The sequence below is a fragment of the Gossypium hirsutum genome, chromosome A10 (assembly GCF_007990345.1).
Source record: "Gossypium hirsutum isolate 1008001.06 chromosome A10, Gossypium_hirsutum_v2.1, whole genome shotgun sequence".
Taxonomy (NCBI): domain Eukaryota; kingdom Viridiplantae; phylum Streptophyta; class Magnoliopsida; order Malvales; family Malvaceae; genus Gossypium; species Gossypium hirsutum.
The window spans coordinates 9,088,051-9,157,826 of NC_053433.1; the positions used below are offsets into that span (position 1 = coordinate 9,088,051).

General features: G+C 34.5%; 1 protein-coding gene, 2 long non-coding RNA genes and 1 other non-coding gene across 5 annotated transcripts; 3 read left to right on the plus strand and 1 right to left on the minus strand.

The window, feature by feature from the left end:
- The first annotated feature begins 2,900 nt into the window (after positions 1-2,900).
- Positions 2,901-25,904, plus strand: LOC107897327 (exocyst complex component SEC6). Of its 2 annotated transcripts, none has more exons than XR_001684112.2 (25): positions 2,901-3,224; positions 3,330-3,368; positions 3,633-3,721; positions 3,819-3,909; positions 4,348-4,437; positions 4,546-4,625; positions 6,033-6,125; positions 15,171-15,197; positions 15,444-15,551; positions 15,667-15,805; positions 15,899-15,943; positions 16,904-16,959; positions 19,025-19,133; positions 19,713-19,853; positions 19,952-20,131; positions 20,636-20,719; positions 20,862-20,948; positions 21,294-21,338; positions 22,223-22,301; positions 24,185-24,254; positions 24,506-24,593; positions 24,714-24,892; positions 24,969-25,085; positions 25,193-25,255; positions 25,517-25,639. XR_001684112.2 is itself a non-coding variant. In XM_016822757.2 (25 exons), exons 1-25 carry the CDS (start codon positions 3,096-3,098, stop codon positions 25,646-25,648), a joined length of 2,271 nt encoding a protein of 756 aa, XP_016678246.1. In that variant the 5' UTR covers positions 2,901-3,095; the 3' UTR covers positions 25,649-25,904. The 2 variants fall into 2 exon arrangements, 1 of the variants encoding a protein (XP_016678246.1); XM_016822757.2 differs by having other exon boundaries at positions 24,714-24,803; positions 25,517-25,904.
- Positions 25,905-27,218: 1,314 nt separating this feature from the next.
- On the plus strand, positions 27,219-30,171 carry LOC107897326 (uncharacterized). Its single transcript, XR_001684111.2, has 2 exons — positions 27,219-27,638; positions 27,995-30,171. It is a non-coding gene; the product is annotated as an uncharacterized lncRNA (long non-coding RNA).
- An 18,048-nt stretch (positions 30,172-48,219) lies between these two features.
- LOC107896100 (uncharacterized) lies at positions 48,220-49,169 on the plus strand. The gene is made up of 2 exons (XR_001683590.2): positions 48,220-48,496; positions 48,628-49,169. It is a non-coding gene; the product is annotated as an uncharacterized lncRNA (long non-coding RNA).
- Positions 49,170-66,010: 16,841 nt separating this feature from the next.
- Positions 66,011-66,115, minus strand: LOC121209283 (small nucleolar RNA R71). Its single transcript, XR_005904397.1, has one exon. It is a non-coding gene; the product is annotated as a small nucleolar RNA R71 (small nucleolar RNA).
- Between the last annotated feature and the right edge of the window lie 3,661 nt (positions 66,116-69,776).

The following is a 69,776-nucleotide window of genomic DNA, read 5'->3' on the forward strand; positions in this document are numbered from 1 at the left end:
CGACAACACAACAAAATAATCAATATCAATTTCCATCAATTTACATTCAAACATAAAGTTAAGTATGTTTTACAATTTATTCAATTTAATCCCTAAACCCAAAACAAGTATAACTTTCGATATGAAACTTCGGATTAAAATTCGATTTCACATTTACCTATTAGGTACCTTATACATTCTATCCCTAGCATAATTTCATAACATATTTTGATTTTATTCAATTTGGTCCCTAATGTAACAAAGCTACAAATCAAGCTTATTAAGCTTTACAATTTAGTTATTTTCATAATCTAAGCTTAATTTCTATAAATTTCAAGCCTAATTCTTCAATTTCTCAATAATGGTAACTTACCAAATTTCACCAATTTAACAAATTGATACATGGGCTAACTAAATTAAGTTCCAATGATTCAATTTTCATAAAAATAAAAAAAAAGACTAAGAACTTGAAATTGTTAGCCGAATATCAAAATAGGATTGAAACTTTCTTCTTTTTCTTGGCTATGGTGGACGGTCATGAAATGAAAAAGATGATGACTTTCTCCATTAAGGTTTAACTTATATACTAGGTTTAGTTGTAATTAAACTTAATTAGTTAAATTAATCATGTTTAACTAACACTAATCATGCTTTAATTAAACTAAAGACATCCACCATCATCATTCACTAACATCCATTTTAAATTGGTTTATTAACCATCCCTTGGATAATTTCTATATAAGTCCTCAAGCTTTTTCCAAATTAAAACTTTATAGCAATTTAACTTTTACAATTTAGTCCCTAAGCCTTCATTAAAAACATTTTCGGCTAAATTACTTAATTAAATTTTAATATATCTATATAATAACTCCGTCAATATCCCTATTTAATATTTATGAACTTGGCTTACAGAAATGAGGTTCTAAAATCGTAATTTTTGACTCCACTGAAAACCAGATTGTTACATTTGTGATTAACTCTTATATCCTTATTGTCACAACCAATCCGATAACATTCTCAAAACACCATTATACAAGTTTATACTTTGAAAAAAAAAATTCCAATCATATCATTACATGACATAACATCCCAACACATTGATATTAATGCCCCATTTTCTATTATGAAAATAGTAAAAGGTCTAGCTAAATCTAATGACAATTGCCTTAAAAACTAATGACATTTTTCTAAATTCTAAACTCGAAGGGTTATGCATAATTTTTAGCATACATATGCAACCATCTAAAAGAATGATTAAAACAATCAATAAACAACTATCATCATACACTAAACAAATACTAAGGCAATTTCCTAAACTAACCAGTTAAGCATGTATCCATTTAAGAAAATAAAGTTATAGAAGGGATAATTACCTAGATGAAGAAGATATTACAACTAACTCCTAGTCCCTTGTCCAATAGGATTATTTGTTTGCTGTTGCTGAATCTAGAGAATACTAGTTGCAAATTTGCAGTGTTGATTGGTAAGGCTAGTTTTTAGCAACTTCTACATTTGATGTGCCTTGACCAACTCTAGAAATCATGATTTATAATTGTTATTCCTTGCTCCCATTAGTGACTTAAGCAGTCAAAAAACAAAAGTCAACTACAAACATGTAGTTCTTTTAAAAAAAAGATATTCTAGCTACCAAAAAAGCCATTCAGAACATACCAAAATACTTAGCTCATCAAGCTAGAACAAGTATCAACTAACAGATTTCCACTCTTAAGCACAAAATCTCACAAAGAATAGAACTTGATATACTGCGAATAAAAAAGGCCATATTAAAAAACAAAAAAAATAGTAAGGAACAAAAGCCACCTAACATCATCATTCATCCAATTGATAAATCAAAAACACAAAGACAAAACATTTATTTATATGCACAAATTTTCCTTCTCTTGGAAATCTTAAAAAAAAAAAAAACTTCCCTAAACATTAAGAAAGAGCCCTTGAGTTAGAATTATGAATAATTGGCTTAGGCTGAGTTTCATCAAAGATCAATAAATTAGTAGATTAAAAGGTTGAGCTTGATGGAGTTTTGTGCTTGAGACTCAGGTAGCTAGGTTTCATTTCTTTTCAACCTACACAAATCTACATGAGAGATGCCGGATACATAAAAAAAGTTTGAAATTTTAGAAAAATTGTACTTATTTGGGAGCTAATTTGAAGTGAATAGGAGATGAGGATTTAGCAAGGGGAGAGTTTCCATATTTTAGTGAAGTTTTCTAATGAAAGGAATGAGGAAAGCTATGTTTTGATTAACTTACAACTGGGTATTCTTGGTTTTAACTATTTTGTTTATTTTTTAGTAGTTGAGATTTTTGGGTCCTATATCTAATGAATAACAATAACCCAAATGTTTTGTGAGCATTCTTGTACAATTTTCTTACCTTAAGTTAGAATTTTCAATGAAAATAATTTTCAATGGAAATTTTCTTTGGTTAAAATATGCTATAAGTTCTGTACTCTTTCCAAATTTGAAATTTAGTAACTATGCTTTTATTTTTAGGAATATAGTCTCATTTCTTTTTAGATTTCAAATTTTAAATTCAATTGTTATTATTATTATTATTTGTTAAATTGATTGGTGTGACATTTTGAAATAAAAAAATTTCACTTGGTAATAATATAGCTAAAAAATTAATAGTGTAATGATCCTGAATTTAACAAAATAATTTTAACAATGTTGACAATTGGATTTAAATTTTAAAATCTGGAAAGTAGAGCAACTAAATTCCTAAAATTTTAAGGATTAAATTCTAAATTTACAGAATACAGGGACTTATGATTGGTTTTAACCATTTTCTTTTAACCCTTTATTCTCATTGGGGTCGGAAAAACCTCGTGATTCAAAATTTGACCCGATTGAGACCGGGTCTGGGCTTAACAGAGGATTTGGAGGCGAGGAAAAGTAAAATCCACATTTGTGTGCGGGAGATCTCTCACTCCCCATCTATCTCTATATATGGCAAAAATAATCAAATGAATAAAATAAATAAAAAATAAATGCTCTGAAAATTCGCATTCCACGGAAACACAATTCTCCGTATTCTAGATTCGCTTCAGTTCCTCAAATTGTTGTTTGGAGAATAAGCTTTGTGAATCAGGTAAAGATGATGGTCGAGGATCTGGGCGTGGAAGCCAAGGAAGCGGCGGTTCGTGAGGTGGCGAAGATACTTCCTCTTCCTGAGCTTTTACAATCCATTTCTACCATCAAAGCTGATTATATTACCCGTCAACAGGTAACGCACTCCCTCTTTTTCTTTTAATCTTTTCACAATTGAGGCTTTCAATTGCGTTGAAATTAAATTGGGCCAACTTCTTTTTTCCCCTCTCTTAATTGTCAGGCAAATGACGCACAACTTAGTACAATGGTTGCAGAGCAGGTATCTAACTTAACGATTTTTATCTTCGTTTTACTGATCACAGGTTTCGTTTGGTTATTATTGCTTTAGCTACTTGATTTCGATGTTTTTTTTAATTGATAAAAAATGAGCAAAGAACTAGCTATAGATTTTGAATATTATTTGCAAGCAAAAAGCAAGTAGCAAAAGCAAAACCAAAGATTACTTAATTACATATATGGATCTAAGGAAGCTCCTATTATTATTTTTAATTGTTTTTGCATGGAAAAAAATTACCCACTACAGGTTGAGCAGGCCCAAGCGGGACTCGAATCGCTTAACTCATCTCAGAAAACAATAAGCCAGCTGCGTGAAAACTTTATATCTATTGAAAAGTATGTTCGATACTATTACATTGTTAGATGCTATCAATGTTTATTCTCTTGATTTTTCTTGAAAATTTTCAAATATATGGATTACGTTGTTTATCAGGTTATGTCGAGAGTGCCAAAACTTAATTGAAAATCATGATCAGATAAAGCTTCTTAGCAATGTCAGGAACAACTTAAATACAACGCTCAAGGTGAGGTTTCAGTATCTTATAATTTGAAAACCATGATCAGTGGTGTTTCTCACTTTCTCTTGATCGGATTAAACAATCATGAAGAGAAACAAATCATAATTAGTTGATTATTCTTTGAGTACACACCTGTGGAAGGGCATAAATCCCTTTTTGTAGCATGCCTAAAATTTTTTGTTTACCATTTAAGGTTTGCAGCCTTTTTAATTGTTGTTCCCAACTAGAATGCTTTTCAAGGCTTGGACTAACTCTTGGAAAGACTGATGGTAATGTTATTGGAAAAAAGAAGTTTGTCAGTTATTTATAAGTTTTATTGTCAAGTTTTATGTGGAAACTTACTTTTGTCTAGTGTAAAGCTGTGGTTATGTGGCTTTAGTGCTTTTCAATGTATTAAATTTTCTTATGTTGTAGCATTGTTTTTGATATATTGATTTATTGTAGGATGTTGAGGGTATGATGTCCATTTCAGTTGAAGCTTCTGAGGCTCGAGATTCTTTGAGTGATGATAAAGAACTTGTTAATACTTATGAGGTATAATTTTTTTCTAAATAATCACAGCAAGTTGGGGGCTCAATGAGTTTAATGTTTGAGAAATTGTGTATTGATGCTCTATTTCTCTTTTCATCCTTTATTTCTCAGAGGTTAACTGCACTTGATGGGAAGCGGCGATTTGCTTTAGCAGCTGTGGCATCTCATAAAGAAGAGGTCGGCAGGTTAAGGTGTGCATCTCCTTCAATTTTGTCATGTAAAATATATGATAATTATAGCAATGCCAACATGCTTACTGGAAAATTGATGTGGAAATATTTGTCTATGTATTAGACATTAATTTCTTTCTATTGTATGCCTTATCTTTTTAAATGGTTGTTGTTAGTTTGACAAATTTGTAAAATATGTTAAGAAAGAATAATATCTCTGCAATCATTGACAAAGTGATATATGCTTGACTGGGGTCAATTCTCAGGTTTTGAAAAATTAATATGTGGAATAGTGCCCCCCCCCCCTCCATTTATATTAAAGACTGAAATTAAACAAAAACTTGAATGGAGGATATCAAATAAGTAAAACTAGGAAAATTACCTGGCATTGCTTGGGATCCCATTTTTTTATTTTAAAAGAAAATAAATTGTTTGATATGTATATTTTGTTGAACAATGAGTATTCCATATTCATGTTGGAAAATATAAAAATGCATCATTTATAACATTTTAGGACTTTTTTTTCTAAAATAAATATCTTTAACTATTCAATTTAATTTACTAAGAATCTGTAATTTGATTATTTTGGGATTTTTTTTTCTGAATATGACTAGATTAGGGTATCTAATTAAACTTTAAAATGTGATACACATTCAAATATAATTGCTCTATACAAAAGTACATCATGCATTTTAATGTATTAATACAAAGATTAATATATTTTATCTTTATAAAAATATTTACTTTGTATGTAAACAGATCTATTACTTTTTGCTTTTATAAGTGAAAGGCAAATGAAAAAGGGTAAGAGCAAAACCATCTCTGACTTGTAAAAATTCATGGATTATTATAGCAAAGACATGAGATTGCATCTTAATATAGGAGCTTTTCTTTTTTTGAAGTAATAAGATAACTTACCTTCTTTTCTGGATTTAAAGTTTTTGAAATTAATGTAGTTCTTTTTGATAATAAAACATATAAAATTATAGTGTTTACATAATGAGAGTTTGTAATGATGAGATGCGATTTATGATGACTGGATTTTTTCTGCCTACACCTCTGTCTGAAGTGGCAATTGCAATGTTTCACAAGCCAGCCTGGATATTTGGTGGTATGCATTGGAAACGGTTCCATTTCCTTTTGATTTTGGCCAATTCAAACAAATGTTTCTTAGGTTCACCTGTACAAGAGGCTGTTCAACTCAGATTTGCTCTTAATGGGCTTAAATCGTGTGACTTGATCCTTCTTGATGCAAGAATGGACTTAAAACAATGTAATATAGGAAATCTCATATGATGATGGTAGTCATAGATTGTAAAAAATGTTTGTAGCTTTGGTCTCACGTTTGTCATATTTCTTTTGCTTCATTCTATAGTAAAAGATTTTTTGACTTATTTTTATTGGAATCTTAACATTGGTTGTGTCCAGGGAATATTTTGAAGATGTTGATCGAACCTGGGAAACATTTGAGAAAACATTATGGGGTCATATTTCCAATTTCTACAAACTCTCAAAAGAAAGGTATGCACACAGGAATTTGAGGATCTTTGAAACTGGTTTGTTTGAATATTGTGCCTAAATCATAATATGTTTTTGTCATCACACTTCATTAAGATCCCCCTAACAAGGGGTTCCTGTCTGCTGCAATCTATGTGCACTATTCTCAAAGCATTTTTAAATTTCTTGAAATTACCAATTTTATGATTCTTGTCAGTATCTTAAGCACACACTTTCATGACAGTAACATTTTTCTCTTTTTATTTCGGTGTTCAGTATATTTACAACAATATTCATTCTAATGACTACTTTAAGGTAGTTTACCTTAAATTTTTAATGGAATTTTAGCAATGATCTATGGATGAATATGCTTGAAAAGTAGGGGTGATATGGTTCGGATCAGGTTGGTTTTGGAATAAAAATTGTGATTACCCTATAGTATTCTGTTTTTTAATAAACCAAACCAAATATCAAGGTAATCGAATTGAATTGAATTCCAACAGTTTGGATAAGTTCAGTTTATCGTTTTTTAAGAAGTTTAAAAAACAAATTCTATGTACTTTTTTAAATTTATTTTCACTAATTTTTATATAAAATATTTATTTTTATATTATAAAATTATAAAAAATAAAAACTAATTATAAATTAAGTAAATAAAAAAATCGATTTGATATGGATAATAGAAGTTTTTTTATCTAGTGAACTGAAAACTGAACCACATAGATTTAAGTACTAACCAAACTGAAAGCGAACCAAACACTATGGTTCAAATCAATTTTCAATTTTCTTGGTTTTTTTGCTCAGCCCTATTGGAAAGATGTGTAATTTTTTGCTTTAGGGATGATAAATTTTCAATTGAGAATTTTTTATCCATAGGAAGGAAGAACTAAGTTGAGAACTCTAGATATAAAGCTTGTCATTGTGAAATCGAGGGAGAGAGAAAGAGGAAGAAAGAAGACAGCTTTGCTGTCACTGCTTTGGCTGTAATCAGCTTTGAACAAGAAGAAAAGAAGAGAGTAGAGAGAAAAGGGTTTTCTGAAATAATTTCTTGTGTATATACATTATGCTTCATAACATATTTATACTAGTACCTAGATATACAATGAAGGAAAGGTATCTAAACTAATGCTAATTAACCCCTAGAATTATGCACAAAAGGTACTAATAATATCATAACATCAATCAACATGGTCATAAAGATCTCCCCTCTCTTTTGCATTTTTTCTATTGTTGCACGCCTTTTCAACCTGCGCCTCCTTTTCTAATAAATATGCATGTAACATATCTTCTTTCTAGTTTGAGCATTTTTCTAAATTTTCTAAATCCGTAGATTGTTTTTTTAAGTGTTTCACCAAACTATAAAAAACCCCCTTATTTGAGTATTAAATTTGATTGAAAAGCTTTGAGCATTAAATTTGATCATGAAACTTGATTGTTAGTTTGTGCCTTTTAAGCATTCAATCCAAAACCAGTTTCTAAAGAGACCTAAATTTAAGGGCCTTGTGAACCCAAACTAAATCCTTGCGGCATAACACCTTTAATGACTTCCATTTCATCTTTAGGCTTGGTTTTTCAATTGAAACAAATTGGTCTACACAAGAACAACACATATGGGTTTAACATAATAACTAAATATGGGATATTATAGAATGTTAAGCAAAGAACTCAAAATCAGCTAATTGATGATTGAGAGTAAAAAAAGATCTTAATTTAGCTGATAACACTTGTTGGTACCTTTTCATTGGGACATGATAGTTGGAGATGCTAATTTTGGTTTCGAGTATTAGCCGTTGAATAAATCTTTTGTGAGATGTTCCATTGAATGGTAACAAGAAAGAATATTCAATTCTCACTCTCGTCACGTTTGAATAATTACAATTTGTCTAGGAATGAATCTTTCTAGGAGAGTATTCCAATCAATGCATGATTTAGGGATACCAACAAATCCAATGTAAGCCAAGATCTCTAATGCAGACAATTGCATAACATCACCTCTTCCAATAGGATAGTTGCCCATGGTGGAATCATGTTGTAACTGAAAATTGGTAAGTTGTACAAACGTTGGATCCTTTAGAGCTTAATCAGACTCTCGAAATAACCTCTTAAATATGAGTTTGCAATGTAATATCTTCCATTTACTTCGATCCTTAGCTGCCTTGATTTTTGCTAGTAGTTCACCAATATCCTTAGTATCATCTAACTCTATGTTTACATATGGACGCTGAGGAAAATAATCATGCAAGATAGATACTATGTTTACATATGGATTCCAAATCATTAGCAAAAGGTCCTCATTCATATGTTTCTCATGAATTTCATCCACTAGCAATTGATTTTCTCTAGAAGTCACTAGAACTCGATTTTCAACAACTTTCAAAATGTCTACTTTCATGTTGATTGCGGGTAGTTTTCTTCGAAAGATTCTTTACATCGTTATTAGTTTTTGTGATTTTTCTTGAGTTCAATTTTGATTTTTTCTCTTGGTAAAGGTCGTTTCGATTGTAGAAACTAAATCTATTTCTTTGTACTCCAAAACCATTCGCTGAAGTTGTGCCCCTTGAGATATCCAAAAAATTTTCGACTCACCTCCAATCCTCCCTTTCTTTCCAGGATGTGGTTATCATTCTATAAACAATGAAAGACTTCTTCAAATGGATGCTGTGAAAAACAAGATATTTTCTATTATATTTTCCACAAGAGATTACATACATATTTGTACACATAGTTAGCCTAACTAAGGTAACTTTACGCTAGGAAACAAAATAATTGTAGGGATACTATACGGCCTTAAAGTTAGGGATAGAATATTTTTAGAATCATATTTGATATACTCAAATATTCTGAAATCTGACACTCCCCCTCAAGCTGGGAAGTGGATATCATCCATTCTCAGCTTGCTTACTAATTTCTGAAACAACTTCCCAGACAATCCTTTGGTAAGTATATCTGCTAGTTGTTCATCAGTGGACACAAATGGAGTGCAAATTAAGCCACAGTCCAGTTTTTCCTTTATGAAATGTCTGTCCACCTCAACGTGCTTCGTTCGATCATGTTGAACTGGATTATGTGCGATATTGATAGCAGACTTATTATTGCAATACAACTTCATTGGACCTTCCCACTTGATCTTCAAGTCTTCCAATATAATCTTTAGCCATAACAACTCACAAACTCCAAGAGCCATTGCCCTAAATTCAGCTTCTGCACTAGATCTAGCCACAACGTTTTGTTTTTTACTCCTCCTAGTCACAAGGTTGCCTCCTAGGAAAGTGCAGTAACCAGAGGTTGATCTTCTATCAACCATAGATCCTGCATAATCTACATCGATATAGGCTTCAAGGGTTAAATTTTCTCCTTTTTTAAATAAGATTCCTTTGCCTGGCGTGCCTTTTAAGTACTGTAGAATCTGATATACAGCACTAAGATGTGATTCCTTAGGATTGTGCATAAATTGACTTACAACACCTACTGCATAGGCAATATCTGGTCTGGTATGGGACAAGTAAATAAGCTTCCTCACAAGTTTTTGATATGACCTTCTATCAAGTGCTGTATCTTCTAATACATCTCCGAGTCTGTGGTTCACCTCTATGGGTGTCTCTGCTGGTTTACAGCCCAACTTGCCTGTTTCTGTCAACAAATCAACTATGTATTTTTGCTAAGATATGAATATTCCTTCCCGAGAGTGTGCCACTTCAATACCAAGGAAATATTTTAACTTACCTAGCTCTTTGACTTAGAATTCTTTTACTAGGCATTTTTTTAACTTCTCCATTCCTTCTAGATCATCACCAGTCACAATAATATCAACATAGACTAATAAAGCAGTCACTCCCCCTGAAGATGAATGTTTTACGAACAGAGTATGATCTCCTTGACTCTGTCTATATCCCAACTTGAGCATCACTTTGGTAAATCTTCCAAACCAAGCCCTCGGGGACTGTTTTAGTCCATATAAAGCCTTTTTTAGTCTGCAAACTGCCTGTCCTGTATTTGGACCGAATCCTGGAGGAACATTCATATAGACTTCCTCCTCAAGGTCACCGTGTAAAAAGGCATTTCTGATGTCAAATTGCTGTAATTTCCAGCCTCGGTTGGCAGCTAGTGACAATAACACTCTTACAGTGTTCATCTTTGCAACAGGGGCAAATGTCTCAAGATAGTCTATCCCATACATTTGAGTGTACCCTTTAGCAACCAACCTTGCGTTGTACCTCTCCAAAGAACCATCTGACTTATATTTCACTATGTACACCCAGCGACATCCCACCGGTTTCTTTCCTTCCGGTAATTTCACTAAGTCCCATGTCTTATTTTTTTCAAGAGCTTCCATTTCAACCTTCATGGCATTTCTCCAATTCTCATCTTCTAATGCCTCGAATACAGTTTTAGGAATGGAAATAGAATTTAGGCTAGTAAGAAAGGCTTTGTGGTTATGGGAAAAGTTTTTGTAAGACATGAATAGGTGCAAGGGATGTTTTGTACAAGCTCTAGTCCCCTTTCTAGTAGCAATGGGAAAATCATCTAAATCTGTAGTATTAGAATTCAAAGTAGGTTCAGCAGTTACCTCAGGTCGTATAGGAGAAGAAGATGGTTGAACTTGCACTGGTGCCTTCTTCCTTGAGTAAACCAGTAACGGACGAGTAGTGTCTTGAATTCCTCTTGGTGATTTGGGTGTACTAGGCTCAGTTTCAGGTTGTATAGGGGTCATTGTTTCAAGTTGGGCAGGTTGGGTAGCAGGCAAGGTCTGAGTGAGAGTGTTTGATTGCTGGACAGGAGCCGAAATGGGAGTGTTTAAAGCTGGAATGAGAGTGTTTGGTTGTTGGACAGGAGCTGGAATGTCAAGAAGAAAGAATTCTTTGTCCTTATCTTCTGTGAATAAGATCTCCCCCTGAAGATAAGGACGAGTGAAGAAATTTTCTTGTTCAGCAAAAGTAACATCAGCTGTTACAAAAAATTTTTTAGTGGCTGGATGATAGCACTTGTACCCCTTTTGAGTGGAAGAATATCCAAGAAAGACACACTTGACAGCCCGTGGATCAAATTTCCCTCTATTTTGAGAATTAACATGGACAAAGGCGACAGCCAAATACTTTGGGAGTAAGATTACTGGAGGTATTGAAATCAGGAAAAAATTTGGCTAGAACTTGCATAGGACTTTGAGATTCAAGGACCTTTGTAGGCAATCTATTTAACAAATGAGTAGCAGTTAGAACAGCCTCCCCCAGTATTGTTTAGGGACTTTTTTTGGAACAACAGGGCTCTTGTAATGGCTAAAATGTGACCATTCTTTCTTTCGGCTACACCATTTTGTTGGGGTGTACTAACACAAGATGACTCATGTATAATGCCTCTTTCTTGAAAATATGTTGAGAGGAATTGATTGAAATAATCCTTGGCATTGTTTGACCTAAACCTTTTTATTTCGGCCCCAAATTGTGTTTTGATCATGTTGTAAAAAATTGGAAAGACAGACCTAACATCAGATTTTTGTTTTAAAAGAAAAATCCAAGACACACGAGTACAATCATCAATAAATGATACAAACCACCGAGCTCCAGAAATATTTGAAATAGTGGATGGCCCCCAAACATCACTATGAACAAGAGTAAAAGGAGTGGATGTTCTTTTATTGCTTACTGGAAAAGAGGTACGTTTATGTTTTGCAAGTTCACAGATATCACAATGAAATTTTTCAACAGTTAATCCTTTGAATAGTGAAGGAAACATAATTTTAAGGACTCTAAACGATGGGTGACCAAGACGAAGGTGATAGAGCCAAATTTGGTCTTTATTGGTTTTAATAGACTCGGATATGAGAGATAAATGTGAGGAATTCAGAACACTAACTTCTTCACTGGATTCTTCAAGATAGTATAGGCCATTTATTTCCTTAGCATGTCCAATCATCCTCCTCGTATTTTGTTCCTGAAAAAGACACCGATTGTGATAGAAAACCACTTTACAGTTAGAGTCTTTGGTAATTTTTTTAATGGATAAAAGATTGGTAAATAATTTTGGAACATGAAGGACATTTTTAAGAGTAAGGTTTTTGTTTATAACAATATCACCTTGACCTGCCACTGTGATCACAGAACCATCAGCTACTGTTATTTTTCTACTACTAGAACAAGGTGTATATGAAACAAATTTTTGTGAGGAGTGGGTCATGTGGTCTGTAGCTCTTGAGTCAATGACCCAAGAACTTTTGGTATCTGTATTTGAGACTTTAGAACTTTGAGGAGAGGATATACCTGAAAAGGCCAAACTACAAGTACCTGTTGAAGAAGTTTTTTCCAATGATCCCAGCAAATTTTTTAACTTCTCAATTTCTTCTTTATTGAATTCAATAGGTAATTCCTGAGAATTGTTTTTTTTATCTAGCTGTCTAGCTATATTTGCTCGTCCTTGTCCCTTTGATTGTCCACCTTTTTCTGAAAAATTTTTGTTTGTTGTCTGTGGCTTCCCATGGAGTTTCCAGCATCTGTCTTTAGTGTGACGAGCCTTTTTGCAGTAGTTGCATCATACGAAATCCTTGTTAAAAGACTTTGTACGTTCTATCTGTCTATTATCTTCACTAGTTGGCTGCTCCAGGCCAAATCTCCTCTCATTTACAGCATTAGTAACCAAGGCTGAACTATCCACTTGATTGTTCTCCACCATAACTCCTCTTCTTCCTTCCTCAGCACGAACAATTGCAATTGTTTCATTTAGTGATGGTAGTTCCTCTTTTCCAAGTATTTGAACTCTTACTGCATCAAACTCAACATTCAGTCCAGCAAGAAAATCATAAATTCGATCCTTTTCAACAAACCTTTTCAGGAGTGCTGCATCTTCACTGCACTTCATCTGAATGCACTGGTAATGATCCATCTCTTGCCACAAACTTTGTAACAGATTGGAATACTCTGTGATTGATCGACTTCCTTGCTTGGTGGATGAAATCTTAGTCTTGATTTCATAGATTTGAGCAGCATCTCGAACTTTAGAATAAGTCTGCTTCACAGCTTCCCATATTTCTTTGGATGTGCTAAGAAACATACATGTATCACTGATTTCTGGCATCATAGAGTTCCATAACCAAGACATTACCATAGTCTTGTTCATCCCAAGCATCAAACTTAGGGTTCCCTTCTTTAGGTCCAGTTTCGAGTAAGTGACTCAGCTTTCCTCTTCCTTTCAAGAAGGTAACCAGTTGGGACCATTTCAGATAATTTTTTCCATTTAGCCTGTAGGCTACTTGGATATTCTGAGACTCACTCATTGGATTTGAGTTGTTTACAGAAATTTCTGAGCCCTCCCCAGTGTTACTGGTCTTGATAGTTTCAGTCATGTTGTGTCTGAACAAGTTCTATAGACTTGAGGACTGGTTGGGAGTCAGAAAAAAAAGGCTAAAGAAACCGGCTAAAAAATCCCAGAAATCGGGCTAAATAATAGGCTGTGATACCATGTGAAAAACATGATTTTTCTATTATATTTTCCACAAGAGATTACATACATATTTATACACATAGTTAGCCTAACTAAGGTAACTTTACGCTAGGAAACAGAATAATTGTAGGGATACTGTACAGCCTTAAAGTTAGGGATAGAATATTTTTAGAATCATATTTGATATACTCAAATATTCTGAAATCTGACAGATGCACATCACTCATTATAGATAGGATCCAATAGATCATAGTCTTGCTCTTCAACATGCATCTAGATAAGAAAATTAGCAACTTCAACATTAATTACTCCTCCATTTAATTCAAGGGCATGCACCATTAGATCTTCCAATCGACCTTGTACCGCAAGGTTTGTGGGTCTAGTATCATGAAAGGGGTTTTCTTCCTTACTAAATTCAAATTCATTAATAAGACTACCTTATGGCATGTCAAACTAGTTGTGGGAACCTTCTAGAATCTCCATATGGGTTCCCACTTGTTCTTATTGCAATCAAGTAAAAATTGCACATGACAATTTCTTCAATTGCGCATTGCATCACAATTAATTTTGTTTCTTGATCCCAATTTCCTTATCCTCAATCTCTACCACTTTTGACCATGGTTTAAAAGCGAACCTAATTTAAACCCTAGGATACAATTAGGCTCTAATATCAAAATTGATGTGGTTTTAAGGAAAACTACAGTAAATCAATAGAATAATGGTTGAACAAATGAGTAAGAAAGGTGGAACTCTAGAAAACATAGGGTCATAAAACCTCTAGTTTCTCTTTATCATTTCAAAGAAAAAAATGAGAATGTTGATGTTGTGCCTGTAAATATTTTGCAGCTAATTTATAATAAGCTTTCTTGCAAATAAAGTTCTAATCCTAACCCTAGATTTAAACTGATAATTAATAATTCTAGTCATCTAACTATATGTCTTATAAAAAATAAAATAAAATAAAATAAAATAAATTTCCTGTTTCAGTGATGGGGAAATGGTGTTGAAAATTTTATATTCAGTTTGAAAGAGGGGACTTCTACTCTCTAAAAGCTTCCTGGCTTAAGTAAGTCTCTAGCTGGTGAAAGGTGTCTTGTAAATGATGCCCTTGATTTAAGATCAAGCTTTTGGTCCAGAAAAGCAACCTCTTGAATTTCCAAAATTGCAACTGTCTATTATTTATTACTATTATTTGCATTTACCGCTCCTTCTTACATTGCACTTGTAAGCTGTTAGAAATATTGGTAAAGTCAATATTGATAAATCCTTAGAAATATTGGTAAATCGTTAGATATTTTGGTAAAAGCTTTTTCTAAGCTTTTTTTAGTGAAGCTTATGGTAGAAGTGCTGGCATAACTTGGGATGGAGTTTCTTTACCTATATCACAGGATATTAGAAAGGAGCAAATAATGGATTTCTTTACTTGTTTTTTCATGCATCTGATTTTATCACAATGTTTCTCCACTGCGAATCAGAGCATTTATTCTCTGCCTGGATTGATTGTTTTGTAATAATTATCCCCTGTGCTATTTTTTCCTAGAGTTGCTTTTACAATTGTTAGCATATTCAACCTTAAATAGGTTAACAATTTGTTTTATTTTTTTATTCTCACTTTTACAACCTTTACCTATTTTGCAGTCCACAAACTCTGGTTCGTGCTTTGAGGTATGCTGTTAATAAGCTTTTAAAATCATTTCTATTTTGCTGCCATGTATTTTCAAGGTCCTAGGATAAGTTTGAAAATTTAAGCATTTTTTATATTGAGGTATATAGGTTTCTGCTTGTACTTTTGCTTTGTAATGCCTGGTAATGATACTTGGTTTTTTGTGGTTGGGTTGGTATGATAAAGAGTAGTTGTATTTAACTTTTTGACCTCTTCTCTCTAATAAGTTTCTTGGACTTCCCTGCTAGAGTTGTCGAAATGCAAGAAATTCTTGATCAACAACTTGCTGAGGAGGCAGCTGAGGCTGAGGGTGATGAAGCAATGGCAGCTATTGCAAACCCTCGAAGAGCTGGCAAGTATGTATCTGGTGTGATTGTTTACTGCCGCATATTTTATTTGCAAACTATTGTTAATGCTTTTGAATGATCAATTAATAATTATATGTTAAAGTTATCCTTTATGACAATGTAGAAAATCTACCAAGTCTTCAGCTTCTTCTAAAAATTTAGCACAGCAAAAGTTTAAGGTTCAGGGGAAAGGCTACAAGGATAAATGCTATGAGCAAATAAGGAAGACAGTTGAAGAGCGGTTCAACCACCTTTTGACAGAGGTACTTTTCGTAATAATCAACTTAGTACATGAGAATGGTATACTGAATCCTTCTTAACCTTTCATATGATTCTAATGGTATTTTTTACCCCAGCTTGTCTATGAGGACCTAAAAGCAGCTCTGGAGGAAGTTAAAACGGTATGCTCAACTGATCACTTTATTGGTTTCTAACTTTGTGCCTGATTCTTACTGAAGGGACTTCAAAATGGCTCACATATGGTAATTTAGTACACTGGTTGCTGTTCTGCATAGAAATTATTTAAACACTTCAACTCAGTGATAAAAACTAAAACATTGTTAGAAAAATAAACCTAGAAGAAGCTTGATAAAGGTTTTACATGGAATTCACAATCATGCTTCAATTTAGCTGAAAGATAATTGATAGCAGCATGATTTGCAAAGTTCTGACACACAGCAAAGTTTTATATTACCCAGCCCTAGTCCACAATATAATACATAAATTACTTAATGTAAATCATTCCATCTAATGGGAAAGATTAGAGATGATATAATGATTTAAGTAGTTGCAACGAGGAATTATTACTTCCTTTAGAAAAATCAAATCATACTAAGCCTATGATATAAGGGGTTTCTACAATTGTCGGCTTATCATATTTTTGTTAAGAAACTTGCATGTTTATTTTTCTTTTTTAAAATTAGATTCTAGGTTTACATAGTATAATTGCAATTCTACATTGCCATTTGCAGACTTTAAAAACACATTTATCTAAGTCATCTTTCTATGCCTTTCGTTTAAGTTCTAGTCTAGAGGTTTCTTGTTCTGGGTTAATATGGTATTAATATCTTGATGAGCATATAGCAAATATTCTTTGTGAAACACTCATGACACTTCATCTCTTGCTGCACTTTCAACATTGACTTCTGTAGCCTATCATGATAGTTATTCATTTCATATCCTCTACACATGCATACATACATACACGTGTGTGTATATCATGGGAGCTCAAGTTTGATTGCTAATAGTTTTTGCTTGTAGCATTTTTTAGTTTTTTTTTTAATTTTTAGTTCTGACCTTTTCTTTAGATAAAATTGCTTTTGTATTTGATACGTGTGAATTTTTTGTTTTTTGATAATTAGCTTGGAGAAGAGCTTGGAGATATTTATGATTACGTAGCTCCGTGTTTTCCTCCAAGGTTTGTCTTGCTACAGACCTGCTTCTTTTTCTGAGTTCATTTGGTTTGATGTCGAGCAATTAGACTATGTATCCCCCTCATTCTAGATTCCATGTTTACATTTCTGATGAAATTTTTTCTTTGATATCCATTTTGAAATTGCATTATGCTCTTGATGGAACAATTTGGTCTTTTGCCTTGAGTTTGCTCTATTGGCATCCCATTATCTTCATATGTAAATATGACCTGCTTTGTATGTTTGAAAACTTGACCCTTTGACTGAGGTCTGGTAAATCCGCAGTTTTTTTTGGATGGAGCATATGGGATTGTCTAAGTTCTAATCCTCAATAATTGATTAGTGACCCAGAAAACTTTAGTTCAAGCAAATGTACAATGGAGGGTTGAAGCTTTGTCCTCTTAGGCCTGGTTGTTCTATTATAAGTTCTGGTTTCATTATTGTCTGTTTCCTTTAACAAGTTGGCAACTCAGGGACAAGATAAAAGGGAAACTGGGTGGAATTCTCAATATAACCACAGTGTAGACATAGTTTTGATCATATAACTATCTATTATACAAATTATTTCAATGAAACTTTTATAATTTTCAAAGAAGCATACTAAACAGATTAGCTTTTACATATGAATAGCTTGTAAATTGTAGTAATTGAGTGGATTTACCATTAAAGGGACAGCTAGAATAAATTGAACATGGTGTAAGCATCAGTGGGTTTGACCACCAGAGATATATGAACTAGGTATAAGCATGTTGAAGTTCGGTGTTAAACATTCTATTTGCTGATTTTTGGAACTTGATATTGACCATGGTATTTGTTCCATCTTCTTGTTCTCTATTTTAGCTAATGGGATTCTTGCTGCTTGCATAAATTGTTATTTGCTATTTCTGAATTAGAGTTGATGTTGAGTCAGTTTTAAAATTACACTATTTGATCTGCTCTAACTCCTAGGTGATAAAGGAAGTTGAAATTTAAGCTTATGCTTTGTGCCTCTATTCACTTATTCTGTGGTGGTTATATAGACTTCTGGTTGAAATCATTTGAAGAGCTAATAATCAAAGATGCAGAAGTGCATTTTGATGTACGTGTACATATTTCTATCAATAAGATTGTGAGTCCGCATGCATGTTTATCTTATATTACTTAATATTAATATGTCCATGCATGCAGGTGTGTTTGAATTATGCCAAGCTTTCTAGTCAAATGCAGTACCTCAAAGTCCTAGTTTCATTTGCTATGTTATCACTAGTCAATTTTTACCACTAGGGACTTCTTATAAATGCTACTGTGGCTTTTGACTAATTTACATTCCTTTTCTGCTTCACTTTTCAAGCTGAGAAAACTTGTGGTTTACTGTTGGGGTTTTACACACTCATGTTATTATTACTATTAGTTACTATTATTATCAATCACAGTCTACTCATGCAAGCTTAAGTCAGGGGCGGTGCGAAGGGGGGTAGGCCCTGATCCCCCAAAAATGGAAAAATATCATTCTAGTATTTTTTACATTTCTAAAATTATAAGTTATTTTAATGGTAAAATATAATTTGCCCCCTTCAAGATGATAAAATTTTAGTTCAATCCCTTTAAAATTTCAAAAATGATAAGCATATACAATGATAAAATTGTAATTTGACCCTTTTAAAATTTTATAATTTAACTCCACCCCTTCCCCCCAAAAACAAAAATTCTGGCTTCATCGCTAGCTTAAGTTGTCTTCTTGTTCTAAGTATTGTGTAGGCACGCTAATTCAATTCAAATAAATTATCTGCTGAAATTAGATTGAATATGAGATAAATAAATTTAATTATTTTGATTTATAGTTGAAGTTTGCTTTTTTATTCTCAATGGGATAGCTCTCTCCCATCTTTGTACTACCAACAGCCAATGGCATAATTCCAGCTGTTTTAAAAGGTTGTCCACAGAGTTTGTTCATGCTGCTGCTGTAGTTTTGATAAATTGTGGCTGTATGTGACCTGATTTTGGTGTGTGGGATTAATATGGCAGTGTGCTTTGCACTTGGAAATCTTCTATGAATTGTTCTATGTCTGATGCTATCTTCCTTTCTGGCAGATATGAAATATTCCAGCTCATGGTAAATCTGTATACAGAGAGATTTATTCAAATGCTTAGATTGCTTAGTGACAGAGCCAATGAACTGACAAACATTGAGATATTAAAGGTACTCTCCAGAATCTTCCATGGTTTTCAAATATGACACCCAAATTACTTTGCATTTTGCAACTTTGCTCATTGAGGATCTTGACCTGTGCAGTATGCACATTATTATCAGTTTATAATTGCTGACGATTCTAACCCTGTATTTGGTGGAATGAATATCCATAATAAAGATCAACTGAATCTGAAAGCGTGTACAACTTGACATTTAAGTGTGTCTCTCCTATGAGAAGAATTAGCTACTGGGCTAAGTTTTGCGAAAGCGAATATTTTTTACGACAAGTATCTCCTGATTTATCCGTCACTGTAGTTGACCATAAGACAGAAAACTAACATCAGTGCAACATGGAAAGAAGCATATCTTCAAGTATTGTATTTCATAATAGAGATGAATTAACTTTGACCTAAGAAGTCAGTTAATCACTTTCATTTTGATGTCTTCGAGTTTCATTTATTTTTTAACATTTTAATTTAATTTTCTTATGGCACAACCTTTTTCTTAACTTTGTATCAGTGTTGTATTTCTATCTTGTTTTAACTCATGTAACTTTAGTAGTTTATGGGTATTATTGCTTGCATGTAGGTAACTGGGTGGGTAGTTGAATACCAAGAAAGTTTAATCGGGCTTGGTGTTGATGAGACTCTTGCTCAAGTGTGTTCTGAGAGTGGTGCCATGGATCCTCTCATGAATTCATATGTCGAGAGAATGCGAGCCACAACAAGGGTAACAATATACAACCCTATTAATCTTGGTTACTGTATGGGAAATTTAAAGTGTAGCTTAGATCTTTTCTATTTGTCATTTCGTTATTCTTTTTCTAGAAATGGTATTTAAACATCTTGGAGGCTGACAAGGTCCAACCACCAAAGAAGACGGAAGAGGGAAAGCTATATACTCCTGCTGCAGTTGATTTATTCAGGATACTCGGGGAGCAAGTACAAATTGTTAGGGATAATAGCACTGATGCCATGCTTTACAGGATTGCTTTGGCAATAATTCAGGCAAGTTAGTGGAATCTGACAAAGATACTATGCTTCTTGACTTGGGCGATTCTGTTGGAATTGCCGGGGATATAACAAAATGTTTTTTTAACATTTGTCAGAGTTAGTTCCTAATGTAAATATTATATAATCAACATCGTTGTGTTTTTTCTTTTTCCTTTTTATGGCTGTATTTCTATGCTAGTACAGCTTGGGCTTTCCTTCAATGTTTTTAAAATGTCTCTAATCTTAATTGTAAAGTAGTGCCCAAATTTATTCTCCCGTCAACCTCTTCCTCAGGTACTGAGTTTAGATGGGAGCATATTACATTTTTCCCAATTTCCAGCTTTTACAAGGTTTACTTGAGAGAATTGACTTCGATTGAGCTTATTTTCTTTTGATGTTCTCAACACTCAATCTATTTCATCATTGTTTTTCCTTGCCACATTTTATAGGTTTTCAAATATACCTACGAGGTCTTATTCTTTTATTGAATTGGGCATGTATTATATGATTCTTTTTCAGGTAATGATTGATTTTCAAGCAGCTGAAAAGCAGAGACTTGAAGAACCTGCTTCTGATATTGGTCTGGAACCTCTATGTGCAATGGTTTGTAAATATTCTGGGGGCTTAGTTTGTCTCTATTTCTCTTTTTTCTCTGGATAATTAAGTTTGTGGCCATGTCATTTTGGTCTTACTGTTTGCTGAACTTGTCTACCCTTGGGGTTGTATTCCACCATACCCTTCCCAGATTAACAACAATTTGCGCTGCTATGACCTTGCACTGGAGTTAAGTAACAGCATCATAGAGGCTCTTCCACAAAACTATGCTGACCAGGTTTTGTTTTCTTTCCTGCTATTATTTTGACAGCAATTGCAAATGATGGGATAGAGTTAGTCAAATTTTCTCAATTTGCACTAACTGTTGCTTTAGAAAGTTCCTTGTACATATATTATCTACATTAAATATTTCAATTTCCATGATTGTGTTGTGCTCATGTTCTTCTATTGTCTTGTTCTCTTGAAAGAAGTTTGTGCTCATGTTTAGCCTTCTTTCCATTGTCCAAATCCAATATCCTTGCCTATTTCATGTGTAGCCACACATGAGTGGACATGATCTATAAAAATGTTACTATCCTTCATTGTGCTGTTTTGAAATCCAATATCCTAGCCTTCTGTACAGGTAAATTTTGAAGACACATGCAAAGGTTTCTTGGAGGTTGCAAAGGTATGCTCAAAATTGTACCATTTTATCCCCTCGCTACCCTTTTATCATTCCCTTTCTTTTGGATTTAAGGTGAAATTTAGTTTTGATCTGTTTGAACTTGTTGAGGTATTTTGGGCTTGATCCTGTTTTGTACTTACTATTTATTCCGTAAAGTTCGAAAATTGCCTTTATATTACAACCACTTTCCTGGAACATATAATTGCTAAAGTTTTTTTTAATAATGTTCGTCTTGTTGGTCACCGTAAGCTCTTTGCTAGTTAATTCGTTTGTTCCATGTGTCTGTTCATATGTTAGAGAGCTGAATCAAAATCAGTTGGGACACATACGGACTGATAATGGTTTGTGGCTTTGGTTGAACATTTCCTGTTTTATTTATTTATTTTGGTTTGGGGTATGGGGGATTTTAATCTTGTAACTAGACTTGTCTGAGGGCTGGGGCTGCTCGCCAGCTAGGTAGGCCTGGCCCCTGCTTGGAGAAGATACATTTAAATTCTGTTCGGTCCGAATTACTATTTATTAATTAAAAAAACATTTTTTATTTAAGTTCAATTCTAAAAATACATAAATATTGATATTTTTAATATTTTTAACTTTTAATATTCAATGAATAGTAAATTCGGACTTTCGAGTTACCTGCGCCAGAAATGGGCCTGAGCAAAGAAAATAAGAGATTCTGGCTGCGGCTTAGTCCAGCCCATGGGCAGGTCAACAAATAGCTAATCCAGGATGGAATTTCCGTAATTCAAATATTTTTTCCCTTGTTGATTGCATCTAGGCTGAATATTTTCTGTATATTACATACTGTATAATCTCAAATGGCTTTAGTGTAATAGTAGTTCTACTATCCCAAAAGAATGAAAGTACAGTTTCTGCATCGTTAATAGGAAGCAGTACGCCAAACTGTTAATGTAATCTTTGAGGATCCTGGAGTGCAAGAGTTGCTTGTAAAACTTTATCATACAGGTACAGTAATTTTTATTCTTGTAATTCACTTTTTCTTCTCTTGATCTTACATGTCAAATACAATGTTGATCCTTTTCTCTCTTAAAATGGTTCAAATATCTGCTATTGCTTCACTTGCTTGGTGCAATTTAAGAATGGATAATCATGCTTCTACAAATGTGCACACTAGAGGAACAGTTACTATTTTTTTAGTTATGTTAACTAGGCTAGGGTGAGTGTCAGATATATATCTTCTAAATTATGCAAGTTTTTTCTTACATTTAGACCATTGGTCCTCCATGCCCATATCTTTTGAATATGTATCACATAAGAGTAATTGAAGGAGAATGAAGAGTTAAAAGTAAGGAGAATGAAGAGTTAAAAGTATACTTTTAGTCTCCTCCCTGGAATATGTTATTACCATATGCATTATTCTAATATTTGGTTCTTTGACATTTTTATCTTGCAATTTCTGACATAATATATATAGCATTTTCTGTCTCCCCTTTCACACAAACATGTTTTTATTTTTTTTATTTTTGGCCAACCATGGTCTTGTATTGGAATTTGCCCCTAAGTTGGATGATATTCTTCCTATTTCAAAATCTGAAGTGTTAGTACGAGCCAATTGGAGAAATATTTTGTAGAATTTAAACCTGAAGTTTGTAGCAAGTTTCCTTTGGTTGCATTGTTGATCAATAACCACTCCCACAAAACTTAATGTGGCACTTTGATTTCATTTTTTTTTATTTTTTTATTTCCATGCTTTAGGATATTGTCTTCTATCAGTCCTGCATGGATAGTTTCTTCCATCTAAACTTTCTGTGATTCTTATGAATTGAGGATAATCTATCTTATGTAGTGCCACTCAATCCATTTTGCATCTGATTTGGACAATTCTAGGTCTATTACATGAAGAACAGAATTGATCAATTTATGTGGAAAGTGGACTTGTATTTTCTTAAATTGGATTGACCTCTATTTACTAATAACTTGTACTATTACATAAAGCCGACCGTTTAGGTGGTTTCTCATGGAATTTGTTCTCTTCTGTTTCCTCATTCTTTGAGAAGTCTTTGGTACTGTTAGGTTATATTGTTTGTAAACCATCTAATCTAGACACCAAACATGAGAGTCTAGGTTGTACACTCTCTTACAATGTAGTATGCACAGATTATGCCCCCAAAAAGGTTTCATTCAAATCTTATAGAATTTCAATTTTGAGCTGAACTTTTTTGGAATGCATGCCAAGAGGCATATGATATTATGGTCTGTTTAGATGCCTGAATTTGGAGGGTTGTAAAATTGGATTTGGTCTTAAAATTAAATTCATTTTAGAGAATGTTTTGGAAAGCTGGATTTATGTCTGAGTCAAATTCACTTGGAGCTTAAGATGTCCAAATCTAAGCTTTGAAATTATCTTTTGAGCTATGTATTTGCCACATCTATCCAAGCAAAAATTTCTTCCTTCTCAAATCTAGGATTTGTGAAGGCTCCGAATGCTAGATCCTAGATTCTTCCAGACAATACTTTCAAGTCCATGAATTTTAAACAAAAAGATTTATGATTTTGTTAAAAAAATTTAAAACAATAATCTATATCCCAATTTATCCTTGACAAAACAGTGTTGCACCGGTTTCCTAACATTTAAGGGGATCTATTTTCAGTTTTACATGTGACATTCAGGTTGTTGAAAGAGAATCTTTATGTTGGTAAAAATAGAAGCTTATTCATGCAATAACCTTCTTTTTTTTCAATGTACCGGGTTTGAGCACCTATTTGAGTGAGGAGGAGGGAAAGAGAAGCTGTGTTCAGACTGCTTATTTTTTGTTCCAAACATACTGGGGAAAGAAAGTTGCTTAATCAAAGCATTGATTTGGGTCTTTTAACTTGTGGTTTTTCAGAGTGGTGTGAAGGGCAGGTTACCGAGTACCTCGTTGCAACATTTGGTGATTATTTTACAGATGTTAAGATGTAAGTTATCTTTACCTAATCTTGGGTATCAGCAACATTTTAATTCTTTCCTTCATAAGCCACACAAGCAATAAATGTTCCATATTGGATCTGTAAAGGACATGCATCTGGAAATTTAATCCTCCAATTTTCTTTTATCATCTAGCGCTTCATATTCAGCAGTAGGTGCTGATGATTCAATATGTAATAACCTCCATGATTTTTTAATTTTACTGTGTATTGTTTTACTGATTTAATGCTTTGCTACTAAGGTATATTGAAGAGCGATCTTTCAGAAGATTTGTTGAAGCATGCTTAGAGGAAACAGCAATTGTCTATGTTGATCATCTTTTAACACAGGTTTGATTATTATATTTTATTTGAATACAAGGAAACATTTCTGTGTTGTTTTCACTTTCTAGTGGTTAAATGCATGCTTTTATCCTCTGTAACATCTATTCCTTTTCATCATGACCATAGAAAAACTACATCAAGGAGGAAACTATTGAACGGATGAGACTAGATGAGGAGGTTCTTATGGATTTCTTCAGGGAGTATATTAGTGTCTCAGTAAGTGATGCTTCTTAATTCAGGCATTCTCTCAAAGCAATCAACCTATATAGCGTCTTCAGTTCTTCTACATTCCTTCAACCTTTTGGGTCAGTTATTGGATAAATTTCTATGAAATGGTTTCTGCTAGGTCTTTCTTCATCCTGCTTTTCTCGCTTACTGCAGAAAGTTGAAAGCAGAGTCCGGATATTGAGTGATCTAAGAGACCTTGCTTCAGCTGAGAGTCTTGACACATTCACACTAATTTATTCAAATATTCTTGAGCATCAACCTGACTGCCCGGTAAACATTAAGTATACAATAAGATGCTTGCTATTCTAGTATTTGTCCTAAAAGGTTGTATTCATGTTGCATTTCTAAGTAAAAATCTCAAAATTTTGTAATTTCAGCCTGATGTTGTTGAGAAGCTTGTTTCACTGCGGGAAGGCATCCCACGCAAAGATGCAAAGGAGGTAATTGCCACCCTTTAATCCGGTTTATCTATTTGTTTAGATTAATATATTGCAATTACATGAAGTTGCATAAAAATAAAATCGCCTTGTTTGATCTATTAAAGACTAACTCAAGTTAAAAAGAAGCATCGACTGCTGGTCTTGTCTAGTAACGTCTTATTCTTCTGCAAATGCTATTTACTTGAATATCCTTGCTAGTAAATTTGTAAGAAATAGTAAGGCTTTGGAATGATTGGTGAAAATGTGGATGGGTAACAACAGGTGGTGCAAGAATGCAAAGAAATCTACGAGAACTCACTTGTTGGTGGGAAGCCTCCAAGGACAGGATTTGTGTTTCCAAGGGTCAAATGTTTGACGGCAACTAAAGGTTATATATGGCGTAAACTCACTTAAACATTCCCACTTACCCTTCTTTTTAGATTAGGGGTTCCTTGCCGCCTTTTCTAATTTCTTGCTTCTTGTTTATGCATATTGTATGCTGCTATTATTTGTAGTAATAAATTTGCTTTTTTTTTGTTAGTCAACGGGGATGAAAAATTTCATTATTTTGTTATGTAATTTTTGGTGTTTCCCCAAGTTAAACTGTCACAAAGCTATGTATTTATTATTGTTGTTATTATTATTTTCGAGCTGTGGTTTGTCCAGGAAATTCATCAACACTGACTGTTACATAATGCGATAAAAAATTGTCAAAAGAAAAGAAAAAATATAATGCAAGAAAGAGAATATTAAATGAGGATGATTTTTTTCCTTTGTTTTGGTGCTTAGGCTAAAATATTAAATGAGTCTGGATTCTTTCACTTTTTAAATATTTTTGTTGTATTTAAATAAATATTTACCTTTTAATTAGTACCTAATGAAGAGGTTATTCGAATGTAATACAAGTAAAAATGTTTATTAGGTCTTTATAAATTGTCGATGAAGTTTTCTTAATAATGTTTTTGGGTTAAAGAATCTCATTATATGAATTCTCCAATAAAGGGTAGAAATTATTGTATTTTTATTGTTTCAGCCTCCTTCCTTGCGTAGAAGAGGTTGAAATCTTATAAAATATTGAAAATTTGAAATCAATTAACGATAATAATAATTTAAGCTAATTAAATGAAATTACGGATTCTTCAATGCGTCATTAAATGATAAAAGGTTCATTCGTCGTCAGCTAAAGAGGTATTTATTGGCAGCAAAATAGACTCAACAAGGGGAATGATATGAAAAATAAGACTGGTTATATCTAGTATTAAAGTTTGTCTCGATTTGGTATTATTCTTGTGGCTTGTACTGAAATAGTGTTTTATCTCTAGATGTCCAGTCAATTATTGTGTCTCAACGCATTTCGAGGAGAACTAGCTAGCTCTAGGTTTGAGTGGTATTTTACACCTAATCACAACTTATGCATTGATTCTTCAACGTCAGTCTGTTCAGACCTCTACTTAGTTTCATCCAAACCTCATCCTGGTCATGGATAGATCACCCAGGTTCGGGTCTATAAGCAGTGACAATTGCTCTATGAAGACTCGCTTTCGCTACGGCTCCGGTGGGTTCCTTTAACCAAGCCACTGCCTATGAGTCGGCAACTCATTCTTCAATAACAAAATATGATACTAAAAACTAACTTAAATTTAATATTAATATACAGATATACGAAAGTGCATTATCGAGCCCATTGATAGTGGCAAGCCTGCTTCTTTATAGCAGATATAACCAAGAAATGGTTGACTGAACAGTCAAGTTCGCCACACTTTAGTTGTTAAAAAGAGTAAGTAAAATTTAATTCGATTTAAAAAAATTAAAAAAAATTAAATTTCAATTTATTCGAATGAAGTTAATTTAACTAAATCGAATTTAAAAAAAAATTTAAGTTCAAGATAATTTGAATAAAACAAATATTAAATTATATTATATTATATTATTTTTTTAAATTTTAAATTTGAATTATTATTTAGTCTAATTATTTTACATTCCCAAAATCAAAATCAAAATCCTATTCCTATTCCTATTCGTATTCCAAAATCCCTAAAATCTAAATCCCTGCAATTTAAATCAAACCCCCCAAATTAAAATCTCTAAAATCTAAATCAAACTCTCCAATGTTCTTCATTTCTTCATCGGTTCACCAGGCTTTCTGAGGTTAGGCAAATCCCTCACCCGTCTTCAGTCTACGGTCTCCCATCCCTCCCCTGTTGAATTTGGTGGTGGAAATTGCTGCTGGTATGAGCCTTGAGGTTATAATTGTTGCTGCTGCTGCTGCTGCATAAACTGCAAACAGGAAAGAAGATTTTAGATAGTTTGGTTTCCATTTTAAAGGAGGCATATGAGAGAGAAAAAAAGAAAAAGCAAAAGTAAAATCTAACTTGAAAACTATCTTCGACGTCGGAGTTTCGAGGTCCGCCATTTTTCTTTAGCAATTTTCATTTCAATGATGCTACATTGTCACGTGCTCATTTACACTATTGACATGTTGTTTTGTTTCTTTATGTTTTAAGAATAATATGGTGAGTTTTGGAAGTCAAAGCATATGGTTTTGGTGGTTCCGATCTTAATGGTTGTAAATACTTAGGTGGTTCTGATTATTTGGGTTGTAACGACACCAAGACTTCGTTAAATAGGCAGATATGGGGTGTTGCAGGGATATCTGCTTGAAAAATAAACAAGTCTCTTTTCTTAATTGTCATCTCTGTTTCTTTTCTTGTCTGCTACTTCTTTATTTTCTTTCTTGTGTTGTTGTTTCTCTGCTGTTAGTGTGTTGTAATTCTCAAGCAAAACGCAACAAGGTATCAGAGTTGACGATCTGCGATGTCTGGCAACGATGTTTTTACTCGGCTTCAAAAGGATGTGGGTGGTCTGCAGCAGGCGGTGGCAAAGCTGTAGAAGGACGTTTCACAGTGGAGTGCAAAATTGAAGGATGGGTTGAAGGAATTAAGGATAGAGTTCAAAGGGGAACTTAAGCTGGAGTTGTGGGGCTTGAAAGATAGGTTACGGGGGCAGATCAAGTCTGAAATGCAGAGTTTGTTGGAATTGTATTTGGGTCGACCATTTGCTTCCGTTGTTGGTGGATAGTCATCTGTTCCCGTTCCTGCTGGATAGTTGAGTGATAAAGGGAAGGGGATTTTAGGCGTGCTACCAACCGGGTTCTCGCCTAGGGAACCGTCTTTTAATTCACCTTCAAAGGACACTCCTTCCTTTTTGCCCAATGTTGATGTCAGTTTGAGGTCTCATGTCAATGAACATTTCCCTAAGTCACACAAGTTGGAATGTCCACGTTTTGACGGGTCCGATTTTAAGGGTTGGTGGGCTAAACTCGAACAATATTTTCAGGCTGAGGGGATCCCTTCCAATGTTAGGGTCCGAACGGTAATGTTACACTTAAAGAGCAAGGCTCTCGACTGGCACCTGTTTTATACATAGAGGCAAGAAGGCTTCCACATGTTGGTTTTAGGGATATATGACCAGAGCCTGTGGGAGCACTTTGCATCGAGTTATTTTTAAGACCCCATGTCTGACTTGTGTCATTGAAGCAACATGGGTCGGTGGACTAATATCATGAAACTTTTGTTAGCTTGTTGAATCAATTGCAGCTACCCAAACCATATGACTTGAGCATATTTACCAACAACTTGAAAACTAAAATCGGGCAATACCTATAGTTGTTTAAGCTGAAAACTTTGGTGGAAGGATTTCAAGTAGCACATCAAGTGGAGGGTATATTACAAAAATCTCCTAGGAGGTTGTTCTTGACGGGGGTCCTACAACTTCAAAATCCTCGACTTATACAACTGTCGTTTCTCAGACTTTAAAGCCATAAACTACCTCCACGGGGAACTCATAGTAGTAGTAACTCTACTGGCCCGAGTGTAACTCACAAATCAGTCATGGCAATAGGTTCATCCATGAAGTTTAAAAGAACATTAACAATCATAGAGATTGATCATAGGAGGATGAAGGGATTGTGCTTTTGGTGTGGTTCCAAATATAGTGTGGGCTATAAATGTGTTAGGTCTTAGCTATATTAGTTTTTATTGGAATCAAAATTGGATAGGGAAAGGGAGGAGTCCCACGAGGATTTTGATCAATCGGAGGGTTCTCCAACCAAAATGATGGTTCAAGATCCTATACTTTCACTCCATGCTATCCAATGGTCCCAAGGTAACCATACGATGAAGGTGGCAGCATCTGTGGGAACTGCTCATGTTTTATTTTAGTTGACTTAGGAAGTACGCACAATTTCATAAGTGCAAGGTTGGTGAGATAGCTTGCCATATCCTTCAGTAAAGAACATAAATTGAAGGTCATGGTGGCTAATAGGGGTAATGTGTTCACCCAAAGGCTGAGTTTTTCAATAGAATTTTTTGTTCTACCAGTTAAGGGGTGTAATATGGTTTTGGGAGTGCAGTGGCTCCTATCATTGGGAAGCATTCCTTAGGACTTCAAGGCTTTGACCATGCAGTTAAACTATAAAGAAAACATATGCTTGTTACGGGGCATTCAATCAGGGGCTATACAAGTCTTGTGTGATCGTGAGGTTGCTAGAAGTTTTTCCATCATGGGGAATTCTTGGGGCCCTATGAAGTGGCTACTGCTGATCATGCATCACTACAATTGTCACCTAAACCAATCTCTAAGGATTTGCTTAATCTCTTAGAGGCGTTCCATAAGGTGTTTCAAACACCAACTGGGTTACCCCCATCATGCTTACAAGATCATTGCATTCCACTCAAGGATGAATCGGCGTTAGTTAAGATGAAACCTTATTGCTACCCTTAACAGTTCGCCCGATTAATCCTCCGGGGCTCAAATAACTCAATTTTCTCCCATGCACTATTTGTGTCAATGGATTTGTTCGATCCAAAACTTGAGGGAATGTGTGTAATTCGAAAAAGGATTCATAAGTGGTTGTTAATGGATTCGAAGTTACCAAATTTTGAGGAGTCGGTATCAATTTATGCCTAATTGCTCCGCATATAGTTCCTCTAACTACATTTTCTAAACGAACCAGAGCCAATACGAATTGATCTTGTAAGAGATCTGCTACAAAAAAATATGCTTATTTTTCAAATGATTCATATCGTGAAGTGTACCCATTCCAAATTTCATTCCAATCAAACGATCAGCAACTGCCAATATATCTCGCGGTAACAAAAATGTATCGTTCTGAGGTATATTAAGATTCAATCTCTGGTTCATATTTCGTCGACCAATCATTTCTAATTCATATCTTTGTTGAAAGAATTTCTTTTGTAATTCCTTATACAAGGATTCAAAAAATACCGGATCCCCGCTTACACAAGAAAATTGTTGATAAACATCCAGAAGAACGAGATGGAACGATTGGTACATGAGATGCTACACAATGGAATTATAAGAGACAATAACAGAGAGTTTACTTCTCCAATTGTAATGGTAAAAATAAAAGATGGAAGTTGGCATCTATGTGTGGATTATCGGTAATTAAATCAGCTGACTATCAGAGACAGCTTCTCGATTCCAGTAATAGATGAGCTATTAGGCAAGCTTGGTCAGGTAATATTTTTCTTTAAACTTGACCTTCGATTAGGTTATTATCAAATCCACATGCATAAAGGGGACATACACAAGACAACTTCCCGATTCCATTAATAGAAGAACTATTAGACAAGCTTGGTTAGACAATGTTTTTCTCTAAACTTGACATTCGATCATGTTATCATCAAATCTGTATGCATGAAGGGGACATCTACAAGACCAATTTTCGGAAATAGGAAGGTAATTATGAGTTTTTAGTGCTGCCTTGTGGACTTACTAACGCTTTATCCACCTTCTAGACTCTAATGAATTCAATCTTTAAGTCTTTGTTGAGGAAATCAGTACTCGTCTTCTTCGATGACATATTGGTATATTCTAGCTCATGGTCTGAGCATTTGCTACAGGTATAAAGGGTGTTGAACTTGTTGTGATTCCACCAATTGTTTTCCAAGAAAGAGAAGTGTCTGTCTGGGGCCACTAACATTGAGTACCTAGGCTATGTTATCTCTTGTGGCACCATGGCGATGGATCAATCGAAGGCCAATAACATGTTAAATTGGCCTAAACCACGATCAGTCAAGGAGCTTAGATCATTTTTGGAATTATCAGGGTACTATAGACGGTTCATAAAGGGGTATGGTACCATTGCTAAACCACATACCAGACTTTTGAATAAGAATGAGTGGACATAGACATAGTCAGCCGGTGAAACTTTCCAAGCATTAAAAGTGGCCATCAGTTCAACCCCTGTTCTTGTGTTACCCAATTATAACAAGGAATTTCGTGTTGACATAGATGCCAACGACATTGGAGTCGGGGCCATCCTCCATCAACAGGGTCATTCAGTGGCATTTTTCAGCAAGACCTTAGGGGTGAGATATTAGGCATTGTCTATTTACAAGAAAGAGATGCTAGAAATATTATTAGCTGTTAAGAAATGACATCAGTATTTGGTAGGTCGGCATTTCAAGATTCAAACTGACCATCAGAGCCTCTGATTCCTTTCCGATCAACAGGCTATCACGCCTTTCTAACAAAGATAGGTTGCCAAAATGCTAGGATATAAATTTGATATTGTGTACAAGAAAGGGAGTAAGAATATGATGGTCGATGCTCTTTTTCGGCAACCCGATTATTCCCCGGAGTAGCTTTTCCCAATAGTGGGAAGTTATATTGTTTCGGAGTTGTGACCATGTGCAGTAGTTATGGAAACACGACCCGAAGCTAAGTAAGTTGTGTGTCGAATTGCAACAGAATTCCAACTCACATCCAAAAAATTGGTGGGATGGTACATTTTAGGAGAAAAGGGAAGTTCGTAGTGGGATCCGATCTGGAAATACAAAAGGAGCTTTTTAACATGGAGATATGGAGATATGGAGAAATTTTAAATTGAACATGGAGATATGTGAGAAGAACTGTAAAAGTGAAAATTAACAAAAAAAAAACTAAATTGTAAAATTTGAAGAGTATAAGGACTTAAGTGCAAATAATCTAAAAATGGAGAATAAGATTTATTATGGATCACTTGACGTAGAATGGATTAGAATGAGACGTGCTGAGATGGAAATTACTTTTGGGACAAAATTGAATAAAATCAAATAGTACAAAGACTAGGTTGTAATTTTCCTATTTTCTTCAAAAATGGGAAAATTGTAATTCTCACAGCTCAAGGACTTATATCGAGAGTTAGGTAAGAATTAATAACTTAGATTGGCATGAGTATTAAGTTTTGAGAAAAAATCGTGAAGTTGGAAAAAGAGCAAAATGATAATTTTACCATCAAAGAGGGTATTTGTAACACCCCAAACTCGGCCTAAACGTTATGACCAAATTTTGAGTAATTACATCAACTTGTTTAAAAATTTTTGTTTTAATCAAACTCAAAGTGCGTTTCGAAAACGTAAAATTTGACAAATCTTTTCCAGCTTTAAGGCAAACATACGTTAAAACTATTTGTTTATTTTTAGAAAAACATTTAATATGTTACTTAATTTTGCAGTGAAAATTTTTTAAAGTTTTAATTTTGAAAACCAAATTTTAAATTGTTAACCCGTGTGGTTCTGCAGTTTCATGTTAAAATACTAAAAAACAAACAAACAAAACAAAAACAAAAAATGATTCTAAACAAATTTACAATCCAAAATAATTAAAAACATAAAGTATCTTATTTTATTAATCAAGAAACAATCCGAGCTATGACATGCCATCTGTTCCTAAACTCACAGTTACCTGAAAACTCAGAGATAAAACAAGGGGTGAGCTATAAAACTCGATGTATAACTAAAGCTCAAACTGAGATCACACACGCAATACAATATACAAATCAGATAATCACATAAAATTTCATAACAAACAATTAAACAGAATTGAGAATGCATGATTATACAATGTCGTATTTTTCAAAAAATCATAATGCAGATTTTTCAAAAAACTTCCTACCTAATTCTGCTACACACTAAATAGAGTTCCTTAGAACTCATCCAACCAAATCATACCAACAAAATAGTTATGGTCAATGCCATCAGAGATTGCAGTTAAAACTGCCAGATCAGATATATGTGGTCAAACCACTATATTACAACCCAGCTACCAAATTAAACATATGTGGTAGAACCACCGTAATTGCAGACAAGCTGCCTGATAGAAATGTAGATAAATCACTAGATAATGTAGATCATTAAACTGCTAGAACCCCCTCATTTACATATTATCCCAAACCCCATACAATGTGACATGACATGCATGTACTAAATTAGAATGAAAAACATATAAAACATGAAGTCGTGCAATATTAGAGATCAAAAGGCATGACATTCCAAGCTTTAATAGAACAGACGTATCACAAATACAACATAAACAAATAAAATTTTCCATAACGTCACATGCATGGTCATATAAAAGATTTAGAAATACAAATTAACATAATCGCACATCATACACACATATACAAACATAACATACCATCAGAATAATCATTATCAGATCATGCAAATATTTTCGCATATCCTAAAAACATTATATATAGAAGCATATTAACAGATACCTTGTTTCCAAGCCTTATTTAAACAATATGGACCTTACAGAAAATCTAACTACGAGTCACAGATCAAACGACCCTAGGTGACAATTTTCAGAAAATGTGTGTAGGCCCACACGGTTGAATTGGCCTATCTTGTGTCATCTACATGGGCTAACACACGACCTAACACATGCCCGTGTGGCCCATATGGTCTGGCACACGGCCGTATGACGTCAACAGTGAGTTTTTAAGCTTTCTGTTGAACACTATTTTTACGAGTTTGAGTCACACACTTTTTTGTTTTTTGATGCCGACACAACAATAGCAATTTTTAGAACCTAAAAATGAAATTCAAAATGTGCCAAATTAGCAACGATCCCAAGGCCAAACTAATTATTCAATCCTTAACCGCAAGCAAATTAGCCTAAACATACCAAAATAGTTCCTTACCCTTGACAGAAATTAATGACAACCTTATTTGCTAGAGGGGTATTATCAGCTACTTGATTTGCACCTAACAAAATCACAAATTAGGCAAATTCGAAACCGCTAACGATCAATCAAATAATCCTCTCACTCTTGCAAGAACAAGAAAAACAAACCCCATCATAAAAAGAGGAACACCCATAACTTAGCCAAAGAAGAACAACCATTTGGCAAAATAAAATGATGAAAATCGAAAAAGAAAAAAATAATAAAATAGAAGGAGAAACGAAAATGGCATGATCAAAAGGCTAATTATGAGTATTTAAAACAAATCATAAAGAAGAAAACTTTAGGAACAGAAAAAAGGTACTGTGACAGCCCAAAACTGACCCTAGTCGGGAAGTGGTTTCGGGACTGCTAAACCGAGTCACCAAAATGTTTGAATGTGATATTATTGTCTAAAATATGTGATTATGAATGTGTGGAAAATTTCAAGCTTCGATTTAGTCCATTGCATGTGAATTTAGTCCATAGGACTTATGTGAGAAAGTTGTAAAAAAATGTGATAGGGTAATTTATAAGGACCAATTTAAGCAAGGAGTGAAAATATTGACTTTGCATGTCAAATACCCCTTTTTTATACATAGTGGCCGGCCATGATGGAGCTTATATTAGACTATGTGGTAAATTTCCATGAAGTGGACATTAGTTTAAGTAAAAGAAAAGAAATGATAAAAGAAATATTAAGGATACTAAAAGAAAAAAAAAAGAAGAAGGAGAGAGGTTATCACCTTGTTCATCTTGGCCGGTTGTAGAGAGGAAGAGAGGAGGATAGCATTCGGTCATTTGAAACCTAAGGAAGGTTAGTCTTTTGTTTGGTTTTTGATAATTTTCACATTTTTGATATCATTGCTTTGTGTTCTTTAAACCCCATGGTTCAATTTTGTGAATTGATGATGATTTTGTGTTTTGCCATTGATGAGTGCTTGAGCTTTTTGATAGTTGTTGATGAAAAATGAAAGATATGTTAAAGATTAATATGTTTTGTGTTGAAGTTTTTGGTGATTTTGAGTAGTTAGGGCTAAATTACAAAAATAAATTTTTGAAGGACTCAAAGGTGGAATAAATGAAATGTATGGACTTATATGGGTACTAGGAAGATTCGGCCCTTAAGGAGTGTGACCAAATTTTGTGTATTTGGTGTTTTGTGGAATAAGGACTAAATTGTGAAAGTGCGAAATATTAGGGGTAAAAATGTAATTTACCCATTTATGCGTTATTAGACTAAATTGAATGAAAATATGTTAAAACGAGATTTATTTGAATATGTTAAGATCAAGAAACCAAGAAATTGGATTTAGATCGGGGAAAATCGAAAGTAGTTGAGTAGCCGATCAATTAGTCGACGACATCCGAAGAAAGTTATAAGCAATTAGATATTAAAATTTCGGAATAAATGTTAGTTATATATGCTGAAATGGAAATATGGTAAATGTATATATAGCTGAATATGATATGGGTGAATTATATGTTAAATTAAGGCTTGGTAAGCTAGCTATTAAGGTGAAATGCTAATGTTAGTATTTGATTTGGTAATAATCTGTTTGGGGACAGCAGCAGTAAGGTGATTTTGGAAAATCGCCATAAATTGTAGGAGTTGAATTAGAAGCTGAGTGAATTATGTCATTAAAGCTTGAAGAGTCTATTTTCTTACAAAAGAAACTATAAAAACAAAAGAGTTACCGATCTTGAGATATTTGAAGTATTGTGGGGCTGAGTCATAATGACTGCTGGATTCCCTGTTCTGTTTTTAGAAAATCATTATAAATTGTACAAAAATGATTATAAGATAAAATTTATATGCTTAGACTCCTTAATGAGTCTAGTTTCTAATGAGATCAAATACAACACAGTTTGAATTCTGTAAAGTGAGAAATTGGATTCGTAGTGAAGAGTGGTCAGAATAGTCAAACAGTGAAACAGGGGAAACTTTAAGAAAAATCTGGTATTGATTGGCCAAGCCTAAAATTCTGAAAATTTTATGGATGGAAGATATACGAGTCTATATTCAGGGAAAATTAACGGCAAGTGATTTGGAGTTTAGTAGCTCCAGTTATAAATAATTTAGTAACTACTGCTCAGGAAAACAGCTCATAGTGAATATGTGATTTTGTTGTAAACATTAATGAAAGTTTGCCAATGAATTATTTATTGATTATTATAAAGCTTACTATAATCTATGTGTGTGAAAGTCGGATCAATATATATATTATTCTGAAAGTAATACTTGAATAGTCGATTAATGACTATTTTAAATTTTGTTGAACTTAAGCTCAAGAGCAAAGGGGAACTAGATCCGATAAAGGGAAGGAAAAAGTAATTGAATAGCCGTTGAAGTCGTTCGACGACATTTGAGGTAAGTCTTCGAGTAATGACCCTACTTGAATTATATTGAAATGATTAGTCATACTATGACGGATAGTCGAATGTGCTTAGAGACTATGTTATAAAGCCAATTGAAATTATGCTCTTTGTGTGTGGCTACCGAGCCGAAATTTGAAAGGTTTAATAAATGTTTTGTGTTTGAGCCTTAGTAACGAAGAAATGATATGGATGTGTTATGATTATTGATATATGTGTGCATGAGCATTGGAATATATCCGGGCTAAGACCCGAAGGCAATTATGCGAGTTGATATATCCGGGCTAAGACCCGAAGGCAATTATGCGAGTTGATATATCCGGGCTAAGACCCGAAGGCAATTATGCGAGTTGATATATCCGGGCTAAGACCCGAAGGCAATTATGCGAGATGATATATCCGGGCTAAGACCCGAAGGCAATTATGCAAGTTGATATGTCCGGGTTAAGACCCGAAGGCAAATGTGTTTGCGGCTGTATTCGGTTAAATACCGAAGAAACTTGGGTTTGAATGTGAGCGTTTTGTGCTGTAACTAATTCAATAAATATGCTCAACCAACCCGAACGATAAGGTATGTTTGCATGTGCATTGGAAAAGTCGATTCGTTTTAAATAGTATTCGTGCGATCGGCTAACGAATTTTCGGCTTTTAGAAAGGTTGATACCTTGTGTATATATGTTGATGAAGTGTGAAGTAAGTATGATTATGAGAATGTGTGTTAATAAAGTGACTTAGTTAGCTATGTGAATGTAATACTGTAGTCAAAGCCGATTTCATTACTTGAGACTTACTAAGCTTAAAATGCTTACCCGGTTGCTTTGGCTCTCTGTTTTATAGATTTTGTTCGTTAGCTATCGGATTAGGGATCAGCGAAGTCGAAGTCATCTACACTATCAAGCTCTTTTGGTACTCTTTTAGTTGAACTCTGGATATGGCATGTATAGGACTACCCCTGTTGTTTAAGTTCTTTTGTGATGTATGTGTGTAAAGCCATGCGAAAATGGCTTGTAGAAGTGGAGTATGGCATTAGACCATTTGTGTTTATGTATGTATATATGGTTTCACGATGTGACTATGGTTTGAAATGGAAGTGTTGGGCTAATGATCAGCCATTGGAATGGCTAAATATGATCACATGTGGACCTATGTATGGCAAAACCCTAGTTGGTCCATGGTAACCACAAAATAGGTAAAGTTTACCTTGAAAACAGATGCTGACAGCAACAGTGGTGTAGATTTGAAAAATCACAAAAATTCGTAGGAGTGGAATTAAATAGTGAATAAATTATGTAATCGAACCTTGATGCACCTACTTTCATATGGAAGTAACGAAACAATCATATGAACAGTGCAGTAAGAGATATTCGGGTTCTTGTGGAACGGGGCCAGAACAGTTTCTGGATTCCCTGTTCCGCCTTTGGAAATTCACTATAAATTGACCAGAGATAATTAGGGGTCATACCATATATGCATGGATTCCTCTCTGAGTCTAGTTTCCATAGAAACAAACGGCATCAGTATTGGAGCCCTGTACAAGGAGATATCCAAGTCGTAATGCGCAAAGGTCAGGGTAGTCGATCCCTGTAACATGGGAGACTTTGACTAATAAATTGTACTAATTGGCCCGACCAAAAATTCTAGAAAAAAATACATAGGTGGGGACATGAGTCTAGTTTCAGGGAAAAATCACAAAAATGATTTTCGAGTTGTGAAACTCAAGATATGATTTTTGAAGCGACTAGTACTCAGACTGGGCAGTGTCTGGAAAAATTTTTAAAAGTCTGTCAACACCTCGTATTCGACTCCGGTGACGGTCTCGGGTTCGGGGTGTTACAGGTACAATGGAAAAGAGATAATCCAGTAGCAAAATGCACAAAACTGAAAAATGAGAGAGTGAAGGAAGGAATGGGACGTGAGTTGGGGAAATTTTTTTAGGATAATTGTTTTATATTTTTAAATAAAAACATCTAATAAAATCCTACCCAACAGATTAGTTAACAACTTATCATATATCCTAGAATTCGAATTTGACCCAACTACTAACCACATGGGTGGCACGGTAAGAGGGAAATAAAAAGTTTTCCATACGCATGCGCAGAGATTCAAATACAATACCAAAGGTTAAGTTGAAACCTTACCACTGAACCAACAGACTCATTTTGTTATCAATTGCTTGAAAATATTACTTAATCCAAAAGGTCCAAGATGGGAATTAGACAAAATTTTAACAAAACTCAAGGGGAAAAGATTTGAACCGAGAACCTCTCACACTATTCTCACAACACTTATTTACTAAACTAGATCAAACTACTTGACAGAATTTTCACAACTATAATTCAAAAATAGGACGTAACCACTCTTAGTTTCACTAACCCAATTTCTACTAACCCAATTTTTTGGGTGTGACAACTCTCCCCTTAAAAGAATTTTACCCTCAAAATTCCTACTGTCACACCAATCACTTAACCGCAAAATCTTAAATTCCTCTCTCCAAACTGACCATCTTGCTACCGCTACACAACTCTGATTCTAATGTAATCCAAACAATATTTCACTCTCAATCCAAATAATATTTTTAATGAACTCCTCACTCACCAACTCGGGTTGCCTCCATAAACTTTTACAGAAATATCACTACCAATCCTATAACTCCAGACTCTCCAAAACATCATTTACCATAAACATGTAGGTAAAACCGATTCTTATCAATGCATAGTACAATTGAAATGAATCGCAGAAGTACCTAGATTGCTGCCAGATGCATCTCGATCCTTTTAACGCCTAGTTGCATAACCCAATCTTCGATTTTGTTTTTGAGTCAAAACTTTTATCTGACCTAGAGAATGTCGCAAACAATGGAGATGATGCTCAATGGATCCATATCTAAAATATACTCTTATTTTCCTCCAACATTCATCCGGATGGCTCCTATCACAATAAGTACAAATCAGAATCTGATCCACATTCACAATTGCCTCACCTAGTTGAGGCCTGTCTATTCTAGCTTGTTTCCTTGGTTGTTAATTCAAGTCAACAAGACCAGGATTCCTTTTATTTCACACATTATTCCTTTTTTTAATCTCGCCCTCTGAGCGTTTACTCTATTTCGCTAACTTGGCTTGATACATCTAAGGTTTCTTAATTACAGATTCTTGACCCACAGATCCGGGTCTCATTGACCCTCTGCAAATCTCTAAACACATCCGGGTCTCATTGACCCTCATATTCAGACATCTTAGCAGACTCGCAAATTTCTAGATTGGGCTTACTGTCCCAAGAAGAGACTCGGCTAAAGTCACTCGGCTATGTCCACCACACCCTTGCACATCATGACCATGAGTACTCATTATACTAATGTATAGTTTCAGAAATTTTATGAATTAGGTTAGGTTTATTAAAAGTCCTAAGTCTAGAGTTTTTGTAACACCTCTCACCCATATTCGACGTCGGAATACGGTTACGGAGCATTACCAGACTTATACCACATTTTAAATATACATTTAATCAAATCATATACATTCCATTCAAAACCAAATATTTTGTCCCTAATACGAGCTTATGAGGCTCTAAACATGCATTTGGGGTTTTTCGAGACTAAACTGATAACTTCAAAAACTTTTAGAACACTAAAGAAATTTTCTCAAAAATAGGGTACACATGCCCGTGTGGCCCGGTCGTGTGTCTCACACGGCCAACAGACACGCCCGTGTCACAGGCTGTGTGGACATTCGAAATGGAAGCACATGGCCGTGTCTTAGCTCGTACTCAATCTCGTGAAACTCTCTGACTTGGTCACACGGCCAACACACATACCCGTGTACCATAAAAATGGCCATACACGCCTGTGTTCCATGCCGTGTACTAGGCTGTGCCAAACCTATAGGGTATACTGACTTATGCCACACGGTCAGGTCATACGCTCGTGTGTGAGGCTGTGTGGAGCATACTGACTTAATTTTAATTTCAACACCAGGGGAAACACGACCGTGTACATGACCGTGTATCACACACGGCTGAGACACATGCCCGTGTCTTTGTCCGCTTAGACAAAAATAGGCTATTTCCCAAGCCATATTGCCACGCTATCTTATGCACACCTACATCAACCCAATTAGCACCAAAATATAGCATATAATAGGGATTCAATCCACCTTTCTTAATCATATTTCATACCATTTCCAACACCAACCAATACAAAACATATCAATTCCACAATGTACCATCCAATTCATACAAAACTTCACTTATGCCATTCAACTAGGTAAACATTTTTAGACATGCATCATTATGCTCAATTTCACAAGCACATATCTTCTCTAATTTCTATCATTTGACAACCACAACATCTACTATCAATAAGCACCACAAAACCAACCTCAAATTCATAAATAAGCCATATACATACATTTATATACATAACTAAATCAACCAAAGTAAGCTAACTCATATGGCTATATACACAAACCACAACATAAGTATTTACAAGCCAACTTAAATGGCACAGCACATTACAAAATATACCAAAATGACCAACGTTCCTATACATGCCATATGACTAAAATACAAGCTCAAAAGTACCAAATTGATAGTTGGATAGTGTGATGAAGTCTCCAACGATCCCCGGATCTGAGTTAGCTTTGAAGTCCCTATAAAACATAGAAAAATAAACCAAGTAAGTTTTATAGCTTAGTAAGCTTATATGAAATAAACTCAATCTTAACATGAATATACAAATTATCAATTTAAACATATCAACATGTAATTCATTTATTTAACAATCCTTTTACATTTTCAATCACCATATTTTATATGAACTTCACAACTTCTTCGATTTAAGCTTATAAGGTTCATGTACATACCTGTACCATCTCGTATCAATCTCATACACAATCACATATTTTATTTACCCGTTGAACGATTCAGAATACTATCGGATACATGGGTAACTCGCACTCAAAGTGCCACATATATAGCCGAAGCTATCTCAATCTCATATCACATATACTGCTCACACTAGAGCTATCAACGGGCCTGCTCACACAAGCTGTGGGTCAAGATATAGCTACACGGTGCTGCTCACACAAGCTGTCAAGTAACCGCAACACATGCCGGTATACTCAGCTATCGGTAGGATGTATAGGACCAGCACCTGGATAACATAATCACAATAATTCCCTAATTACATGTCACTAGTATCCTAATCTATTCCTAAGGTTCAACCGGGATTTCAAATGCCGAATCATCGTCAAATCATTATCGAACATATCCATAGTCTCGTAATCACAGTTTATGCAATATCAAAGCATTTAAAATACATTTATAATGAAATTTATCACATAAGAACTTACCTCGGATGCTAAAACGATGAAACGAATCAACTATTCTGTAACATTGTTCTTTCTCCGATCTAAATCCGTATTTCATCTTTCTTGATCTAAATATAATCAAAATTAACTTATTTAATCATCTCTCTATTCAATTTAGTCCAAACTTCACTTTAAAGCATTTTTACACAATTGCCCCTAATGTTTCACATCTTTTACAATTTAGTTCTTAGACTCGTAAAATAAAATTCATTCAATTTCATCACAACCCAAGCCTAGCCAAATATTTATTATGCTCATAGCAGCCCAAAATTTTCATTTATTTCACATTTTAACCACTAATTTACACATTTCACAATTTTAATATGCATTTTCATTAAAAATCACTTAACAAAACTTGTATAATTCACAACAAACATTCATAATCTATCATCAAACATCAAAACACATGCTTATTCATCAATCGAAACATTCAAAATCTTTGACAATTTTGCAAAATAGTCCCTGGGCTAGCTAGACCTAGTTGCAACGATCACAAAAACATAGAAATCATTAAAAACGGGACAAAGTGCATATCTAATTGCCAAGATTGAAGTTTTCAAATCTCAAACCCTAAAAATGGTTCTTTTCTTTGTTAAAATCGGTTGGATGAAGAAGATTATGATTATAATGGCCTTTGTTTTATTTATTTTAAGTTTAATTACTAATTTACAAATATAACCTTAATTATAAAACATAAAAATCACTTAAAACTTATCCATAATTGTCCACTCAAGTTAATAATGGTATAATTACCACTTAAGAACTTCTATATTAAGAATCCATAGCTATGAGTTACCTTTAGCTAATGGAATTCCATTTTTACACTTTACGCGATTTAGTCATTTTTATCAAATTGACTATTCAAACTATAAAATTTCTTAATGAAATTTTCACACAAACATATTATCATGCTGTAGACATTAACATAATAAGATAGTAATTTTGAATTCAGATTCGTGGTCCCGAAAGCACTGTTTCTATTTGATTAAAAATGGGCTGTTACAGTTTTAGCTGAGTTTTTTTTACAAAACTACCACAGTCTTTGGCTAGAGTAGAGTAATCCTAGAACTATAGTTTTGCTAGTTTATCTAGTATGGCTAAAGTAAAGATACTTACAAGATCAACACCGAAGTCTCAGATTCTCTTTTTATAGACTCAAATATAAAAATAATCAAAATCTGAATACACATTTTTTATAAACCACAAATATCAAAATTATTCAAAAATTCAATTTATTTAAAACATATTTCATGGAGATTTTTGAACCCAAAAATCATAGCTTGAGTTTTGCAACCTCACTTTGATACCACTAAATGGAACACCTTAAATCCAGTCTAGATGTTATGACGAAATTTTGAGGAATTACATCAACTTGTTTATTTGGCACATCATACACACATATACAAACATAGCAAATCAGAATATACCATCAGAACAATCAATATCAAGTCATGCAAATATATTTTGCATACCTAAAACGCATCATATACAAAAGCATATTAATAGATTCCTTGTTTCCAAGCCTTATTTAAACAGTATGAACCCTACAGAAAGTCTAATTACAAGTCATAGATCAAATGGCCCTAGGTGACAATTTTCAGAAAATGGGCTCACATACCCAAATTGGCCCAGATCGTGTGGACACACGGTCTAACACATGACCGTGTTGCCTAGACAACCCAAATAACCCAGCCAATGTGACCCACATGGCCTGGCACACGCCCGTGTGGCCCATATAGTCGCTCACATAGCTTGATACACGGCTGCGTGGCATCGATAATGAGTTTTTTGGCTTTTTGCTAAACACTATTTTGAAGAGTTTAAGTCACACACCTGTTCGTTTTTCAATGCCAACACAACAATAGCAATTTTAGAACCTAAAAACGACGTTCAGAACGAATCGAATTAGCAACGATACCAAGTACAAACTAATTATTAAGTCCTTAACTGCAAGAAAATTAGCCTAAACATACCAAAATAGTCCTTACCCTTGATAGAAATCAATGACAACCTTATTTGCCGGAGGGTATTATGCGCTACCTAATTTGCACCTAACAAATCACAAATTAGAAAAATCTGAAACCGTTAGCCATCAATCAAATAATCCTCCCACTCTCTCAAGAAAAATTTAAACAAAATCGCATCATAAAAAGAAGAACACTCGTAACTTACCTGAAGAAGAACAACCGTTTGGCAGAACGTAAAGATGAAAATCGAGAAAGACAAGAAAATAAGAAAATAGAAGGAGAAACGAAAATGGCATGATCAAAAGTCTAATTATGAGTATTTAAAAAAATCACAAAGAAAACTTTAGGAACAGAAAAAAACCTGATGAAAAAAATATATTCCAATCGCAAAATGCACAAAACTAAAAAATGGGAGAGTGGAGGAAGGAGTGGGATGTGAGTTTGGGAAAATTTTTGGGGATAATTACTTTATATTTTTAAATAAAAATATCTAATAAAATCCTACCCAAACAGATTAGTTAACAACTTATCAAATATCCCTGAATTTGAATTTGGCCTAACTACTAACCACTTGGGCGATAGAGTAAGAGGGAAATAAGCTTTTTTCTATACGCACACGTAGGGATTCAAACACAAGACCAGAAGGTAAGCCGAAACCTTACTACTGAACCAGTAGGCTTATTTTATTATCAGTTGCGTGAAAATATTACTTAAGCAAAAAGGTCTAAGATGGGAATTAGACAAAAATTTAACAAAATTCAAGGGGAAAAGATTCGAACCCAAAACCTCTCACACTCTTCTTAAAACACTTATTCACTAAGACAAATCAAACTACTTGACAAAATTTCCACAACTTTAATTCCAAAACAGGATATGACCACTCTTAGTTTCACTAACCCAATTTCTACTAACCTGATTTTTTGGGTGTGATAGTATTTTTGACACTTAGAATCTATATGACATCAAATATTAGTTTAAATATGGAATTATGGTAATGAGATGATCATAAGGCTTTTGAAATTGATTTTTTATTTATTAATAAACAACTTTTTGATCACATGTTAAAATTGTTTTGACTTGTTGATCCATGTGGTATTATTTTATAACACCAAAATAATTAAAATGATGAGAAAATTCCTCTCATATTTTTCATATTTTTCTTGGGTTTTCCTTCATTTTCACTCATTCCCTCCCTATTTTTCATTATTTTTTTTTTGTAAAATCTCCTCACCAAAATCTTGATTTAGCTATATTCCTTATCATCTCTATCACTCAAGAAGTTAGTGTTTAAGCCTCAATGTGAGAAAATGTAGTAGGAGGGAGAAAGAAGATTATCAAGGTATGAGTTTTGTAGTTCTCATCTCACTCATGCATGAACTCATGTTTATTATTAGTTTTGGGTGTTGTTAAGCTATATTAATGAATATTTAATATTTTGATATTTACTAGATTTTTTGTTAGATCATGAAAAAATCAAAGAAGGGTGAAGAAATACGGGCAAAGAGAAAGGGAAAATAGTGGACTAAGCTAGAAAGGGAGATTCTCCACTATTTTTATAGTTTTGTATGGTAAGATATTATGTATACCTCTAAAATTACTTATTTTATGCTTTAAAATTTGATTTATTAATTTTTATGAGCATATTACCATATATTGATAGGTAAATGTTTCTAAAATATGGTTTTGGACTTGTTTATAAAAAAATCAATCTATGTCAAATAATGTAAAATATAGTTAATGACATGAAAACTAGGATAGTGATTCCCGATTGAAGTCTCATCTCCCTATGAAGATGTAAATGAAAGTTTTGATTTGTAATACAATGATTTACTATTATGAATGGAACGGATAATTTTCTATTTTAGTGGCTAAAGCACGAATATTGTTCTTAAACTATATCAAATTTGATATGGAACTTACTGATACTCTAAAAGTAATGAAACATAACCCTAGTAGCTTAGTTAAATAGTTAGGATATGATTGGCATACCAATACGGGATTCTCCTATTCTTGGCACTATGGTGTGATCCTGGTCTGGTATTTGGACAGCTTTTGTTATTATAGTTTCCACATAATTTTGACTACGAGAATTAAATTGATTTTGACATGATACAAGTGAATACTTAAACGGTTCGATGCAAATATTCATACGCATTCTTTACGGTACTAAACTACTCTCTGTTTTCTGAATAGTGATATATTTGACATTTACATTACTTCTAAATGTTTAAAAACCTTGTATATTGTCTAAACATCAATTTTAAATGTAATTATATAAGGTATTTCCATATTATCTTACTAAGCCTTATGCTTAATGCGCCATTGTCTTTGCACGTAGGTTTTTGGATTTGAGGCTTGGAACAACTTGAGATCACAAGCATGCACCATTACCATTTTCAAAGGGTATAAAACAATTATATTTGTATAACCATTCTTAGTGGCATGTACTAGAAAGGTCTTCCAAGAATACATACATTTTTGTTTCACAATACCATAATTTGTAATGGTTGTGTTAATGGTTTTCACTTTTGAACATGATTTGGATGACTTTGAGACAATTTGTTATGGTTTTGAAATGGTGGCATGCATGATCTTGTTTGAATTTAATTGGAACTTAGTTTTGAAGAGGTTATATACATTTTAAAATGGTTTCAAGAAGTATGCAAATTTGACAAGTTTTCATTCCAATTGTTTATTTTTTATGCTAAGTTTTAATTGGAAATTTGTTAATCTCAAAGTGTGTTTTATAAACAACTCATTTGAAGGTGTTTTGATGTTCGTTATCGGTTAATAGCATGTGATTTTTAAGATCCCAAAGTTTGGTTTTCGTGATGGTGAAGTTTGGGGATGAAAAATGGGTGTTTCAAGGTAATTTTTGGCTTTAGAGTTCGAAGTATCGATAGAATAGCTTAGAAGTATCAACATGAGTGTGTTAGAAGGCCTCAACGTGCTGTCTGGAGTACCTGTATGAGTACACTTAGGCACTTCTACAGCAACAAGTGCCCTAGACTCAAGAAACTGCACTGTTTTGAATTGTTTTGACTTTTCGGGATCTGTTTTAAATCCTAAGCAACTCCAACCACCCCAGGCATCTTTAAAATGGTTTTAAATTGTCTCTAAAGTATTTTAATTGGTCAAAACTTGGATCAATGATTTTATGAAAATGTTTTTAGAGTTTCAAGTTTGGTAAAAATTTTTTTTCCCTCAGCTCGAAAAACCTCAAACATTTGGTTCATGAACTAAATAGGTGTTAACATATTTTCAATGACCCAAAATGATTCCGAAAATTGTATATTACTCTTTCTTAAACATTGAGAATTGTTTAAAATAAATTCTATAAGGTTACCAAATAGTGTTTTATCAATGGAATTTTTTTACTATGGTTTAGAAAGTGCTCCGATAGCATATCCTATTCATTTCGAACATCAGGATAAATGAGCGGTGTTACATAACTTCCTTTTGTTTTGCAACTCAGTGAGTAACCCAATCTCATTTCTCAATTTATCACAAACTTGGCATCAACAAAGTTATATATGAATTATTAATATATTAAAATTATAAAAAATATAAATTTCCTTAATAGTTAAATTGCACTAGACACCCCTAAACTATGGCTCACATTTTAAATTGGTCTTCAAACTTAAAAAATATTGATGTTATATGAATTAGCCCTTCCGTTATTAAAAATTATTAACTCCACCATTAAATGGCATCTCAAATCTTATGTAACAGAAGCTAAAATGAAAATTTTAAAGAAGAGTAAAATGTTGCAATATAATTTTTAAATGTAAAAATTAAAAATAAAGTAAAATAGAAAAAAAGAGAGCGAAAAATAGATCTTTTGTAAAAGTTTCAAAAACCTCAAAACCAAGATATTTTCCATATATATTTTTAGGATATTCAATTTTCATTAAAATTTTCATTTTAAATCATGTCACACAAGTTTTGATGAGTAATTTAATGAATAAATTAATGGTTACTAGAGAGGACCTAGTTGATATAACTTTAATAGTTTAAGGATATAAATAGAATATTTTAAAATTGAGGGATTAAATTAGAATGAGGATTATAATTTGAGGATGTTTAATGTAATTAATTTTTTCTTTAAAATAATTATTGGTGTACTTGAATAGCCAAGTAGAAAATGGGTGGTTAATTCAATTTATTTTCTAAATTTTATGTTATAAATATTTTTTAAAAAATATAATAAATAAATTTACTTTTTCATAATGATAATTATATAAGAAGCAAATGGGTGATTAATGCTTGGATTGAAAGAGCATCTCCTTCAACCTCTACTACCAAGAGTCCCAATTCTAAATCGAGTTGAAGTCCCTGAACACATGCAAGGGCCTCCGCCACAAACGCCGTAGGTATGTTTCCGTTTAACGCAGACATTGATCCCAAAACCTGACCCTCTGAATCCCTTATAACTACCCTTGAGCAAGATCTGTTTTCATGTTTTTAAAAGCTGCATTGAAATTTATCTTCACACTTGGGCTCTCCGGTGATTGCCACTTCTCAACCCCCATCCTTCTGGCAGGTAAAATGTTTCTCAAGCCATCTAGTTCTCAAATATAGCTTCTGATGAACTCTGCTATAACTAACCTTGTTTTCCTTTTTCTGTCGTGTACCCATTTGTTCCTTTCTATCCAAATTGCCCATAAAGCACAGGCAAAGGTCTGACATTGATTGACAGAGTTATGCTCGAAAAACCAAGTAACCCATTCCATATATTCGAGATCTGATACCGAATGTGGCCATGCAAAATTCGATTGTTGCCATATCTCCCTTGTCACAGGTCAATCACACAGTGCATGCTCTCTGGTTTCCATCTCTCCCGCACATCTAGGGCATATTGTTGTTGCTACTAGTCTTTTATATTATAAATTACATTGATAGGAAGGAAATTAATGGAAAAACGCCATATTGTAATCTTCAATTTTGAGGACAAGTTTAGTCCCCATAATTTCTTGTAGAAATCCATATGTGCAGTTTGGCTGTATAGATGATTAGGATCGATAGTCCTTTGTAATAAAAGCTTGTAGCCACTTTAGACAGAATATTCCACTGACGTCTCTCCTCGCTACACCTAATAGTCCTTATGCGGAAATCTCTCCAATGGAAAACTTCAGATTCTGCTTGCATCACTTTTGTAGAAGGTATTCTTTATGAATTTCTTATTTCAATCTCCTTGTATCATTATCGATTAGATCTACCACCACAGTAGTGTCTGAGAAATTCTCCCCATTTTGAATTTATTATTCCATAGCTCCCGGCACCCACGCAACTTCTTTTACTGGAATTTTTGTTTCGGTCTCAACACGCCAACACATTTCAGCTTGGAGGAGCCCCTTAGTAGCCCACATACTCTTCCAAGTAGAGGAAAGTATATTTCCTAAACCTGCACTTAAAAAATCAGTAATTGGATAATATTTAGCTTTCAATGTACAAGCAAGCAAAGAATTCGAAAAATTAATTAACCTCCATCCTTGCTTGGCAAGTAACGGTAAATTAAACTAAGCCAAACATCTAAGTCTCAACCCCCCATTTTTCTTTACTTTATATAATTTCCTCCACTTGCAATGGATTCCAAGCTTTCCGTGACGTTTTTGTCACCAAAATTTTGCCCCTTTGACTTATCCTAGCCCTTTCCACAAAACCTTTTTACCTACCAGCCTCATTAGTGATAAGAGACCCTCGCTACACTCAGAAATAAAAAGGGACTTAACAGACCCCTTACCTTAAGCCTTTAGTAGGACGGAACACCTTTCCCATTTCATTGACCATTTTTGATTACGAGACAAAGCTTATACAATGCGTAATAAACTCTACCTACAAGCTTGCAAAGACCAATTGTAGCATCATGTGCCTTTAGAAAGGCTATTCTACCCGATCATAGGTTTTACTCATATCTAGCTTTAATTCCTGTGAGGCTTTCCTCCCCGTTTGTTTTTGCTTAAATATGTGTAGAACTTCATAAGCAAGAAGAACATTATTCGTAATCAATTGCCCTGGGACAAAAGTGCTTTTGAGCCTTATCAATGGAACAATCTAACTTGTTGAAGTCGATTAGCAGCTATTTTAGAAATTATTTTATATAACACCGTATAGAGGCTTATAAGTTTAAGATTTGTCAAGTTCAAAGGGCGAGCTACTTTCGTTATAAGCACAATATTCGTAACATTAAGTGATTCCAATGACTTACCTTCATTCAGAATTTTGAGGCAAAAAGAACTAGCCTTTCACCTGATAATATGCCAAAACTTCTAAATGAAGATCGTTAGATAGCTATCTAGTTTTGCTGCTTTTGTTAGGCCATTCCTTTCAAAGTAGCAAAAACATCCTCATCGGAATACTTGGTTGTCAACATCTGGTTCATGTTATCTGTTACACGTTTTTCCACCCTAAATAACATACCTTTTGTAGTGAACTTATTTTTGAAATAATTTTAGGCAATTTTTTCCATTTCACGCTCATTCGTGATCACATTTCCCGCATCGTTTTGCAAGCCTCGAACTTAGTTCATACACCTTTGTTGGGACACAAAGTTATGGAAAAAAGCTGTATTACTATCTCTCATCTTTAACCAATTTGCCCGAGCCTGTTTCTCCCAATGCACTTCTTTTTTCTTAATTTCTAGATTAAGATGCACTTTTACATCTATTAGCTCTGCAAGCATCTCATAATCCCTTTCTAAGTCATTCAAATACTCCAGTCTTCTATTTAAACTTTCTTATACCTCTACTTGCCTTGCTTTGATGCGTATTTCCCATTTCTACAAGCCAAATTTAAGGGCTACCAATCTCTCCATGACATTCTTCGGACTCGACTCCCATATCCATCTTACTTCCTTCTTATAAGACTCATCAAAAACACATTAGGCATCAAACCTAAATTTTCTCTTTCCCCTCCTTTTACCTGCTTGAATAAAAAGAGGAAAATGATCTGAGAATGAATGTGGTTGGTGCTTAATGGAAAAAAAAATTAGGAAACACATTCATCCATTCTAAATTTACCACTCTTCTATCCAATCAATCACGAATGTTTGTTTTTGGTATATTCCCTCTTTTCCAAGAAACTATGGTTCCGAGTATCCAACGATCACTAGCTGACATTCCTCTAACACGTGAATTTTCTCCATTCGTCTCTTTTCCCACAGCACTTCTCTAACCTTCTCATAAGAATACATGATCTCCTTGAAATCTCCCCATACTATCTATGGCAGCTTTTGATTGCTCCCTAAATTTTGAAGTAGTCCCTAACATTCCTCAGGCCCCATAAAAAACCATTAGTCTCCATTTTATTCTTCTTTTATCCTCTTGAATTTTTGCATCGATGTGATTATTTGAGTAACTCCGAACATAGACCGTATCATTTTGATTCCATGCTAAACTGAGGCCACCACGAGTATCATTAGCATGAACATCAAGGTTGTTGTTAAAACCACATCTCTTTGAACCTTTTCCATTCAAACTCCATTCAATTTTGTCTCTATGAAGAAGAAAATTTAGGGATTATGAGTCTTTAATGCCTGTCGAAGTCTTCAAATAGCCCACAGGCTCCCCAATTCCCAAACATTCCAACATAATATTTTTCATGGCGCTTGATCGACTTGCACATTGGCAATCGCCAATAATTGTTGAAAGTGAGCATTTAACTTCTCATCCATAGCCCCTAATGAATCCGTAAATTCAAAAACATTAGAGTCCAAAATATCAAACTTGTGCCTTTTCTTCTCATCCCCATTCTCAATCGGGCTCTCTTCTAAATCTTGTTCAATATTTGTTGGATTTGGTGCCTTGAGTGTAGTGTATTCATTTGTAAACTTGTAATTTTTCAAACAGATTAGTTAATAAAACAAATTCATTGATTACATTAATATACTTTGTATAAGTGTCCTTACATGGTTTTTCCACACAAAGAAAAATTGAAGGAAATTTTTAACTAATACTAAGTGGTATTACGTGGTCGAATCATAGTACGGAAAAACAACTTGCATTAGTAGATGAACTTAAACATGTCCTTAGTCTAATTGGAAATGAGCAAATCGATTAAAGGACTAATATGTTGTCTATCAAGTCTAACTGGGGAGATACCTTAACTTGGGCATCGAAGCAGATGACTCCTAGAAGATAGAGACATTGATGTGACTAACTAGACTGATAGTAAATCAGGCAGGACCTAAGCAAATTAGATTTTAAATCCATTTATGGATTTATTCACTTATGACGTTCAGAGTGTGACATACCTAAATCTTAAGTGGATGGCAGACTATGTATGCGTGACGCGTACACTTTGATGTAAGTAAAAGCCTGAGTTAAAATAAATAAGGAACCAAAAGTTGGTGCGTTAAGTGTACGTGTAACAACCCATTTTTTAATGGTGTCGGGAATGGTGGTTTCGGGACCACAAATCCGATGAATAAGTTTGTATTATTATGTAATGTTTTGAGTTAATTATAATATTATATTGAACTTTGGCTTAATATTTTGTTTTTGTAAATTGAACGAATAAATAAATATAAGTGGTTTAGTCCAAAAGTCAAGTGATTTTTAAAAATGAGGTATTGGGACCTCATTTCCATAATTTAAGGCAGTAAATATTTACAGTCATATTATAGGTAAATTGAAGTTTGGCCCGATAATTTTGACAATTGGTTGCTTAATTAAGGTAAAAGGATTAATATGTAAAAGAGGCAAAAGTGAATTGCTATAGATTTAAAATACTAAAGGGACCAAAATGGTGATTAAAAATGGTCAAAAAGTCCAAGTGGTGGTGACATGATTAAATCCACTAACTTTTGGGTTATTTATTCATTAAGTCCTAATTAGTTTAAGGTTAAATTGAAATAAAGTTTGTTTAGGTGAAATTTAAAATAATTGAAGGACCAAATGGGTAATTGGATCCTCCTTAAATGGCCAAATGGTAGGAATAGTGTGGAATTCTCTAGACTGGGGTAAATTACAATTAAATCCTAATTAATTAAGGATTTACTAATTAGTCCATTTTTCAGTACTGTCGAAAATGGTAGTTTTGGGGCCACAATTCTGACGTGCTAGTAAGTAAATATTAATTGTTTAATATTTACAAGGTCATTAGTATCGTGTTAAAATTTGATCATGAAATTTTATCGATTAGATAGTTAATTAATTAAAAAGGACTAGATCGTAAAAGTTGCAAAAATTGATTAAAATTGGTTAAATGGTCTAAATTATTAAATGGAGGGGAATTTAATGGTAAATATACCATATGGGTATTAATTGGACGACATAAGTGATAAATATTCATGAACTTTCATTTGTTTTTAATGGGTAAAGTAGTAAATTGTAAATTTTAAGGAAATAAAAGCATAAAGTAAAAGAAAAAGTCACCACTTCCATATTTTCTTCTTGGGAAAGCACCGAACAGGCATGGCTAGGGGTTTTGAACTTCAGCCAAGCTTGTCTTTCAATTTGGTAAGCTGTTTTTAACCGATTTCTTGTAACTTTTATGTTTTTGAGATCGTTGCAAATAGGTCCAGGTAGACCGTATCTCCATTTCAAAACGGTTAAAGATTATGGATTGTGCCATTGATGAGTTTTGGATATTCTTGAAGTTTTATGATAAATTATTAAGCTTGATTGTTAAACAAGACTATTTTGTAAAGTAATTTTTAGTAATTTTAATGTTAAAGGACTAAAATGTTAAAGTGATAAAATTAAAAGGACTTGATGTAAAATAATAGAAATTATGGGTTGTAACAAGACATAATAAAAATCGGCTAAACTTGGAATTTATTGAAAATAGTTAATTTGCAAGTTTTGGGCTTAAGGACTAAGTTGTATAAAAGTAAATGTTTGGGGAAATTTTGTAAAAATGTCAAAAAAGACTTAATTGTATAAAATGAGTTAATTTTACTGTGAGAATTAATTAATTGAATGAAATTATTATTCTAGATTAAGAACGTGTTGAAAATCGAGGAAAAGAAAAAGTTGTTGAGTAGTCCTTGTACTTTGATTGTTGTTGCGAATTAGTCTGGTAAGTTTATTCAGTTTGATTTTAGTATATTTTTAAATGTATTATATGAACCTAATTGCATAATTTTAGATTATATTGATGTGTGTAATTGAAAATGGAAATAATGAATTGATACGACATCGATCACTGATTAAGATCTTTGAACCGTTACTGTAAATTCGTCCTGTAAGTTCGTAACTTGATAATTTAATTAATTATTGTTTTGGTGAATTATTATCTATTTGTGTATATAAATGAATCAAATTTTTTTGGCTTGAATAAAACAGATAAGACCATAGTTGAAAGAACTATGGCACTATACCGGAATTGAATAAAACCATAGTTGAAAGATGTTATGGCATCATAGTGGAAACGAGTAAGAACATAGCTGAAAGATGTTATGACATCATGATTTTAACGAGTAAGACCATAGCTGAAAGTCGTTATGGCATCATGATTTAAAGAGTAAGACCATAGCTGAAAGACATTATGGCATCATGATTTTAACAGTAAGCCCATAGCTGAAAGACATTATGGCATCATGATTTTAACGAGTAAGACCATAGCTAAAAGACGTTATAGCATCACGATTCTAACGCGTAAGACCATATCTGAAAGGTGCTGTGGCATCATGAATCAGACGAATAAGACCATGATTGAAAAACATTATGGAATCCTTCAACCATTTGCTATTCAGGTAATATGTTTTGGGTGAAATATGTATCATAAGATTGAATGTGAGATGAATATGTTGACTAGTATAATTTGTAATGAATATTTAAGCGTTGGTGTGATTATATGCTATATATGTATATAGATATGTTAACTAAGATGTTTGTGATGTTTAAGGAATTACATGGATATATGGGTATTTGTCGAGTAGTCAATGTTATTTTATTTAGTTCACCAAGTTATGTTTTATTGATCTCTAAAAATTTATTGAAAAGTGGAAATTGATTTGTATTATTGTACTAAGCATTTCTCAACTTTTGTGAGTTGTGATTGACAGGAATTCAAATAATAACCTTGTTGATAGGAACTCTATTCTTTAATCTTGTATTTGAATTATTATTATGTTTAATTCGGTAAGCTTTGCTGTTCAATCGACGAACTTAGTAAGCTTTACGAAAGCTTACTCGTGTTTTTTGTCTTATTTCTTGTAGATACGTTTTTGTGGATCGGGAGATCAAATCAGCTTGATGAATCACATTACTTGGGGATCTTTTGGTAGCTTTTGAATATATCTTGGCTTATATCACATGTAATAGGAGAATTTGATTATGTTTGTAAGGGTTCATAAGTACTTATTGGTGTTGTTGTTAATGTGCATATGATGATGTGGTATAAGTAGCTAAATGAGGTGCATACTTGATTTTATGGTATAAGATTTTGAGATAGAAAATAAGTTATTTGAATGTGCTTGTAAGTTGTAAACTTAGTTAAGGAAATGAATTGTGAAAATACTTGAAATGTGGTGTCATAGATGGCACATTGGTTAGACCTTAGGATGTTTGTTTTGGCATGTTTTGGGTGTCATTGGAACTGTAACAGCCCATTTTCAATGAAATCATAACAGTGGATTTGGGACTACAAATTCGACGAGTAAATTATTATTTTATTATTATTTCAATGTCTAGGAATGTTAGTAGGGTCGTATTAAAATGTCATTAAAAATTTTTGACGTTTGCATGTTTAATTACGTAAAAAAAACTAATTGTAAAATGTGTAAAAGTAGAGTTCTATTAATAAAATGAGTCTAATTGCTATAAAACTTAAATGTTAGTGGACTTAAATGGTAATTAGACCATTTATAATGTTAGTGGACAAAGATGGACAGAAAATTAAGTGATTTTAAGGTTAATTAGTAAGGTTAAAAATGTGAGTAAAATATGATAAAAATAATGTATCATCTTCATTAGCTCATCTCTCCATTGAATTTAGGGATAGAAAACCCCATTGAAGAGGCTTGAAGGCTTGGCTAGGTATATCATGTAATGCCCCAAAATTTATATTTCTGATTCTGTTAAAATATGACACAACTATGTATCTGCTTCAGTGGTTAAGTATTCTAGGTGTGTGTGAGAGGTCCCAAGTTCAAGCCTTGCATTTGGTAAATTTTGATGTTTTTTTGAATAAAGCCTTAATCTGGTTCATTAGGCTTATGTTTAATTGTTGTAAAACCATATTAGAATGGGCCTGTTGGTCTGGTGGTTTAGAGAAGTGTTAGTGTGCTTGGAGGTCTAGAATTCGAGTCCCTGCGCGAGCAAAGGATTTATTTTTGCTGCCAGTTCCGTGTAGGAGTTTGAGTTTCATTAAAATGCTGGCTAGTGGAGAGAATTAAGGGACTGGGGAGTATCCCATGATTTTTGGTTTTGCTCACTCTACCGAATTTTCCTTGCTTTTTTGACATTTTTTCTTTCTCTTTTCACTTATCTTTCATCTTGCTTCCACTCTCTCAAAATTTTGCTGCACATCCCTTTTGTTTTCACCGTTATTGCTAGAATCGTAGTTCCTTCGCGGGGTTCTGGTAGGTAGAGCTTTGCTTTTTTTAACTTTTATTTTTTTTGCAACTTTGATTGGAGATAATTCTAACGTTTGTGGCAGCATCACGTCGTGAGGTTTAAGGCTCTTTTTGTACTGTTTCATAAGAAATCAATTCGTGGCTTAGCGGTAAGTGTTCTTCAATTTAAGGATGAGTAGTTTGATTTTGGGATTTTGATTAATCGCAAAGTAGGGCTGTTTGTGGTGTGTTGTTGGCTAATATTTTGGTTCTGAAGTGTTCAGAGTTATGTTTGGCTTCAAACGAGACTAGGTGTGTACTCCGAATGCACTGAAAACGAGAGTCGATGAAAGTCGAAAAGCATTCTGTTGACGCCACACGGGCGTGTGGTCTCCCATGTGGTAGGCCGTGTGGCAGTACATGGGCATGTGGTCGACGAACCAAGCCGTGCGTCGCGACACGAGCGTGACGAACACGATTGTGTGATGGTTGGCGAGGCCGTGTGTGAGACACGGGCTAGACCAATTGGGCCGTGTAGGCCACACGGACGTGTAGGCCCACACGGGTGAACCACACGGGCGTGTGGAATTCTGGGCCAGGCCGTGTGATCTACACAGCCAAGGCTAAATTGGGCCGTGTGGGCCCACACGGGCAGGCCATATGGGCGTGTGAGCCCATTTTTTTGAAATGGTCCGTAAGGTTGCATGGGTCGCCCAAGTCGACTGTGACCTGTCATAGGGTCGGTAAGCCTTACTTAGACCCTTGATTATGTGATCTGATATTGTGATGTATGTACTACCATGTTACACTTAGCATGTATATTTGTCTGTTCTGAATATGAAAATATGTCTGTTAATTTGCATTATAGCATGCCATTCTTGTATGATGCATTGCATTAAGGTGGGTTTGATGAAGTTGAAGGAAGTATCTGAAAGGCATTTAAAGCCTGTTATCTGGCAGCTAAGCTGCATATTTATGACATGTGCCGCATTACGGTACTTTATGGTGTGTAGGGTTGGATGAGTCGATTTTAACCCCATATTTGGTATGTAGGGATGGGTGGGTCAATTTTATCCCTACATGGTGTGTTGGGTTGGACGGAGTTGGTGTGCAGGGTTGGTGGGCATGTTTTGTTATTCTGATCTGTTATGCATGTTATATCTGAGATGGGCTAAGGCTCTAAGTTGTATCTGATTTTGTTTCTGAGTGGGCCAATGCCTACATCGATTCTGTAAAGGGTTCAGGCCCGAATTATGACTATATTCTATTATCTAATTATATGCATGCTGAACTGTGGGGATGTACATACTGAGTTTGCGAAAACTCACCCTTATTTGTTTGATCGGTTCAGCGGGGAACTCGACGGAGACCACGGCTATCTACTCATGAGTTTTATGTTTATAACTCTTTACCACGTTATTTTATTATTTTTGGGATATTTGTTGATTATGGACTTGGACTTTTGGTTTTAATTTGGGTTTTTGAACTGTGATTTTGGAATATAAACTGCAACGCTAAAGCATGTTTTTAACTTAACTAAGGTTTTCGTAAGTAAAACGGTAGCAAGAGTTAATTGGATTTTTAAAGCTTCCGCGTGTTGAGAAATGTTTTTGAGCAAATTAATAAATTTACAGTTTTCTTTGAACTAAGTATCAGACAATATTTGGAACGATTGTTATGTGTTGAAACGGTTTGCCAAAACACTCTCATGTGACATTACCGGATTCGGCCATAACGTCTAGGCCGAGTTTGGGGTGTTACATATCCCTTGCATGTAAGTGAAATTTTGTTATGTTTTTAACGATTTTTATGTTTTCGGGATCGTTGTAGCTTAACCTAGCTAGCCTAGGGATCAAATTACAAAACTGTCAAAGAATTAGGGTTTTTCCATGAATGTTCTTGCATGATTCTTGATGTTTTATGAAATATTATTAGTCCTTAGTGATAAATAAACAAGTTTTGTAAAGTAATTTTTGATGAAATTATCATTTAGGGACTTATTTGTGAAAATGATAAAATTTCATGGTGAAATTGTGAAATGATGGTTTCTATGACTTGATATAGGTCCCTAGTGAATTTGCCTAGCATGAGATGAGGATTAAAACTGTAACAACCTATTTTTCAGTGAAATCGGAAGAGTGGTTTCGGGGCTACAAATCCAACCCAAAAATATGATTTATTTTTATTTTATTATATGGTTCGTAATATGGTAGATATGTCGTGTGAAAATTGTGATATGAAAATTTTATCAATTTAGTGTTTAATTACGAGAAGAACTAAATCGCATAAAATACGAAAATTGAATTCTAGTAGCTATAAGAATCAAATAGCTATGGAATTCAAAACTAGAGGTCCTTATATGGTAATTTGACCATTAAGAGTAGTATGTAGATTTTTCTTGGTGACTGATCCATAGAATTATAGAAAAAGGGCAAGGACTAATTTGGAAATAGCAAAGTACCTAATTAATTAAAAGATGAAAAGAAAATATATCATCTCATCAACATTTATTCATCAAAACATAAAGAAAATAATCCAATCTCTTCATTAACAACCATGGCCGAATGCTCCATTCACCACCCAAATCCAAAATTTTAACATGGCCTAAGTAAGAAACATGATGATTAACCTAAAACAAGCTAGAATTTTAAAAAAACCTAACACAATTTACTAACCTTCCTTATGATTCAAATGGCCGAATGTCTTGCTCCATTTTTTTTTCTTTCTTTAGATTCAGCTAAGAAGAACAAAGCTGAGACTTTGTTTTCTTCACCATTCTTTCTATTATTATTTTATTTTATTCATCTATATTATAAAGTATAAAGCCATTTAACTAATAATTAAAACATATATTTAATATAAAAGCATCATCATGGCCGGCCACTATAAACAAAAATGTATATTTGACATGCAAGTCCAAACCTTTTGTGACATGCATTAATAGACCCCCTTTTTAAAATTACCTATCACCTTCCACAATTATTTCACATAAGTCCTATTTAATAATTTCACATACAAATGACAAAATTAGAGCATGAAACTTTCACATATGCATGTACACATATAATAAGCATAGAATATAATAGTTAATTATTTTTATGACACGATTTTGTGGTCCCGAAACCACTTCCCGACTAGGGTCAAATTAGGGCTGTCACAACTCTCCCCCACTTAAGGAATTTTCGTCCCCAAAAATCTTACCAGTGAATAAGTTAGGATATCGTTCCTTTATAGAGTTCTCGGGTTCCCAAGTAGCTTCTTCGATCCCGTGCTTGAGCCATAATACCTTTACTAACAGAACCTTTTTGTTTCGCAACTCTTTTACCTCACGAGCTAAGATACGAATCAGTTCTTCTTCATAACTCAAATCAGATTGAATTTCCACCTCTGATGGATTAATTATGTGCGATGGATCGGATCTATAACGTCGAAGCATCGAGACATGAAAAACATTGTGAATCTTTTCAAGTTCAGGGGGTAAAATCAATCTGTATGCGACTGGTCCAATTCGTTCGGATATTTCATACGGCCCGATGAACCTTGGACTCAATTTGCCTTTACGACCAAATCTGAGCACTTTTTTCCAAGGTGAAACTTTAAGAAACACTTTGTCTCCGACCTGATATTCAATGACTTTTCGTTTTAAATCTGCATACGACTTCTGACGATTTGAAGCTGCTTTCAGACTTTCACGGATTACTTTTACTTTCTCCTCAGCATCTTTAACCAAATCAACCCCAAAAATTTTACTTTCACTAAGCTCGGTCCAAAATAACGGTTTACGGCATTTACGACCGTACAAAGCTTTGTAAGGTGCCATCTTAATGCTTGATTGAAAACTATTGTTGTAAGTGAATTCAATTAAAGGCAAATATCTTTCCCATGAACCACTAAACTCAAGGATGCAACATCTCAACATATCCTCGAGTATCTGAATGATCCGCTCGGATTGACTATCGATCTGGGGATGAAAAGCGGTGCTAAAATGAAACTTGGTACCCAATGCTTCTTGCAATTTCTTCCAAATTCGCGATGTGAATCTCGGATCTCTATCCGATACAATAGAAGTAGGTACCCCGTGTAACCTTACAATCTGAGAAACATACAGTTTGGCTAACTTGTCAAGTGAATAATCCGTACGTACGGGGATAAAATGAGCCGACTTTGTCAATCTATCAGTAACAACCCAGATCGCATCTTTCTTGCTTGGTGACAATGGCAAACCAGATACAAAATCCATCGTGGCTCGATCCCATTTCCATTTGGGTATCATAATCAGCTGAAGTAATCCCGAAGGCACTTGATGTTCCGCTTTCACTTGTTGACATATCAGACACTTCGAGACAAAGTCAGAAATGTCTCGTTTCATACCGTGCCACCAATACTGACGTTTCAGATCGTTATACATTTTTGTCATTCGGCTGCTATGAACCTCGCTCAAAATCATCGAAATAAGTTCCGAATTTCTTGGAACACACAATTGACTTCTGAACCTCAAACAATCATTGTTGTCAATTTGAAATTCTGAATCCACATTCGAAACACATTCAGCTCGTTTAGCAACCAATTCATCATCAACTTTCTGAGTTTCACATATTTGATGAATCAATAACGGTTTGGCTTTTAATTCTGCTACTAACACATTATCGGATGACACGGACAAGTGAACATTCATTGCTCGCAAAGCAAACAGTGACTTGCGACTCAAAGCATCGGCAACCACGTTAGCCTTTCCAGGGTGATAGTCAATAACAAGATCATAATCTTTCAACAATTCCAGCCAACGTCTTTGTCGGAAAAGGAAAAGAAATTCAGACGGAAAATGGAAACATATAAGGCTAGACTTGTAGCAAAAGTTTATACTCGGAAAGTAGGTATTGGTTACAAAAAAACCTTCTCTCCGGTTGCCATGCTCCAGTCAATACGCATATTACTATTTATTGTGGCAACTCTCAATTACGAGATCTGGAAAATGGATGTTAAGACCAGATTTTGAATGGCTATCTTGAAGAGAGCATCTACATGATGTAACCCATTGGATATATAGCTAAAGGAAATGAGAATAAAGTTTGCAAACTACTTAGATCCATATATGGACTTAAACAAGTGTCTCGCTCATGGAATTAAAGATTCGATCAAGCGATCAAGAGTTTTGGATTTGAGCAAAACGTAAATTAACCTTGTGTTTAAAAATGTTTAAGGGATGAAAATGTGGTCTTTCTCATTCTAGATGTCGATGATAATCTACTCATTTGGAATGACGTAAGGATACTGTCATTAGTTAAACTATGGTTAACCCAATAGTTTAGCATGAAGAACTTGGGAGGAGCTAATTTTGTTCTAGGTATTCAAATCCTAAAGGATCAAAAGAACAAAGTGATAGCATAGACTCAGGCTTCATATATAGACCAGTTATGCAATGACTGATTCGAAGAAGGGAAATCAACCCTCTGTATGAAGATTTCATATATGTTTAGAGGACTGTCCTAAAACAGTGGAAGATAGAGAGAACATGGAAAGGTTTCTTACGCTTCGGTAGTTGGAAGTCTCATGTTAATATACTATCCACATGCCCAGATATTAGTTTTGTAGTGGGGTTGGTAAGTCGATATCAAGTGAATCCAGGACCAAGGCACTGATAAGCAATTAAGCATATACTCAAGTATTGAAAAAGAATGAGGGATTATATGCTTGTGTATTTCGGATGAGACCTCACTCCTATCGGATATATTGTTTCTGACTTCCAAATGTGTCAAGATTCAAGGAAATCAACATCAGGCTGTGTTTTTGTCTTAGGCTGTAACAACCCTAACCCGTATCCATCGCTGGAATAGGGTTACAGAACATTATCGGACTTAACAATTAAACAATCATACATTTCTCATACATTTTTCATATCCAAATAACAATCATTCACAATCAATCATATTGTCCCTAATACGAGCTCTCGAGGCCCAAATCATGCATTGGAAGTGGTTCCGGACTAAATCGATAACCCAGGAAAATTTTGGAAAACATAGAAAATTTTTCAAAATACATGGGACACACACCCGTGTGGCCCGGCCATGTGTCTCACACGGCCGAAGACACGACCGTGTCACAGGCCTTGTGGACATTCGAAATGGAATCACATGGCCGTATCGTAGCCCATGTCCCAGCCCATGTCTGACTCCGTGTAACTCCCTGGCTTAGGTCACACGGCCAACCATACACCTGTGTGACTAGCTCATGTACCCTTTGAAATGGACTCACACGCCTGTGTCCAGGCCGTGTGCTAGGGTATATTGACTTATGCCACATGGCCAAGTCACATGCCCGTGTGTAGGGCCGTGTGGAGCATATTGACTTGGTTTCTAATTACGTACCAGGGGACACAGTGTCGTGTCACCTAACCATGTTTCACACACGGCTGAGACACATGCCCGTGTGGACAAACGTGTTTCACACACGGCTGAGACACATGCCCGTGTGGACAAAAATAGGCTATTTTCCAAGCCACCTTTCTCACCCAAACTTGCATCCACCTAAACATGTCAAATGGCATATAACATAACATCAATAGGCATTCAAACAAATCTCAACCAAGCCTAATTCATGCCATTTCAATACCAACAACTATATTGCTCATAACATTTTGTTGCCAATTTAAAACATACCAATTTCACATCTAAAATCACCTAAATGGTCACTTTTCAAACATGCATTATTTGCCTATTACCAGCATATTAATTCAATCTCAATTTCAACCATTTTCTACCTTCAATTCCAAATCTTAACAAGGCATTCACATATCAATTTTCAACCACATAAAAAAAGGTCATTTGCACATATATATACATAACCAAATATACCAAAATAAGCCAATTCACATGGCTATACAGATAAACCAAAACATACTTCATTTACAAGCCAAATCAATTGGCTAAATCGATTACCAACATATAGACCATATTAACCACAACACCTATACATGCCATATAACCAATTAAACAAGTTCAAAAGTACCAAAATGACAGTCGGATAGTGTGATGAGATCTCCAACAACTCTCAATCTGAGCAAGCTTCGAAATCACTATAAAATAAGAAAAAGTAAACAAAGTAAGCTATAAAGCTTAGTAAGCTCGTATGCTTAATAAGTAAAACTTACAATTCAACTACAATTCAAGTACTTAAACAACACATAATTCAACTCAATTTAAATCCAAAAGCCTAACACATACTCAATCCAAAGGTCAGACGTGAATTTCATCAATTTCTTCGATTCAATGATTGTATAGTTCACGGACATACCTGTACTAATTCGTATCAATTTCATACTCTTCCAATTCATCAATACACCTGTTGAACCATTTGGAATAATATCGGATACTTGAGAATCTCGCACCCTAAGTGCCAATACTAGGCCGAAGCCATCTCAATCTCATATCTCATATAATGCTCACTCTTGAACTATCAATGGGTCTGCTCACACAAGCTGGCGGTCAAGAAGTAGCTACATGGTACTGCTCACACAAGCTGATGAGAATCCATGATAAGTCGTAATTTATAAATATTTTTATCCCATGCTTAGCATTTTTGGATGAATTATCATCAGATTTGTGGAATTCGATGCTCTTGATCCTTTAATTTCATGTTTTATACTTAGGTGAGCATAGGAGAATAAAAAGAGCAAGAAACAGGCCAAAAACGGAGAAAATGGGCCAACGTGGGAAATCAACATAGCTTGGACTTCCTTACACAGGTAGACCATATGCCCGTGTCTATTCAACCGAATCAAACACGAGTTGAAGCACTTGCACACGGGTGTGTCCCTGTCGAGTCCAAATCTAGTCCTATTCAAAAAGGCCACTCTTGAGGGTTTTGAATCATTCTAAAGCCTATATAAACACCCCAGGAGGTACCTAGAAAGAGGACACGGAGTAGGAGGCAAAGAATTACTCGAAGAAAGCCGATTGATCCATCTCAGAAGCCGGATTCACCTTCAAGACTGAAGATCTCCCTTCAATTCCCTTCAAGAGTTCTTGGGTTTTCTTTATGTTTTGTTATCATTATTCTTTTGAGATGTTTTCTTTCATAAATATGAACTAAACCCCTAAATACCTTAGGGGAATGAAACCTAAGACGGATCTTGTTATTATCATCTGAATTATATGATAAATATTTGACTTGTTCTTAATTATGAGTTCTTAATTCTTGCTTTAATATTCCAGGATTTTGATTCAAGTATTGATGTGCTTATTCAGAGGAGCAAAAGTCCCTGTCTAAGAGTAGATCTAACATAATTAAGTGGAGTTGATTGCACGCCTAGAGATAGGGTGACATAATTTTTTCGGATTAGGGTGAAACCTAATAAGGGATTCTATAGAACGAGTTAATGCAACACTAGGGGTTTTAATTAGAAAGAGATTTCAATTAATCAACCTAGGGTTAGATGTTGTTAGTCTCGAGAGAGATAATAATATAACTTAGGGATTTCTACGGATCAAGTCAAGTGAATAAATCATCTGATTCAGAGTCAATAACAAGTGAAGTCTAGGTGAATTTTTCCCTTAGGTATTGTCCAAATCAATCAGTTTTCCCAAAAGTTAATTCTCCAATTTACTTTCTGTGCATTCTTAGTTTAGTAACTAGTTTAGATAAAACAGACCCCTTTATTTTTAGGCAAGATAATAGAAAGAAAGTTAATACTAGCACTTTTAGTTCCTTTGGGTTCGACATCCCGGTCTTGCCATAAGCTATACTACTGTTCGATAAGGTGCGTTTTCCTATGTCGTGATAATAGTTAGTTTTCAAGAATGGTCATTCATAAATTATAAAACTTATCACGATTCACATCACATCAAGTTTTTGACGCTGTTGCTGGGAACTAAGATATTAGGAACACTAATTTTTATTACTTTAGCCATTTATTTATTGCAATTTAAATTTTATTTTGATTTTTACTAATTTTCTTTTTCCTTCTGACAGGTTTTTATAGTTTATGACTAGAGGAAACCTGCGAGGACCATTACTTTTGATAGTGAGATTGAACACACAGCTCGCAGGAACCGAAGAGAAATAAGGTGAAGCCTAAGATACATAGAGGAAGGGCAAGAGGACGATATTCACACCGTAGCCGAGGAGATAGCTGAAAATCAGGAAAACCCGCTACCTCCTACGATAGCTGCTGATCCAATAAATCAGAATCCTGCTCCACGCACTATGTATGATTATGCTAAACCTACTTTAATAGGAACTGAATCAAGTATAGTTAGGCCTGCTGTTGTTGTAAATAATTTTGAACTAAACCTAACACAATTCAAATTATCCAACAGTTTGTTCAGTCTGATGGTTTGCAGGACAAGGACCCAAACACCCATTTGGCGAATTTCTTAGAGTTTTGCAACACTTTTAAGATCAATGGTGTTTCTGATGATGCCATTCGCCTTTGGTTGTTTCCCTTTTCATTGAGGAACAAGCTAAACAGTGGTTGAACTCGTTACCATGAGGTCAATCACTACTTGGGAACAAATGACCTAAAAATTTTTACTTAAATATTTTTCGCCGGCTAAAACAGCTAAGTTGAGGAAGGATATCTCTTCTTTTGTGCAGATGGATCTAGAAACACTCTATGATGCATGAGAGAGATACAAGGATTTATTGAGAAGGTGCCTCACCATGGTTACCACTGTGGTTGCAGGTTCAAACGTTTTACAACGGCGTGAACCCCTCAACAAGGCAACTTATAGACGTAGCTATTGGTGGGACTATCAATAAAAAACACCTGAACTGGCTTACAAATTTATTGAAGAGATGTCACTGAATAACTATCAGTGGCAAGTCATGAGAATAAAGTCGACAAAAGTAGTCGATGTTTTCAACCTCAACGCTTACTATGCTATCTAACCAGGTAGAAATTTTATATAAAAAGATTGACGATTTATATGGTTCTACTCAGGTACATCCAGTGATGAGGTGCGATTCTAATGGAGGAGGAGCGTACACAGAATATCAACCTTTCAATCCTAGCACCGAGGAGGAACAAGTTCAATAAATGGGTATAATAATTCTAGATTTCAAAATAACCCATATAGTAACACATATAATGCAGGTTGGTGGAACCATCCCAACTTCTCGTGGGGTGGTCAAGGGAATCAAAGGCCACAACATCCTTCGGGTTTTCAACAACCACCTACCAACAGGAAAAGAAGCCGAACCTTGAGGAGATGCTAACGAAATTTATCTCGATGTTAGAGACTCGTTTTCAGAATACCAAAATAGCACTTAAGAATCAACAAGCGTCAATTCAAGGGCTTGAAACTCAGATAGGCCAGATTGCCAAACTGATTTCTGAACGACCACAAGGTAGCCTGACGAGTAACACTAAGTCTAATCTAAGGGAGCAGCTTAATCGATTACTGCTCAAGATGAAGAAAGGTTAGCCGAACCTGAGCTAGAACCAAGGCAATGAATTATGGTAAGTAAATGTAAAGGTGAGGAAGACTTCAATGAGCAAAAATCGGTAAGTAGAGAGTACAAACCTCGTGTGCCATACCCCAGTGCGACAAGGAAGACACATGGACGAACAATTTGGTAAATTCCTTAAAATATTAAAGAAATTGCACATTAACTTACCGTTTATTGAAGCTCTTTCGCAGATGCCAAAAGCAGTTAAATTTTTAAAGGAGCTTTTAGCAAATAAATGGAAGTTGGATAAGGTGTTGCATTTAGAGTTGAACGCAGTTTTCTCAGCCGTTTTACAAAATAAGCTACCCAGCAAGTTGAAAGATCCAGGGAGTTTTACGATTCCTTGTTTGATTCGTAGTTTGAACGTGAATAATGCATTGGCTAATTTAGGGGCGAGTATTAATGTTATGCCTTATAAAATGTTTAAAAGCTAGGTCTTGGGAAACCCAAACAAACTAGGATGAGCATTCAGTTAGCTGATAAAACCATAGATTTCCTAGGGGTATCATTGAAGATGTTCTTGTTAAAATCGATAAATTTATATACCCAGTAGACTTTGTTGTTCTAGACAAGAAGAGGATAGTGACGTGCCTTTGATTTAGGATGACCCTTTTAGCAACTGCTAGAACATGGTGAACCACAATCGGAGGTGATGAAATGACACCCAAGCTCATAATGAAAAAACATCGAATATAAGGTGGTTATAATTCATGCTACTAAACAAGTCTGTGCAACCTTCTTTGCAGGAAACACGTTAAAGACATACATGAGCCATGTGCAAGAACAACAAAGACCCATCTATGAAAACAAGACTTCAGGTTGAGAACTAGATAAATGGCGAACACCTGTCAGGAGAACCAAAAGCACACAAAAACCAAAGCGACACCACAATAAACATAGTGATGAAACAGGCAAATTAAAGTTGGGGACAAAGTATTGTTAATGCAAATGACCCTGAATTGCTACTCTAAAGCACAATACGGACAGAGCGATTCCATTCACGATAATGAACATCTTCTCACATGGTACAGTCGAGGTAACACATACTGTATTTGAAACTTTTAAGGTAAATAATACCGACTCAGACCTTATTTGATAAAATTGATAGCAGAGGTGAGAGTTCAACTCCTTAACCACCGTAATCACATAGAGAGAGGTAAGTCGAGCTTAGACTATAAATAAGTGCTTTGGAGGCAACCCAAGACTAACCACTAAATAGGTTTAATTTTTTTAACTATGATATTTAACTGAGAAATTTTGACATTTGACAGGGCAAACACGGCCTAGCCCACGACGTGATTTAGGCTGTGCTCATACCAGGACGGCCACACGGTCGTGCGATACGGACGTGTAAAAATAAGCAAAAATTTTCCCAAAACACGGGATTCGATACATTGCCATGACTGTGTGACATGGCCGTGGGGCAATCCTGTCAAAATAACACGAGCGTGCGCTAACACTCGTGGAAGAAACTGAGAAAATTAACACGGGCATGCGACACGCCCGTTCACCACCCATTTTCGAGACTGTCAAAAGAACACGGGTGTGCGCATATATACACGGGTGTTGGAGAAGTGAACCACATCGCGCACAGATCATGCGATACGGACCATGTGACAACATGGCTTAGACACACGGGCGTTCTCAGGCCGTGTGCGATTCTCCATTTGCGATAACACGGCTGGACGCACCCACGAGCGTGTGACACTCCGTGTGAGACAGTATTGGGCGACCGGTCGTGCCTCTTTTTAGACCATTTTATTTTTATTTTTTACTTTATTCTATTTATTTTGAAGACTCATGTTTTATATTTTTTAAACTCTACCTTTCTTATGGTATCATCGAATTATACCCTTAACTCTCCTCATAGTAGTGTCTTCTCATTATCCCTTAGAATCATGCATTTCCTTCAGCTTTATCTTCAATTCTCGCTCTAGCGAATCCCGAGGATTTCATCCACTCTCAGGGAAGTTTCACTTCTTCCTCTCTTTCGATATCATATTTATATCGCTATTATATATCTTTGGGTACATTGAGGAAAATGTACATTGCAAGTGTGGGGGGGTTATGTATATCTTTTTAGAAAATCCCTGAATTTTGTCTTATTCTCACGTAACTCACTCATATCACTATTAGAATGAATTTTGATTACTTATGATTTTTATTGATATATCTTGGATTAAAACATAGGCATTCATGCATTGATTGTTTAAACTTTAAGGAATTAGAGAATTGCAAGCATGATAAGTTGATTTTTTTAGGTGGTTTCCCCAAGTTTAGGTATTATCTTGAGTTGAAATTCACAGGGTTTAAACATAAAAAAGCCATAATTTTTGTGAGATCTTTGAGCCTTTAGGCATCTATTATTTCTTTCATGCTCATCTTATTAATCTGTATGAGTGCGTCAATATTGATTTTGTTATTTCTAGAACTTGCTTGATTTGCATGTCAAGACACAACCATTGATTTGATATGTTGAGATGTATAAAGGCACCTAGGTTTAACCCACTCACTCCACAAAATCCTACCATAATTAATCCTTAGTGAACCCTTTGAAGCCTAACTAGCATAGCCATCATTGATTTACCCTCAATATTAACCCATAAACCTATTATTGTTGAAATCCCCTCAATTGATTTGGATCCCTATTTTTTTGTCGAGATTCCGATTTGAATAATTGCTTATCTATGTTTTATTTTTAGCAAGGTTCTATAATATTTAACTTGTTCTAAAAAAGAAACTTACATACATATTAGTAGTAACTTTTGTTTTTTGAGCTTAAGTATTTAATTCCAGATCCCATGAAGAAAAGCTCAATTTTAGGAACGTCTAATTAGGAATGTAATTTATTCAAATTTTAGTATTTTTCTAGTTAGGT

What these genes read in the sequence shown, in the direction of transcription:
- LOC107897327 (XM_016822757.2), top strand. Translation starts at nt 3,096, where the DNA reads ATGATGGTCGAGGATCTGGGCGTGGAAGCCAAGGAAGCGGCGGTTCGT. An exon ending in ATTATATTACCCGTCAACAG is followed by an intron (nt 3,225 to 3,329) that starts GTAACGCACTCC and finishes CTTAATTGTCAG; the next exon opens with GCAAATGACGCACAACTTAG. An exon ending in TGTAAAACTTTATCATACAG is followed by an intron (nt 22,302 to 24,184) that starts GTACAGTAATTT and finishes GTGGTTTTTCAG; the next exon opens with AGTGGTGTGAAGGGCAGGTT.